The sequence below is a fragment of the Akebia trifoliata genome, chromosome 1 (assembly GCF_017979445.1).
Source record: "Akebia trifoliata isolate Shusen 1 chromosome 1, ASM1797944v1, whole genome shotgun sequence".
Classification (NCBI taxonomy): domain Eukaryota; kingdom Viridiplantae; phylum Streptophyta; class Magnoliopsida; order Ranunculales; family Lardizabalaceae; genus Akebia; species Akebia trifoliata.
The window spans coordinates 20010504-20071451 of NC_141375.1; the positions used below are offsets into that span (position 1 = coordinate 20010504).

General features: G+C 36.2%; 2 protein-coding genes across 2 annotated transcripts; one reads left to right on the plus strand and one right to left on the minus strand.

The window, feature by feature from the left end:
• The first annotated feature begins 10016 nt into the window (after window positions 1-10016).
• Window positions 10017-11774, plus strand: LOC147410858 (ethylene-responsive nuclear protein / ethylene-regulated nuclear protein (ERT2)). Its single transcript, XM_086440983.1, has one exon. It carries the CDS (start codon window positions 10362-10364, stop codon window positions 11565-11567), a length of 1206 nt encoding a protein of 401 aa, XP_086297109.1. The 5' UTR covers window positions 10017-10361; the 3' UTR covers window positions 11568-11774.
• A 30657-nt stretch (window positions 11775-42431) lies between these two features.
• On the minus strand, window positions 42432-56694 carry LOC147410859 (uncharacterized). Its single transcript, XM_086427956.1, has 3 exons — window positions 55906-56694; window positions 42974-43808; window positions 42432-42850 (listed from the first exon to the last, which is right to left on the minus strand). The coding sequence occupies exons 1-3, from the start codon at window positions 56692-56694 to the stop codon at window positions 42432-42434; spliced, it is 2043 nt and encodes a 680-aa protein (XP_086284082.1).
• Window positions 56695-60948: the final 4254 nt, after the last annotated feature.

Here is a 60948-nt window from a genome sequence, read left to right on the forward strand (position 1 = left end):
TTATAAACAAACCCACTTACTGATTTTTTTGGGAGATCAAGAAAAAGAAAAGGAAATGGAGGTTGGGTGGGGTGAGGACGTAGAGTTCGACAATGCCGACAATATTGCCTTCTTCGTCGAGGTTCAACTCGACTTCGTTCGCGCTAAAACTTGATGGAAATGGGTTGAAACCCTTGGGTTGAAAAGTGGTTGTCGTTTGGAATTTCTTAGAAAAGAAGAGAAATGAATGAAATAAAAGAAAATCAGGTTTCTTTTATAACAAAGTTGAGGGCATACTTGTAATTTTCCCATTATTTCTAGTTTCGATCGTAACTTAACTATTCGAACTCGAAAATTGACAAGTGAGTATACCATTTCGAATAATTTTTCATTGCAGACCTAACAGTGTCATCAAATCTTTCTAATTCTTACTCTAACGAAATTTCACTGTTTTTGGCCCCACTTAACGAAAAATTCAAGGATTTTGTAACTTTTTCATCCGAACTCGAATTCGAACTTGCTTACAAGCTAATGTATATATTCTGATCCTTTTGAATCTAATGGCGAAGTCAGTTTTCTTTAAAATTAATCATAACAAAATTCGAATATTTTACTCTAAGTCTCACCTCCGATATTTTCCTCCAAATCTCACCATTTAATTTCCTCAAGATATGAGTTGAAAAATCCGGGGTGTTACAGTTAACCCAAGAATGGTGCCTCTCCCGATGGCACCAACTATCAACCCCACGTTTACGCAGGCTTAAAATAATATACCAGCACCAACTCAAGTTGCAAACATCACTCCTTTCATCTTCACATAATACCCACATCCACACCAATAGAAAGTGGCACACGAGCGAGAGTTCAAATAGGTCAGAATGCCAAAGAGGAACTATGTTGAGGATAGGCTATCAAGTCGTATGGATGCAATCATAGAAGAATTGAACTATTTAAGGGGAGGTAATTCCCAAGACAACTTTGGTTTCGAAGACTTATGTTTTTACCTGAATTTTGTACTACTGACATATTTCAAATGTCCATAGTTTGAACAATACAATGGCATTGCGTGCCCTCTTACTCATTTTAAGCTATATTGTGGTATATTTCTTAGTACAGGAGAAATTACAAGTTGCTGGTACATATTTTCCAGAGAAGTTTAATCGGGATATCATAGAGATAGTTTACGAAATTGGACCATAGTAAGATCAGGAGTTGGAGAGACTTGGTAAACACCTTAATGGAAAACTATAGGTTTAACATAGATGTTTCCATAGATAGGCAAGGTGAAGCAAAAATAACAAGGAAGCCCAATGAGAACATTAGAGAGTACGTCCAATGATGAAGGGAGTCAGCTTCGCAGGTGAAGCCTCCTATGATTAAAATTGAGATGAATACCACGTTGATATCAACTTTAGGGCAACATTATTACACCCATCTCATAGGGCACACCACAACCAATTTTTCTTCCTTGGTATAGATGGCGGACAAGATAGAAAATGGTTTAAAATTAAGATTAATCATAGATTGGTCGGTCTCACAACAAAGTGTGTCGTCAAGCTCGGTATCAAAGAAGCCAGTAGTCGGGATAAAGAAAAAGAAAGAATGGCAGGTTAACTATGTGCAACTAAGCCAATCACCAGTTCATATCCCAATCATAGCATCAAGACTACCGATGAATTTTCAAGTACAACCAACACATCCATATCAAGCACCACAACCCCCGACAAGGCCACATAACAACCAATAGAAATTTCAAAGACAAACACCATAACAACAACAATATCATTAACCATACAACAATCATTAACAACAAAAAATGAGGGAGTTTGCATGATTACCGATGAAGCTTTCAGAATTCTTTTGTGAAGGGGGGTTACATTACACTAAGACAACCGTATCCGTAAGCAGATAACACATTCGGATATGATCCTACTACTCATATGAGTTCCATATGGGAGCTCCCGGTCTTCCTATAGATTGGTGTTGATAGTTGAGATATATTGTTCAAACCCTCATAGATCCAAAGCTTATAGTTCTGGATCCTACATCAACACAATAAAATATTAACCAAAAGCTTCTCCTAGTCCACAATGGGAACGGTGCAGGGCCTACAAATGCAGTGAATGTGATCCCAGAGGAAAAAGCCAACTTCGACCCTTCTCAATTGATCATACCTCTAAGATCGAAGGCTTGGGTACATCTGAAGCCAAATCCCTCAGATATTTTGATTAACATTCTCTTTCTTCAGAATCAAAATAACACTACTATTCACATCTCTATTCAGTTAGGGGGTCTCATGCTAAATCTTTTACCTTTATTCCCACATCCATCACCCCCCATCTTGTCCTCAAACGTGATCGCTTCATATGATATCACACAACTCCTATTATTTCCCTTATTACTTTTCATCACCATTACACCCATTTCATTCATACCAACTACATAACCTCCACTTCTAGTCAGGGGCGGAGCCAGGATTTTCTTGTAGTGGGGGCAAACTATGGTTAGTTGTATAGTTGAAGACCTTGAATGGTGGAAAAATTATTTCTGCTGGAAAATACAATTGGAAGGAGGTGAGGTTGTGGGTGCAAAAAATGGAGGGAGATGAGGTTGTGGGGGCAAATGGGGAGAGAGGTGAGGGAGTTGAGACAAATGGGGCATGTAATTAGTTGCAAGTATAGGGGTGCCTCAAAGTTCTGTGGGGACAATTGCCCCCACCAGCTTTTTGCTAGCTCCGCCCCTGCTTCTAGTCATTTATGTCCAACCTGACCTACCCCAACTCACCTTCAATACCCCTAAACCTTTCCCCCCTACCTTACCAATAAGGCGGTGCCTTGGAGTTACGATACTAGTTTGGTATTTCTAAATGTAGGAGAAAAGGTTAAAGATACAAAAGCGGTTGAGAAAATAGAGAAAATGAAATAGCCTAAAGACATAAGCCACATTACCAAGGTAGGTAAAGTGGTGAAAACGACAGAGAAAGCAACCCTATGGAAAACAAAGGACAATGAGAAAAAAATAGAAAAAGAGACGGGGAAACAAGTCATAATTGAGGTTGGACAGAACAGTAAGACAGGATGGTTAGCAAATGAAGACAAGCTAGTTGGGATAGAGCCAACAACAAAAGAAGCAACAAAAATAATTGAGAATAATATAGTCAAGATAGACATAGTCAAGCTAGAGCAAAGGGTACCTGTAGAAACATAGAAAGAAAGGCAGGAAGAAAAGATAAAGGTAGTATTGTATCAAGGGAAAGGTAAAGTGGTCATCGTGGAAAACGTGAGTAAGCAGGTAGAAAAAGAACAAGGCAAAAAGAAAGTGATAGACAAAGAAGTGGTAGAATTTCTCAAACTGATTATGAAAAGCAAATACAACATAATAGAACAATTGAAAAAAAATACTAGCCCAGGTGTCTATTCTACGACTATTATAAAATTTAAAGAAACATGGAAAAGTGCTTTTGAAGGTAGTCAACAGGGCACATGTAGCAAAAGTCACTTATGCAGAATAGTGGGAAAAGATGGTTGGACTAATTGTGGCACCAAATGTCATCACATTCATAAAGGATAAACTCACCCCGAAGGGTTGTGGCCATATAGAGCCATTACATATTATGTGCAAAGGCACGATTGTCACTCGTGTGTTACTAGACAATATATCTGCACTAAATGTTTGTCCTTACACCACATTAAAGAAGCTAGGTGTGGACAAGACTCTCTTGAGACTTACGTTAGGAAAATTCAAATTTTTGATAGCTCAAAGAGAGAGTCAATGGGTGAAATTGACTTACCTGTCATGATTGGACCTTATACCTTCCAAATTAGCTTCGAGGTCATTAATATGCCAAACATTTTCAACTTCTTCTAAATGAGGTTGTGGATCCATTTAGTCGATGTAGTATCGTCATCTTTACATCATCGAGTCAAGTTTATCATCAACCAAGATTTAGTAACTATGAAAACATAGAAATTTCTACTGGTCGATAGATCTTCAGATGTGCCTTATATTGATATTGAGGAATTGGGCAAACAACTTATGTATCACTTTTTCCAATTCGAACCAATCAATCATATTTTAAAAGGGGAAGACATTAAAAAAGCCAGCTTATCACCAACGATTATGATGATAGGGAGGGTAATAAGATTTAAAAGGTCAGCTTATTACCAACATCTAGCCTTATTTCGACTTAGAAAGCAATGCCATGGTTCGGCCTGAGTTTCAAGCCCACTTGAAAGGATAGGCAGATGATGGGCGCAAAAAAGAGAGAACTTAAGTTGGCAAGAATAGAGCATCGAGAGCCAAAGATTTGGGATATCGTGAAGATCCCTCATATCTGGGAGACTTTCCCCATGCCAACTTACATAATGATGAATGATGACGATCTAAACAACAACCAGCAAGAGTAGCCACAACTACAAAATCAAGGTAAAAAAGAATCAAAAGTATTCCCCAAATATGAGACGTTCCTTGAAGATGGCATTAGTAGTTTATTCAAGCTTGCGAAGCGGATGACGCCAACAATGGCAGTTTAACTTTCATTCCTAGTATTGATTGGGATTCTAATATAACCTCACATCTAATTGAGGAACTCATGTTTTATAACCATTGTGACATCGTGATGGTCATTTCTACTGAGATGGAGGAGGTTTTCTCCCCTACAAAGGTTTACCAAGTGAAGGAAGCAAATGCCCTTCACAATTGAGACATCGTCCTAGCAACCCTTAAGGTTTCTTTGGCATAAAAAAAATATTGTTAGTTTCTTATTTTCACCTCGAGGATCTTAATGGACCTTCGTCCTCAGAAGGTATTTGTTCAGAAGGTCCACCCCTATTAATAAAATATCAACAAAATCCAGAAAAGTAAAAGCTTACAAAATTGTTTTAGCCAAGAAATGTGCGATTAAATGATTGCAACCTCGAACCCAACTTCGATCTCAAAGATATTGATGAAGAGTTTGGTATTCAAAAGGTGGATGTGCTAAAAAAACTAAAAAATGTAGAACGTCATGAGGAAGAATGTCAGGAAAATATTGAGGAAACCGATTAGTTAAATCTTGGATCTGAAGATAACCCAATAATAGTCAAAATCAAATCCCTTCTAACCCTAACCCAGAAAATAGAATTAATTGAGTTTCTTCGACAGTACCAAGATGTATTCACATAGTCCTATCAGAACACACCGGAACTTAACACAAATCTTGTAGTATACCGTCTACCCATTCTTCCCAATGCAAAGCCTATTAAATAGAAATTTAGAAGGTTAAAACCGAAATGGGCTTTCAAAAAAAACAAACTTGATTTATGTTAATTTAGAGATATTACAAAGAACTACAAGGGAAAATGATGAGCCATTTATTCTTTCTTCTCAAGCAACTCAAGTATTTTATTACAAAGATTGTAGTAAGCCTACAAAAGATTGGCATGTTGTCTTGGAAGTTCAAAAGAGATTGGATCGAGATGTTGATTCTTATGAAGATCTCTTAGTATTTGAGGTAAGAATGAATGGAAATTCATTAACATCATCATTACAAGAAGATATCATAGAATATGACAACATGGATGAAGATGAATGAAAATGTTTGTAAGCATGCATTTAATTTATTTATTTGTATTGTGATTGTCTTTATTTAAATTACTTGACTTAAAAATACTATTTGTGATTCCAACACTATGTCATTTGGTCGATCATCATCCACTCCTAACATAGTATCAACATCAACATCCACATCAGCATCAGCATCCGCATCTACATCTACGATTGAGAGTATGTATAAATGGTGGAATAGATTGTATTCATTTATTCAATATTTGTTATTAAGTTTTTGTTAATTCTTTTCATTTTTCATAGGTGAGTTTATCCAAGTTCAGTTTAATCTAAATGGGCAACCAATCGACCCTATCGCATCTCAATTATGCACTACTATTGGTCGCGTAGCAAAGACACACGTGCCACTTATATATGATAGGTAGACTAATGTGTTTACTAAGCTCAGTGAGCAAATTTGGGAGTCTACCAGTGTGAGTGCATGTGTATTAAATGATTTATTTTTTACTTGTAAATTGTAACTATGACTTATTACAAATATAACACATCTTGTTTAATTTTCTTTGCAGGGCACCTATGAAATTCGAAAGTGACATAAGGATTGGGTAATAAAAAAAGCAAACTTGTGTTGGAAAGAATGGAAAAGTAACCTCCATTGGAACGTATATAATAAATATACCCCGTTACGTGAGAAAAAACATGTACCCCGTTACGTGAGAAAAGAAGATTGAGAAAGGTTTGTTGACTTCAACTCGACACTTGAGGACCAAGCTTTGAGTGCGATTAGGATGCATGTTAGACAAGAAAATAAAAACACATATACCTCTGGTAGAAAGGGACATACCCGGCTTGCTGATGAATTGGTAAGTTCAATATCATGTTAGGAATGAAATATCTATATCTTGTTCCTTTACATGTGTATCAGGAGGTCTTATTTGTAATTTAAAATATTGATTAAAGGATTTTTAGAAAAGATAGTTTTGTAATTTTGAAGATTAAGGAATGTGGTTTAAGATGGTGGATTACAATTTTCTTGATTTTTGACCAAAATGACCTGAATTAAATGTAAAGGTGGGGGCATTTGTGAGGTCTAAATTGTGGCATCGAACCACTTCTAATTCGCCTTTTCTTATTATAATTGTAAAGATGTGTGTTTGCACATGCCACCTATTAGCTAGCTATAAATAAAAGTTGGAATATCAATACTTCTAAAAAAATATCTCTTATTTTTTAAAGACTAAATGATGCCTTTCTCGTAGTGCCTACGGCACATGCATCCTCTTTGGGGTTAAGGAGGCAAAAGAAGAAAGCTAATAAAGTAAACTTATAGGAATCTAAGAAACCAAATAAAAAATATAATCTACTAATGAAGATTAAAAGGTAGAAATATACTATTGAAACAAGTAAAAAATGGATCTCTTTTCCAACTACAATGAAAAAGTAGAAAAAATAGGGCACCTAAACATACCTCACTATAATCGAAAAAATACAAGAAGAACTTATTGGTGTGTGATCATGTAAATGAGACCAAAACTAATGTAAGATAAAAGAGGCTTTGGAGGTTTTTCTCTAAAAAGTGAAAATGTTCAATTCTTTGTCTATCTATAAAGGAAAAAAATAAAGAGACATGGGAATATGGGAAAAATTGAAAATCAATGGGTTAGAGAGAGGGAGTGAGTTAAAGGGGGTTGGCTTAATGGCAAGCCAAGCCTTGATAAGCTCCTCAGGAAAGGTAGGTCAAGTGTTTAAAACCCCACGAAGCAATGAATTCCTTGATACCACCATCTAGGGTCTAGTTGACTCTCGACTCAACCAATTACACGTAGGACTTACCAAGGTGGCGGTGTGTGTGACCATGGGATTAGTCTAACTCGAAGGGTGGGGATACCCACGATAAGCAAAAAAAAAACACATATTTCTGTGGAGAATTTTCCATCGTTGGATCTTCTCAACACAATCTCACATAATGAAATGTATTTATGAGGGGGGGGGGGGGGGAAGAAAACATGTTTTGTATAATAGATGTAACTATGTTGAGTCTAATGTATAAATCTGAATCAAAAATAGGTTATGTTAAATCAGACAGTAAGAATAGTTGAAATGAACTTGTTGATTTGATTGAGTGATTGAGGCATAGAGAATACGGTGTCCTTAAAAATAATTCTACTCCCCTTAGGATGATATCCACATTGCAATTGGTCTTAGGTGATCGATTTTCAAGATTCAACAGTCACAAGTCTATTAACCGCGCACTCAAAAATAAAAAATCTTCGATGAACTCGATCGAATCAATTGGTGTATGAGCAATGACAATAAGAAGAATATAAGAAAGGGAGATAATACTTTGTTTACAATTTTGTGTCTTCTACGTACAGAACTCTAGGGTACACTCCTCTTTTATAATAGTTAAGGCCCAACGATACAAAGAAGTCCAATGGTTCAATGAATTAAAGAAATAGACGTTTGGGTCTTTAGTGGTCCGTTTCTGAACATTGGAAGAATCAAAAGATCAACAAAGATTAATTTTAACTGTTAGATAGATCAACGACTAAGATGAAATTTTTAAGTAAAAAAGGATCAAACAAATTTGAGCGAAATGAGGCCTTTCACACACACCCACATCACCATCACGTGTGCACACACGTACTATGGATTGCCCAAAACACAATGGATTGCAATCCCATGGTGTCTTAGGCCCATATGTACACGCGAGGCCCAATCTCTTTTTCTCACACTCAAGCAAGTAAGAGAGTGAGAACATTTTAAAAGTTGAGTACAAGTCTTATATTTACCCAATGTGAGACTAAATATTTAAAGAGTTATCTCTACAACTCTCAAGAGAAATAAAATCAAAGAATCTTTAACTTTTCAACTATCACAAATAAGGAAAATGTTCTCTTAGCTAAGGTTTCACCAAAAAGGGAAAAACCCTACACCAACTACATTCAAGATAAAAGAAGGTCTTGAATTCAAATCTTGCTCCCAACAAAAACCCAATAAATAACATTAACTATTAATCCTACAACACAACTCACCACATTTAGAAGAATATTTAAGTTAACTCATATTTTCAAATCGATGAATGTTCTGTAACATCGCTCTGCTCTAATAGCCTAATAAAAAATAACCTAAATATGCCCATATTCAACACATAACTGAAAGCTTGATTTTTCTTCCTAAACAAGATAGGATTTTAAAGTAGAACATAATGGAATTATTAATATAAAAATAAAAAATTAGCTGTAAGAGATAAAGGTGAGGTTGGAAATGGCATTCAAGTTTTGACTCAATCGATTGCCATCTCTGATTGGCAAGCATTGAAGGGAAAATAGGCATAGGGGATGGCCAACAAGGGCCTTAGGGGAGGTCTTGATGATAGAGTGAGATAGACGTTGCTTGGTGATTCTAATTAATTGTACTAGATAAGGTTTCAAGCGGTCAAGGATTGGAGATGAGATTCAATAAATTAAAATTGCTTTACCATAGAGATTGTAAAGTTTTAAGATTGCTACTCTCTTTAGAAAATAAATTCAAAATTTTCTCTTCTTACAAGAGAAATATGGGGGAATTTAAGTCATTTTATTATTAGTCTCAAAAAGGAGACATAGGTGAGCATGCCATCAGTTTAAAAATGGGATATGCTATTGGCAACCCAACTTTTACTTATTATAATCCAGTGTCTTAAATTATTTATCACACCCCAATTAATGATTAAAACACACTCTTCCAACATTACAAAGGTTTTGGCTCAATTTATAATCTCAACATTACAAAACACTATAATAGGTTCAAATAATTTCAATAGTGGTTTTCAATTATGATTAGGTTCGCATAAAATCCTAAGCCACCCCCTCCCCCCAACACAAAAAAGAAGAAAAAGAGAGAACTTCTATTTGCACCCCAACTTTTATTTATCCTTTTGTGTGTTGAATATGACATTCTTTCAAGTTTGGTATACTATTCATTTTAATTCTCAAAATGTGGTTTTACCAATGAGATCATCCACTTTTACCTGTGAGTTTCTAGTAAACTCCCTCAAAAAACATGTTTTGAGAATTAAAATGACAGTGTATCGAAATAATTATTTTTGCAAAAGTTGTTTACGTTTTGGGAAATTCACATTTTTTATTGAGGTGTAATAAGTAAAAGTTGGGATGCCAATAGCAACTCTCTTAAAAATACATGGATAATTGAATATCTCAAATATTCACCAAAAAAGCAGGCGTTACGAATAATGAAAAACAGAACAAACCGCAATTTCCGTTCCAGTCAGAGAACAAACGCGCATTTGACCTGTCCTCAGTATCACAAGGCGAGGACCCGACAAGACTTCCAATAACGTGTGTTTCAATTTACTAAAACTACCCCCGGATACCATCATCCCTAGCGTCTACACTATAGAATATCGCTCGATCTCCATTTGACACAAAACGAAATCAAGAGAAAATATCTTTATTTTCTACCGATTTTAAACTAGTGAGTACGGTACATCGGACATATGAAAATATTACGCGCCGGTCTCTCTGTCCTAAATATACTGTAGGGTACTGTGGAGGATAGATAAAACCTTCCCAAACTAGCGTTTCTGTATCTGATTCTCTCCTCCAACAACCCTAATATGAGTTGGATCGTTTTTGGAATTTGGATCGATTCGATCGACTTTCCTTGAATTTTCCATCAAATTAATCTAATTTTTTATCTTGATCTGTGTGGGAGCTTCCTGGTTGTTTCAATTCTCTCTTCCAAACCCTAAGAATGAGTTGGAACGATTTGATTTTCCCTCATTTTCCTTCAAATTAATCTGAGCTTCCATTTCGATCTGTGAGGGATTGAAGAACATGCCTCTTCCATGGAAGAAAACAAAGATCGATCGAGTTACTCGTTTTGTTGCGGATCTTCGATCCTCCAATCGCGGAGAATCGCTCGTTGTTCAGACAGGTTTTCCAACATCTCTCATCGATCTGTTCGTCAAGAATCGAGGTCGGTTGAAGAAACCTTCATCGAAGAAGAAACATAAGTATCCGTTGGAGATCGCTCCCGATCTTACACCGCCACCTCGAATTTCTACGCCCGAATTGAATTCTTTGGATTCCACCAGATTTCAGGTTTCGTCTCCTCCTGTAATGGAAACAAACACTGAGCGTGAAATCGGTAAGGAAATTTGCACTTTGGCTGTTGATAAGATCGTTGAAGAAGATATTGTTAAGGTTTCCATTCCGAATCGAGCGTTTATGTTAGTGTTGAAGCTATTTCTCGTGCTAATTTTAGCTCTGGCCACGAAGAAACTCACAATAGGGATCACAGTGTCGGCTTTTATGCTTCTGTTTCTTGAATTTGCTGGTACTCGTCTGTTTCATTTCTTTAATCCGTGCTTAGATGCACGGAGAAGCTTGAAATCTGTTTTCCAGAGTGTTTTGGGTTCTGTTCAGCTGGAAATGAGTCCGTTGGATTATAAATTTAGCGTGACCAATGAAAGTGGTTCTCTGACCAATGAAATTCAGATTATCGAACCTGATTTGAATAATTTGATTAATGGTGAAAGAAGATTTGAATTGGACGAATTGGGGCAGACGATGAGAGAGTTAAGGAATGACGAAGATGAAAATGAAGATGAAAATTTCAAAAATCCAAAGAGGACCAATAGTGCTAAAATCAAAGCAAAACTGTTGAAGAAGTTCGTCCTCAAGACGTTTCGTGGTGGATCGAAGAGAAGAAGGAACAATGAGGAACCTTTGCAAGATTTAGGAAGCATATTATTTGATTGTACTGGAGAAGAGAAGGAACTAATTAGAGTGGAAGAAGAACAAAAAGAAATTGAATTAAATAATTTCAGCGATGTTTCACAGTTAAGTGTCGACACGGGTGTTGGAGACAATGTGCGAAGATCAAAAGATGGGAGATTAGGGCATATAATTCCCTTTGTGATCATTTTAGCTGGACTTCTTGGAGGTCGTGTTATAGCACTTGTATTGACCATAACATGGTGTCTACTGAAAAAAATCAGGGCAAACTTTGGGGAGAAGCTCCAAGGTGACCCAAATTAGGTCCCTGTTCCAAGAAACAATATTTGAAATTTGAGAGATATTGTGGCAAGAAGCCTTGTGTATTTATGATGTCGTTTGGGTTCTTGTAAAGTTTGTCAAGCTTCAAAATTGTGATCTCAAGGATCAATTTCATTGAAGTTTCAACCTTGTGTTGGCAAATCCGACTTCAAGGTCACTTCTGAACTTATACAGATTTTAACTCTTACATACTTTTGCTTCTCGTTTTTGTTTAATGTAATTGCAGTTCTCATATGCTTGTATTAGGTTTTTTTTTTTTTTTTTTTTTTAAGAGCCTTAGAAATTTTAGAGTTATCTTCTTGATTTAAACAAGAGATTGGGGATTGTGTAACCTGTTTGATCTGTCAAATAAAACAAAAAACAATATTATATCTAAAAAGAATGTGGGCTGAGGTAGTGAGAGTGAATACAAACACATGAATTTACAGAAAACGTGACTTAAAATAGAATTGGAATAGAGGAACAAGATTCATTCAATTGCTCCATATTTGTGGGATAAGACTTTGGCGAACATTTAGTACCATTCATAATCAAGACCTTTCATCACTAGATCACTGAAATCTAACTTGTTCATCGTATCATTCAACTAATACCTCGACCATTTAAAATGTTGCTATCATACAGTCGTGATAAACTTGTGTCATGTCATCATCATCTTCATCAAGCATTATAACAAAAAATTTGTGTCAGCTGAACAAATCATGTTCTTCCATTTAATTCTATCTAAGTCAGGCTCTTCGTAAATTTAAATGTGTTTGCATTTGTTCTCATTCCCTCAATTGACATCCTTTTAAGTTTTCTTCTCACTCTTTTAGAACCTTCAACTTGTACATCCTTCTGAGTTTCCTATCGGTCATCATTTCTCATGAGTAAATCGTCACAATCGACTTTTCCTAGTTTATCTCCCATTGGGGTTGTTCCATTTTCAGGAATGCTTTTAACTTCAGTTTTATCTTTGTTAGAGTTTTCACTCCTCCATCTTGGCATCCTCATCTCAAATACATTCAATTATAATAACATTTAGTTCTATAAAGTATAACTGGTCTTACTACCGTCTTATAAAAAATTTCTTTTAATTTGTTTGAGTTCATCAATCATATAGCACTAAAGAAGCATACCTTCACATGACCCGTCAAAATCTGATTTTATTGATAACATCCTCTTCAATCTCTGCATCTTTTTGGATATTAGAATTGAAAATAGTCGTTTCACGGTATTTCTTAGTCATCAACTTTTACTGAACTTTCCTTTCAATGCATCTCATTTACCACAGTTGCACAATTCATGCTCTAACATCTTCTAAAGCCCTTGGACTCTGAATTAGCTCCTTAGATTCTTGGTTTTGCTTCAATTCCTTCTATAATCTCAACAACTAACTCTTCATTATCTGAAAATAGCACACACACCAAGGCATATACTCTTAAACGTGATTAGTTACTTTATCTATAACTATAGCAAATATAGAGACTTAAATCCCATAATGTAAAACCAGTTGTGGCCGCTAATCTTTTTTTTCTTCTTCTTTGGTATCTTCATTATTTGTGTTCATTTTGTTATAAGTCTCCTATATATTCCCTTAATCATGTCAATATATCTACTTGGACTCATTTCTTTCCTAATATACACTAAATTTACTCTCTGATGGTCCTCCCTTGACTCCTAGGAATGACTCATGAAAAAAACACAGGATCCAAATCCTTTAAATGCAAAATCCAATGGTTGAGATTCATCCTCGGGATAATTATCTCCGAGTTTGTGTTATCAAGATACTCATAAATCTCAACCATTGAATTCTGTTTTTAAAGGGTTGGGATCATTTTTTTTTTTTTTCATGAGTCATTCTTACGAGTCGACGCATCCCAACCTTTTTCTCATTTACTTTCTCTTAGTCAATAAAATCATGTTGAGTTTCTTCCTCTTTTCTCTAAATGTCTACATCATTTGTCAATCTAGAAAAATTACGTCAATGGTTGATCTTCCTACGTATTAAAAGCAAATTGATATTCTGAAGTAAGAAATTCTGTTCCAAAACCAGTGAGGATGCCTTTTTCAACATAACAGTGTCACTTCTTCGGATTTTTGTGATTTCTTTACAAACAACAACGGGGACAAGGGGGGCTGATTCTTTTCTCTTTGACGGTAATTAATCTAAGCCAATATCCCTAACATGGTTTCTACTTCATGATAGGTAAAACCCTAACATGAATGGACGTGTGATATTCTTATAGCAGCTTCCGCTCATATCCCCTTTTGTAAAACCCTTTTTGGAGGACACGATGTTTGATTATGGAGCTTTAGAACCATGCTTGATTATATTTAATGTAAGGGTAGTGTTAAAAGCACCCCAATTATTATGAAGGGCACCCCACACCATAGCCAAATTGTTGTCTTCTATGAGTTAAAAGTTTCGGAATGAACTGATTTATAGTGAGGATGATTTATATGGTGAGATCTTCACCAAAAATCAGCTCATTCTGAAACTTCTAACCCCATCAAAACAAGTTGAAGAACCGTAAATCATCCATTTCTTTTGCAAACCACTTTTGATGGGTTAGAAGTTTCAGAATGAGATGATTTTGGTGAGCACAGCCCATTCCAAAACTTTTATAAGTCGTATAAGACAAAGTATTGGCTTTGGTCTGGGGTGCCCTTGATAATAATTGAGGTGCCTTTAACCCTACCATTAAGGTAAGTATATCTGCCATGTACAAATAAAAAAGATTCAAATCTAAAAGTAGATAAATCTGGAATTAGTAAAACCAAAATCAGTCAAAAAAAAAAAAATACAGTCGATATAGGGACATCGTTCTTAACAGGAGGAACATTAAGTTGTCATCCACCAAAACATCCAGCTTGACTAGTTCAAATCTCATCTCCACTCTGTAAGCACGTTTCCATCAAGAATCGAAGAGCTTCTGAGTCAGAAAGACAAAAGAATCGTGCTACACTGACTTTTCCTTCAACACTGTGTACAAAGAACCATCAATTTTTCTTGAGTGAACAACACTCGTATCTCGATGAAAACATTATGGACCACCATGTCAGCACAGAGTGCTGCGGGCAGTGTCATAGGGAGTCTGTTTATCATTTTTTTCAGCTGGAAACGATACTAGTGAAAAAAAAAAAAAAAAGAGGTCTTCTAGTCAATAATTTCCAAGTAAAAAAGAGGCAGATGCATTCCTTGACGGGTTTGGACTAGACCAATCGACTCATCCCAGTCATCTCGGTCTTGGTGAGTGCAGAGATTACGTTTTCAAAGGTATAGTATCCCATGAAAACGACTTGAGATTTGACGGTATTCCCTATGGAGTCAGTGTAAAGACGCATGTACCTTCTTCCCGTCTAAGTTGTTTGTACTTGCTGGTTCTTCCGCTTCATTTCTTTCTTTCTTTCTTTCTTTGGTGTTTTAGAAATGATAAAAATATTTTTCAGAATTTTCTAAATCAATCACTCTTTTTTAAATTACAACAATATTAATATGATCAAGTCGAAACCCATTCTCTCATGGCTTACTCAATTTATTCTTCTTGTAAAGATTTCTTTGAAAAGAACAATAACAAATATAAAATTAAAACTTACTCTACATTGTTAAGTAGGGTCGTTTCACTCAAGATTGGGAGACTAATATTCCAGATTTTAGAAATCCAAAGAAAAAATGATCTGATTTTTTTAAAAAAACTAAAAACTCTGAATTGAAAATCATATAAAGAGATTGAATCCACCCAAGATAATTAATTTAAATCAATTTATTTTCAAATTCTTTTTAGATAACTTAAATTAAGAAATCGACAAAAAAATTTGGTTCAAAAAATTTAACAATAAAAACTTATTTTTTTTATAAATTTAAGAATTAGTTAAAAAAAAAATTCTTTCAAAAATTTTATTGTCCAATGATCTTACATCACAGCAAGCATTCGATATAATGGATTTTCCCCAATAGTAATGAATCACATCCAAGATGGGAGATAAGATCACGTCCAAAATGAAAGATAAGGAGAAATAAATAATACAATTCTAAAAATAAGGCTTGTTGAGGAAAAATCTATTTAGAACTTTGAAAAAACATGTAAGAACTTTAAACATAAAAATAAAAGTTAATTAAACATCTTGGATTCATCAATCTTTCTAGATTAGAAGATTAACTAAGACTCATTCTAAAAAATCAATAAATAAACAGATAAAAAATAATTTATTTTTTATTGATCTATGAAATAAATCTTAAATAAATACTTGTCTTCCAATTTGTAGAAAATAATAATTAATGCCTAAATCTTAAAGAAAAGAAGAAGAGATTAGGAGAAGAGAGAGAAAAAAAAGACAGGAAAATAAATCAAGAGAGAACCCAAAAATATAGAGAGATAATGTTTTTATATAGACAAATATTATGGTTGATTTGACAATATATTTTCACTCTTTTTCGTTTGAATTTGATCTTCTACATGAAATAGAATTATCTTCCCTTCTCAATTAGATATTTAATCTCACTAAACTTGTTACGTTTGGACAATCAAGTCAAAAGTTACGTCTAAAATGGTGAAATGTGACATACTTGAAATCACTGACTTGTTACATGTTTTTGACCAATCCAAAGTCCAAATTAGTTTTGTTACGTGAAATGAGAATTTGTTCTCATCTGAATTAAATTTCTAACCCTAAAATTTTGTCTTATTTCAATATCTGATGCAACAGTTATAGGTAAATGGTATGACATGATAGATTTAAAACTTGATCCTGGCAATTCGAAATCATCGAATCTCTTGGATTGTGCTTTAACTTTAACCATTGACTTTGGTAGTTTTCCCACTCTTTGATTCTTCAATTCCCATATGTTTTGCCTACAAAAAATAGACATATAATTAAATCCTAGAAATTCGTGAAAATACATAGAGTTCAATCAGTAGAATATAATTTATGATGAATTGACTATTATGCATGATTTTATGAAAAAAGTGTAACTCTTAAGTTAGAAAATATGGTTACATGCTCTATAAAATAATGAAAAAATACACACTTCTAGATACTTAACACACCCCAAACCTAGATTTTGTTAGTCCAGAGCAAAATAGAAAAATAAAATAAAAATCAATAAAAACAATGCCACTGTTGTAGGCCTCTTAGCTGCATTTAGCGAATATAATAAGTCCTTAAACCCTTAGGTTACCCCTAGTGGACGAGTTTGACTCGTGAGGGTTTTTAGTGAATATACCCACAAAATTCAATACTTGGTGTAGACAACTCCAGTTTGAACTAGCCTCACTTGAAAAGGGTCTATAAAATGCATTTTGTCAAAAAAATATATATATATCAATGGACTTAAGGACCCAAATATTCAAAAAACAATATTTTTGTTCAAATTAAAAGCCTTAGGACTTCTAATAGCCCAATAACCCACCGTATAATTAATGCATCATCTCTTACCACTTTTCAATGTCATCATCTTCTTAAACCCTCGGTACCTCACTTCTCAAGTCAACCCAATCTTGTACATATCCAAACCTAACCAAGTCTAACCCAACCCCTAAGCCCAATAGACCTAAACTAATCCTAAATGCAACCCAAGTAAAACAAATCATTACCCAATCTTAAGCCCAAACTCCTACTAAAGCCCAAGATCATACCCATAATCACCACTAATCGTCACAAAAATCTATGATCATAAAAAATGACATATGTTACCCTCACAAGCAATCTCCCAAAAGAAATCATTCTCATCACCCCATCACTATTCCTATATCCAGCTAACCCCATCACATTATCCTCAAAACACTCCACAAGCTATCTCCATACCCCTCACACCCTTCTCTTTAATCAACTCACCTAACCCACACTCTCATACCTATTTAGTCATATGTCACCATCTCCTCCACCCTCCCAAAATATCAACACTTACCTTCCTTACATAATCATTCTTCTAACCAACACCCACACCCCCTAACCTCACCTAATACTCAACTCATATGGGTTAAAAGATCCAACCCATTTGGTTAAAAACAATACATTTGCACCATTTACCACTTCTACCCTCCTCAAACATTAAATTTCAATCAAAATCCTCCACATCCTATGTTATTATCTTCCATCTTCTATCTTGGACCATCCTACCCTTAAAAGTCACCTCAAAATCTTATAAAAAACCCTCTCTCTCACGATCTCTAAAACTTGAACCTCTTACAAAGCCTCAATTCTCTTATATCTTTATCTCTTTAAATCTAAAATCCTTACATCATTAATTACTCAACACACTCTCTCATCCCTACCATAGAGATCCCAATTTGAACGTGTCCCACTTGAAAAAGATAAAAAAAAATTGGTTTTTCTAGCAAAATTCATCAACGGGCTTAAAAAGTTCAAATCTTCGAAATTTGGCATTTTGATCAAATCAAAAGGTCCTAAAAACTCTAAAGAACTCATAATAAAACGTTTTAAACCCATCACCTTCTCAACTTTTTACCCCTCTAACCCAAAACTTGAGCACATTTTAAGTCCACCCAAGGCCCATCAATATTCAACACCCTAAATCTCATTTTAGCCTCATCTTAAACAAGTCTAACCTTAGCCAATATCTTAACCTATCCTAACCTAACCGAACTTTAACCCCAACCCTAAACTCAAGCCAATCCTAATACATAAACCTTCATCAAGTCAAAAACCCAATCTAATCAAGTCTAAACCTAAAGTTCATAACCTTATCCATACCCATATCCATGATCATCACCAATCAAGGTCTATGCAACCCTTGATCATCAAATGGGACACTTGTCACCACTATCATTCACCTCCAAAATCATTCTACCCAACCTCATCATCACCTCTAAAAGCTACACAACTCATACCACTACCCACATCCTATGTCATAACATAACCCTATCAGATTCTCCTCAAAACATTTTATAAGCCATCTCCATCCCTCTCACACCCCAATTTCCTAAATCAACTCACCTAATCCACTCACCACATACCATTGGACACATGTCACCATCTCATCCACCATCTCAAAATATCCACAATTACCCCACTTACACAACCATTCTTTCAACTGACACTCACACCCCCTTAACCTCATCTAATACTCAACCCATATGGGTTAAAGAATCCAACCCATTTAGGTCAAGAATGACCTATTCCCACCACCTTCCACAAATACCCCTCCCCAACCCTAAAATAACAACCCTTCAATGCCTACACATCTATTTTAGACATCATATCCCTAAAAATAACCCTTGACACCTATAAAACCCCCATCTCTCTCTCAGAAAGCTCATGATTGAACACCCCCCTCAAGTCATCTCTCACAATCACTCATGCTTTCAAGTATTAAGGAATTCTAAAAAATAAAGAAAAATTTTCAACTTCTCTCTACTCACTTCTCATCCTCTCTCACTACCTCCTCTCCTCCAAAAGAAAACTCACATAACTCTACTAAAGACCTAAGAAGAAAAAGAAGAAGAAAGGAATGAGAAAGAAAAAAGAAGTCAAAACCTTAAGGTGGGTTAGAAAAAATTACCACTCCTCTCTCTCCCCTCTCCATCTTCTTCTTCTACTTTCCCCTTTCATTTATTTAATTTTGTTTAGAAAACCATAAGATGCCATGAATACCATTTCCTACCTCCGATAGATCAGACTTCAATTCGATCAAAAATTTAGGGGTTGTAACCACTTTAAAAAAAATTAACCTTCAAACATTTAGTGCACACACCACAAAACTTATTTTGATGCTAAAGGTGATTAGGCCCCTCTTCATTCAATGAGACTGGGCCCACAACCGAGAAGTCAACATTTTTCAAAGTTTGTTTTTTTAAGGCAAAAACATGGAAGGGTTTAATGAGATGACCATCACGATTTAAACTGATATCAAAAGCCCCTCGCATCCAAGGGCATAAAATCGCCATTTAATCATATTTTCATTTCTTTTATTTCTTTAAAATGACCACGTTGTTAAGGTTACCATCATTTGATGGAGATAAAGGGGTGCCTAACACCTTCCCCTATCTCTAACCAAACCCCTACCTAGATTCTAGGTAAACCAATGTCCTAATCCATATGAAAGTCACCACAATGCCAAAACAACGCTTTTCTAAAAAATACCTTCTAGATCACCATTCAGACCCTTTTCTAAAAAAGAATGATGGCGACTCCCAATCCTCGTAGAGGTGATCTTCGGATTCAAAAATCATGTATCTACAGCTAGCAACTCCATTGGGGAAGCTAGGTTCAACCCATTTTTGACTTTGTTATTTAAAAAAAAATAGTTTTTTTTAATTTTCTAATCATCTTCTTGTTTCTATGTTTTCTTTCTTTGTAGGAATGTTGTAATATTTGTTTTCTTGTTTTATTTGTTTCTTTTTCTGGGATTGAATGTATACAAATTAGGGACAAAAAAAATGCACGTGCACTTGTAATTTATTGTCCATTGCACAAACCAACCTCATCCTCAAAAATATTAAACCCGAATGCTTAGTAGTTCTGCGGCTTGAGATCGACTATTTCAAGTGCCGGGAACGAAGACATCAAATCCAATCACCAACTTAGGACATGTGTACTCCGATATGCATTGAGTTTGGAGAATGGATAGCCATGAAACCACTTAATAGTCGTATCCAATTAGATGATTTAGAACACAAGTTCCTTAAAAATGTATCAATCCTAATTGCAAATTGTATTTATTTTCAAGGCCTCGAAGCCAAAGTTGTAAAATCCATAAGGATACCCTCAAAAGGCAAAATTGTATAGGTTTAGGTGTTTTTTACTTTCTTTTTCCTTCTTTTGTCTCCTCCTAGGTAAAGTAGTAGTGCTATCTTTTTATTTATTATCTTATTTGCAAAATAAATAAATAAAACATATGTGACAAGTTTTTGGCCTAAGGAAAAATCAGAGGCAATGTGCCTTAAAATTTTAACATTTGATCATAGTGATTGTTTTTTTTTCTTACTTACCTCTCGAATTTAAAAGTAACTAAGTTGAAATGTACCAAATTGTTCAATCCTTAAACCCATCAATTTGCGGGTCTCAGATTAAGTGATGAAACCTTTTTTTTCATTCGACATTTCAAAATGAACTTCAAAAAAGGGAAAAGTTTCAAAACTCTCAAGAACCTACATTTTCTGGAACCCACACTTAAAATTCATCAACAATTCCTCATTAATTGGTCTCAATTGGACTTGTTCATCATTCTCCACGGATTTGGATCTAACACGTTTCTTTAAAGGTGGGACACATTTTCTCCTACTATCAATGATAATTCTTCAAATCATTTTTTATCAATCAAAGTCATTATCCTTCAATTGGCCCCAATAGGATCCACTACCCACACTCGAACCCACCATCCACGATCAATCATAAATGGGTCCATTATCTGAATCTGACCCAAACCGGGTCCAATATCCAAATTTGACCCAAACTGACTCCACGATCCACAATCGATCCAAATCGAGTCAACCATCATCCGATCAACCCAATCGAGGTTCTATCCATGATCAACTCAATCGGTTCCACAACCATCCAATCAATTCTAATCTAGTCCACTATCTATGATCAACCCAATCAGGTCCACAACCATCCAATCGACTCTAATTGAATCTACTATCTATGATCGACTCCAATCGATATACTTCGTCATCAAGAAACAAACCTTCATCTAATCAGGCCCATGCCCTCTTCTAGTAAAAAATTGGAAACAAAATGATTTTTAAAATCGAATAAAGGACTCAAGAGCCCAAAAAAAATTTCATTGCACCACTCCACTTCTACAAAATATTTGTCATGCTAAAAGAGTCTTTTTATAAAGTTTCCCAACTCTGTGTTAATGCCAACTCCGCATTGATAAATGCCCTCAACAAAAAAGTTTGTCTATGTCACGTCCCAAAATTCAAACACGAATTTCGAGGTATGAGGTAAACATGCACACAACCTGATAATCAAACAAGAATAATAATGCTCGAAGATGAAATATATATGCAGCGAAAAACTATACTGACTAACTTCAAAATCAGAGTAGCGAAAGCTAAAATTCAAGATCATGATCCATGTCAATTCTCAACATCCTTACCATATCCCAAAGTACAACTCCCAAAAAGAATACATCATTTACCAAAAATAATCTGGAATCAATACATAACATCTAACCCTTAAAACAATCTTCAAATTGACGAGGGTTGTAGATCGTCGACATAACCTTATTCGAAAACCTCCTTGAATGGCTCCTCGAAAATTAGGCAATTTGAAAGGGTGAAGGATAGAGTGAGTAACAAGGGGATGTTACTCAACATGATGAATGTCGTTTTAACAACAAGTCATATATGCACGAGTAATCATCTAAACAGTTAAATCTTGTAGATTTTTCATAAGGTAATATACGAGAAATTGTTTAAGCATAATTAGCAAACAATTGCAATAAATTTCGATTTATCATCAAAAATAACATACACAACTTTCAAAAAGAAATCGTCTATCAACGTTACAATTAAATAAAAAATACATAATATGAACACGGCGATATAGTCGTTAAGAGGGTAAAGGATCACGTCGATATAACTATTTAGGCTATGGCAAACTCGATATTTCAAACTTCAAATCCGATGTGGAATCCCATGATTATAATCTGATTTTGTAACCGGTCTAGCATATCACGGTTGGATGACCATTCAGCCGACTCAGACTAATCGCTGACCAAGAACCCAATACTGAGTTCAACTAACGGTCAGGTTAATTGTTTGACGACTACAAACTAATAGTGATCACTAACTAGTCCAGACGACCCCTCACATCGAAGCCTATCAAAAGGCAATGCATGTGAACTCCGTCTACCTCTATACTATACGGAGATCGCTTTTACACACAACATTTTCCAAAAAAGAAATAGAAGAAATTCTCGGATCTCAGAAGCTGTAATATGCTCTAAGGTATCCCATACTACTAAAGAGCATATGACATCTAGTGTTAATCCTAGATTGACCTGTCGCTTCCGGATATACAGCAACGTATCACTCTTTTTTTAAATTTTCTACCACTCTTTCTAAATTTTCTACAACCCTTTTCTGGTAAACAAAATAGTTTGTTTGTATACTATATACACTAGTTTCTTTTTATAAAAATACAAGTAAGATCAGTAGTGTCCTCCAGTAATATCCACATGTCCTTCCATCAATCTATCAACCCATCCATCTATCCATCTATCATGTTTTATGTGGCATGGCCACCGCATAAGATTGGAGGCACTGTCCCATCATTCAGTCGAAAACCTACGTTCTCTCTATCCATTCATCAATCATTCGATTAATCCATCTTCTAACTCCTTACATATCTATCAGAGTATATTTATTTTTACAGTTATTCAAGACCCATAGGGCATCAACTAATTCCATTAGATGATTTTGGTTGAGTCAAAAGGCTTGAAAAGTGCGATAAAACTATGTTGTAAACGTTGGAAGAGCTGTCAAAATTCGATTAAGTATTGGAATGTAAAACATCGAGTTTTTGATACGTATCTCGAGAAAATAAATAATGGAATTTTAAAAAATCATAAAAGTAGGAATTAAGGGTAAAATTTTAGGATATTTCTGATCATTTTTAATGGAATCTGACCTCACCATTAGATTCAAAATGATCGAAAAATATATTTTAGCCTGTACGTATGTCAAATGCAAGTCCGAACAGAAAAGTTATAAAATCCTCGATTACCGAGTTGGACCAGGCTAAAATAATAAATTTTTACTAGAGAAATAATTTTTAAAATTCGATCACACCATTAGATTCATAACAAGAAATTATAAAACATGCATTATTTATTTATCATTTTTAGAGATCAAAAAATTGAATTATCGTCAAAAATGAAAATGACGTCAATTTTGGGGTCACATCGGGCCAGAAATGTAAATTTTTGTTAGATATAGAATTTATAAAAATTGACCATAGCATTAGATCTGGAACGAAAAATTAGACGAAATAAAGTATTCATTCATCACTTTTGAAATCAGGACGGTCAAGTTATTATCGATCGAAACAATAGGTGAAATATCGATTTCGTACCAAGACTTTATATAAGTAAATTTTTAAAAATTTTTCACTATTCATCTTCCAAAGTCATCCAAAAATCAGTCAACGAAAATTTCGTTTTTCTTCAAAACTTCAACATCAGATACGTCGTGAACGGTCCGCCTTCAACGACCGACGTAGAAGGAAAAATTGTTCGCAACCTCAACATCTACAAAACCCACCTAAATTCTTTTCATTTTCTCGTCTTTTTCACTCCGTATCGTAAAAAATCAACTGTATATATATACAGGTTCATAACTTCGACCTCAGATTTCATTCGTTTCGGGATGAAATCGTCCTCTCTATCGCAGAAGGGAGAAAGGACAACGATGTCGAGATCTTCGAAATCACCGGGTTAGATTCAAAAATAGTTGTCTTGAAGTTCGAATCACCTCGATTTCTGTGATAATTACCTCAATTTTCGCGTACATGCTTCAATTTCGTTGCCTAGAGATTGTAGGGAACTCTCAATTTCTATTAGTAATCGTAGATTGTAAAATTTTCATTTAGGATTTTATTAAAAATTTGTGGTGAGTTTCCAAAAATATAGAATTCAATTGGTTATTTCAAATTCACTTCAAAACTTGTATATTTGATATGTTTAATTATATTTTATAACAAATTATACGTAGGTAGGATATTTCAACGAGTTATTTCCGTCAGTTGGGTCATGTGCACCATTCGGACCCTGTTTTTATTTAAGTTTTGTAATTTTTCAATGTTATTGCTAAAAATGAATTTCATAATTGGAAAAATGATTTAATATTCAATCAAGTCATATTGAGTTGATGAATATTAGAAAATGGATATTTTGTTTGAGAGATTGAAAATTGTAAAATTCAAAAAAAAAAAAAAAGGAAAAAGGGTATGAAAATGGTAAAATGTCAGAGTCACACCCGAGAGGCGATGTCTGCATTTTACATTATTGTGTTGTGTGTAGATTGGTAAATAGATGTCTAGGGATAATATTTACTTTCTGCTAGCGTGAGGCGCTATTTACTTTTCCGTTCAGTTAGTGTCAAGTACTACATTTGTGGCAAGGTTGGACACGTGAAAAAGGACTGCGCAAAATACATAAATTGGTTCGAAAAAAAATGTATGTCACTTTCTTTTATATATTATGAATCAAATTTACTTGAAGTACACTAAAATATCTACTAGATTAATTCAGGAGTCACAACTCATATTACAAATTCTATGTAAGGATTCATTTCAAGTAGGAAGCCGATGTAAAGTAAAAAGTCCATCTTCATGGGGAACTATCTCAGAATGCAAGTGTTAGTTGTGGGAACCTATCGTTTGGTATTGAAAACTGGTTATCAGATGGATCTAGAAAGTTCTTTTAATATTCCTACTATATATAGGAATTTGATTTCTTTATCTAGATTAGATAATTTAGGTTATTCGATTTCTTTTAAAAGTGGTCAAATAAAATTATTTTTATATTCAATTTTAGTTGGATTTGGGATATTATTTGATGGTTTATATAAAATTAATTTGAACTATGATTATGTCTAATCTTTAGTTACCTTACATTTGAATAAATGTTTGAAACGTAACTTGATAAATAAAAATTCATCCATCTTGTAGCATAAACGCCTATAGTATATCTTTAGAGATAGGATAAAGAGATTGGTGAAGGACAAAATTTTAGATAATTTGGATTTCACAGATTTCTTAGTATGTGTGGATTGCATTAGAGAAAAATAAATCAAACATATTAAAAAATGAGTCATAAGAAGTAAAGAACTTCTTGAGATCATACACATTGACATTTATGAATCTTTTCCCGATGCGTGTTTAAGTGGAGAAATATATTTTATCACCTTTATAGATGACCTCTCTATATATGGTTGTCTATCTAATACATGAGAAATCTCAGTCTGTGGATATTTGTAGACACCTCATTTTTGCATTCGCCTGATTAATCAACTCGTCAACCCGATCGCAACGGTTCCCAATGATGGATGATTATTCCAATGCTTTATTTGTTACTAGATATGTTTCAGAAATCCAGATAAGGCATCTCGAACTGACAAAACTGTAAAAATCACGCTACGCTAGGAAAATATGACCCCAAAAACTTAGAAATTATCATTTTTCAGACAAAAATAAGCTTTACAATAAAAATCACTAAAAAATGACCAAATTATCAAAATACCCTTAACATCAAAACAACTCTAGATCCTACATTACGCTTAGGAAAACTCATTCAAACAAATAAAATAACAAATCGAAATCAAATAAATCATTTAGCCAATTTTCACAGAATTCGATAAAAATTACGAAAATGTCCCTCATAAAGTTCACGATCATTTCACACAAAAACTTTATAAATGACACAAACCAATATTTTCATTGAATTCCTTATGAAAAATTGATTTTAAAACATCCTAGAACATCAAAAACAGACTTAAAACGCGAAAAGTCATATCCGAGGGTAAAACGGTAATTTCACAATTTTCATAATTAAAATTTTTGAAATTAATAAATAAAATATTAAATAATTAAAATGAAATATTAATAAAACTAATTTAAAATTTTAAACTAAAAAAATCGATCAATCAGGCTCTCAGGCAAAATTGTTGAGGGTTGCCAAGATATTTTTTCAAGGACCCCTCCATTTGGGGGTCCAAATAATTAAAGATCTAATAGAGGGGGGTTCTCCAAAAAATTAAAGTCAATCAAGCAAGAATAAATTCAAGGTATTAAATTCAATCAAGTAATACTAAAGTCAAAATAAAATTCAATTAAGTAAGACTAAAGTCAAGATATTAAAAGTCAACCAAGTAAGACTAATGTCAAAATCTTAAAGTTAATCAAATAAGACCAAAAGTCAAAATCCTAATAGAGTTCTAATTAAATAATAATTCTATTTAATAAAATTCTAACTAAAATATAACTCTACCTAAAACAATTCTAATTAAAATACAACTCTACCTAAAACAACTCTAACTAAAATATAACTCTAACTAAAAGAATTTTAATTAAACACTAATTCTATCAAAATAAACCCTTTAAAAAAATCTATAAATAGGGGTCCTCACACCCTATTTTCGTATCAAATCAAAAATCCTAAGAGAAATAGGTCAAAAAGCTTCCCTAACCTCCCACAAACCTTAATTTTGAAGCCTCAACTCCTTACCTAACACCCATACTTCAATTTTAGCCTGCAAAACACCTATACACCCTTCAAAAACACCTCAAAATCCATAAAAACGTTTGAAGAATCCAGATTTAAGAAAGAGATACCTTGCCTCGGAGCTCAGAGATCAGATCCTATGACAGAACAAAGTAAGGAATACTATACGAGGAGCTATTCTATCATATTTGAGGGAACAAAATCGTTGCGTTCCGAAAAAGATGAGTATTTTTATTTTTTTAATTATTATTTAGGTCTTTTTAGCAATGTAGTTTTATTTGAGAATTAGTAGAGACCGGCGTTTGCCGGGCGGGGTTGGTGCCTAACACCTTCCAACCCCGTAACGTGATCCCCGGACCCGTATTTTTCTTTCGTAGATTAGTTTATTTGTCTTTTAGAGTCAAAGTTCAGTTCCTAGACCGTAATAACTACGTGGCGACTCCCAAACTTTAAGGGTCAAAAGCGGATCCGCGCACCCCGCGGATCGAGGGCGCTTTCAGTGGCGACTCCACTAGGGACCATTGAGGATCAAACTTGAAAAACCCCAAGTATGGGAGCATTGCCGGGATGACCTAATTTTTAAAAGTTTTATCTATTTTTTTTATTTGTTTATTTGTCTATTATTATTATGGCTCGATTATTGATTATTTGTATGGACTTTAAGTATTTCAGCACATGATTTTCTATGACTCAATCGATGGTTATTTAGAATGGCCCTAGATAATGTAAGATCTCACAATTTGATTCATTTAAGAATGGGTTGATGGTTGTTGAAACGGGGAGATTGTCGGTGTTTTTTTTTAAATAAAATAAAATAAATTTTTTAATGACATTAGGCATGCGTCGATCTATCCTTTAACGTTTAAATAAAAAATAAAAATAAAACTTTTGAGTTATTTCTATTTTATTATATGTGTGTGATCGTTCGATTGGCAATATTTATTTTGCTTATTTTTTATTTTTCTTTGTGTTCTGTGTTATTTAATTTGAGAGTTGTGCTGTCCGTTGACAGCAAGAGAAAAAGCACAAAAAAAAAAAATTTAGTGTGCTGTTGGCAATAGCAAGGGCAAGACGATATGGATGGAGTGCATTAAGTGAAAACATGTTCTTATTTGCTAAACCCTTAAGGTTCTTAAATTAATGGGGGGTGTGCTGTTAGCAGAAATGTCTTTTTTCTATTCTCTATTTTCTTCTCAAAGGAGAAATAAGAATACAGCCAGAGAGAAACGTCTCTCCTTCATCCCCTTTTCTCATTTCTCTTTCTCTCTCTCTCATTCCCTCTTTTTCCTCCATTCGATCTTCTACCCGAATGAATGAACCCATGATGATGTCTTTATAAAAAAAATAAAAAAATAAACCAAGCTTTGAAAAAAATTCTTCTTAGGAGAGGGAGCGGTTGCCAACACAATCGAGCAGCCTATGAATAATGGCATTAAATCTGAGTTTCTAGAATCTGTTGATAAGGATTCCCCCAATGGAATTCTCTCCGCAAAAGCGCAGTCGACCATTAAACTTAGTTTTATAGCTGAGGCCAATACCTCCATCATCAAAGATGTCAGGAGGGAGATGGGGATAGTGTGGGATGATTCACAGTTGATGGCAAAATTGACAGAAAATTTAATGTGCATGTCAGAAAGACCTCGAGCTTGCTTAATGAAGGTCAACCGAGGGTAATGTCTTCTAAGTTATTCGGTCAAATATCAAAACTATTAGAAGATGTTCAATTATCTGAACGTTTTAATGAGACCAGAGGAAAACTTTCAAGTTTGTTAGAAGCAAGGAAAAATTCTGCTATTTGCTACCCAAATCAAGGATTTGAGTCAAATGCTTGTGAATCCTATTGAGGAAGGTCAATGATCTGTTTCGCCACAACCTTTTGATTTGCAAGAGCATTTTTCTACAACGATAGATAATTTTCAAAAACGATTTTGACCTGATTGTCAAGTATGATGGTAACTCGCTAGCAATCAGTCACTCCATGGGAGGGATCTTGCCAAACGTGATGATGTCACGATACATCTTCGTTTGCACGTCATATGTCCAGCCAAGGATTTGATACATGGATTCTTGAAGTTCAAGGTGTTGGGTTGAGTATACAGAGAGGGAGAACCTTGTGTGCATGTATGATGTGCGCACGTGTGTGATGTATGAGTTGGAAGCAACATAAAAGAAAATAGATTTATTGGGGCAGACTCTCTGTTTGCATTTTTCTTTAACAAAAATTAAATTAAATAAAGGAAAATTTTTGAAAGAAAAAAGCTTGACAGAAGTATGATTACATTTTTTTTTTTTAAGAAAATACTCTATGGCTTTATGAAGTTGTTACTTAAAACAAATTTTGGGGTGGGATCCGATTCTTTGGAGAGAAGTTTTATTCCATTATTTTCTTACTTATTCATTAGTGAGGCTTACATCTTATAAAAAACCAAAGATTGAATAATACCCCCTTGATCGTCCATGTGAACTCAATAACCCTTAGTAAGGTTTCAAATCTTACTTAGTTGGGTAGGATAGCCTATGTTCTCACAACTAGATTTATCGAATTGTAACTTCATAAAGTAAAGGAATTTTGTATTAAAAATTTAACAAGAAGTTCGCCAAGCATGTCTAAAAATAAATATATATATATATATATATATATATATATATATATATATATATAATATATATATATATATATATATATATATATATATATATATATATATATATATATATATAAAATAAAATTGTGCATATCTCAATGGTTGGTCAATTATTTATGTTATTGATTAATTATTATCACACTCTTTTGCATTAACTTGATTGATTGTATATCTGATATGACATGATCTGATTAATATATTTCTATGATATGTATGTTTTGGTCTTGAACTGAATGTTATGGATATTTTCATCAATATTTTAATAATGTGACGTGGTCCATGGGGCTCATTTAATTGAAAAATGCCCCGGGCACACCTCACCCTGTTTTGCACATACCACTAGCACGTTTATTATTTTGCACGTTTGCACGTCCCACATAGTCAACGTAGCACTAGTGCGTGGCCCGGTCTCTTCAGAGATGCGACGTCATTCATGAAAATCACAACTCCAATCACATACCTTAGGGTATATCAAACTGGGGCATTAGTACCGTCTGATCAGGTAACTCTGAAAGGTATATCGATGCACCTAGGCTGGAGCGACCTGAGCTTTTGACTTATTGTAAGCCGCACAGTCACATGTCCCGTTTGCCAACGTAGTACTAGTACGTGGTCGGTCCCCTCGTGGAATGTCAAACAATTTATGAAAGCTACAACTCTTGACTCGTACCCGTAGGTATATAAAAGATAATCCAAGTACATCAATTGCATTTCTTGGTCAAAACCAGTGCCTAAGCGAGATCCTGTCCCGATGTAACCTACTGTACGAGGGGGATAGACTACGTCTATTATAGACGAGAGGTATTTAAGTGGGTCCCTTGCTCAGCATCGTGCGCCACCTCTCAACTGGAGATCAAACTGGTTGTTTTTGGCTTCAGAGAAGTGAGTTGAAGTTTTAGATTATCACTTATACCGTATATCAAACCAAGTCACCACGTACCATCTGATTGAGTACGCTCGAGAGGTATATAGGTGTACTTGGGCAAGGGTGGCCAGATAAATTGTATTGCACATAGTAAACCTAGAGTCTAGAAGCCTTCCTATAGGTCACGACCCGAACTGACTATGGGTGTTCCCGGGTTGCTTTATTCAATCCAACCAACAGGTAAGTGGGCGGATCGATCCATAATAATCAAACAAAACCCGTAATATCGATCTGACCCAATCGGTGAAATGTACCGATTAATTTGAACCACTTAAACCAGTTGGCCCAATTGACAAATGGATCAAACTGATTAATACCAAATCAGTTGGACTAATTGGTTTCACTTTTAAAGATCCAGACCACTTTGTATAAAAAGATTCGATCTTAGGTGTAGACACCCCAATTTGCACGAACCCATAGGAAAATCCAAATTTTCTCGAATTAATTCCGATTTAGAGCTCGAGATTTTCGACGGACCCACATTGCTATTTTGCATCATTTTCATGCATACATGCATCATCTCATATCATTGCATGCCCATACCTTGTCCCTAATCCACTTAAACCTATGCTCATCACCCATATCCTAACCCAAATCCAAGTCCATGTCCTAACCCAAAACCAAGTCCATCCTAAGCCCAAACCCAAGTCCATATCCCTAACCCAAAACTAAGTCCATCCTAAGCCCAAATCCAAGTCCATATCCCAAACCCAAACCCAAGTCCATTATCTCACCCCTTATATGATGACACATGTTGATACCTCATAAGCTCCCAATACCCAATGCATCATCTAATTGGAGAGTCAACTTTCTCTTTATGAAAACTCAAGAATACCCTTCTCAAAAAGTTTAGTCAAACCAAAAAGGTTATTTGGTCTTTGGTAATAATCCATAAAGGTAAGGGAACTTCCCATTATGCCCTCAAAAGGTGGGAATCTTCAAGTACATATATGGAATTCTCCCATTGGTCCATTTCAAAAATATACTTCTACCCTTGCTTTATGAGTTATTTACAAATGAACCAAAGTCTACTTTTCACCTACCACTTCACCTTTACACATGTCATCTTCCTATTCACCCTCCCAAATGTGATTTTGTTTTCCCATTGGTCCATTTCAAAACTACACTTCCACCCTTGCTTTATGAGTTATTTACAAATAAACCAAGATCTACTTTTTACCTACCACTCCACCTTTACACATGTCACTCCCCCATTCATCCTCCCAAAAGTACTTTTGTTCTCTCACCTCTATTTACCAAAAAACCAAGGATCAAAGCATGCTTTTAGGATTTCTTCACAAATGTCTTCTTTACCCTCATACAAATGGAAAATCCAAAAAGAAATAACCTAAATCTCATGTCCATTTTTTTTATTTTTAGGGTTGGACCACTTTATCCCCAAAAGTCCTCCAAAAACTCTATAAATACCCTCATTTTCTATGAACAACTGATGCTCTCAAGCCCCCATCTCTCAACCTAAAACTCTACAAAAATTCTTACTCATTATCTCATCTTCTAAAACTTCAACCCAACCTTCAACCATCTCATTCAATCCTCAAGTCTACTCTTCAAGGTTCAAGTTCACCAAGGGACAAGGTAGGGTTTAACATGTAGTTTATCTATTTCAAAGCTTGCATCTTCTTCTTTTAACCTTCTACTTTATTTTATTTTTAGAAAGCCTTAGGATGTAATGCATACCCTCTCCCATCCCCGGTAGATTGGACTAAGGTTCGATCGAAAGGATGGGGGTTGAAGCCCTTTTCACCTCAATCTCATACATCATATTGTACACAATGCACACACTCACTTATGCATGGCAATGATGAAGAAATGTGTCACCCTCTTGATGGGGTGAAACACTAAGTTTCTAGCCATGCATACATGCATCATGGTTGTGACTTCAAGGAACTCCATTATGGAGTCTCTCTAAGAGTTCAAACCAACATTCATTTCATAAATTTAATGTGATTATATGGGTCATTCTCTTCCATAGAATGTTCCTAATGTCACATTGAAATCAAAATCCCTTTTTAGGGAACATTCCACTTAATGCACACACCACTCTTACCATACATTCTCATGCATTTTAATATTTGTTTTCTTGAGTTTTTTTTTACAAAATAAAATGGCCAAGCAAGGTAACCACCTTTGGTGGAGAGGATGGGGTGCCTAACACCTTCCCCATCCTCTAACCGGACCTCCTTACCTAGATCTTAGGTAGACCTTGCCCTTTCCAACAAATGAGAGTCACTACAATGCCATGGAAAAAATGGTTTTCAAAAGAATCAATTCGGGTGCCCATTCACACCCATTTTTAAAAAAGAATGGTGGCGACTCCAAACAATGTAGCATTGATGTTCATTGTGAACATTTCATGTCTACATTAGGATTAAATTAATTTGTCTAATCAAAGGTTCAATCCCAATCAGGGGTAGACCCACGTCTAACCTTTCTCACTTTCTTGATCACTATAGACTTATAGTGCATTTGGATTCGATATTTTCCATCAGACTTGGGTTATTCTATATCGGAACTTTAATCATGTGGTTAAGAGTCAATGGTTAACCTTGGTTTACTTCCAATCAGGTGATAATTGGCCCCAAACGTTCTAAACCTCCATCTGTACTACTTTGGGTCCGTGAAAAAAGTCGTCTTTCTAGAGTACCATTGCCAAGTAGTCAGTCTTTGCTACGAGAAGAAACGAGTACCATGGATGAAACTACACTCCGTCAGATTTTAGAATCTTTTCAAGCACAAATTATTACTTCTGTCCAAACACAAATCGAATCCTGGAAAATTAAAAAGGGAAAAGATAAAGATATAGAACCTCAAGATATGTTTGACCTCGTTGAAAACCAAGAAGATGATCAGTTACATGTCGACCCTGTCCTAGCTCATCGAATAACTCAGGTTGAAACTACTTTGAAGAATATTAAAGACCCCGATGATTTTACCCTTGGATTAAGGGCAATGACCTTGTTTCCCACAGTCCCTCTGCCAGAGAAATTCACAATGCCAGATATGGAGAAGTTTGACGGTATTGGATGTCCTAGGACTCACTTAAAAGTATATGTCGGCATAATGCAATCTCAGGGTCTGAGTGAAGAACAGATGGCTCAACTTTTTCAAAGAACCCTTACAGGTCCTGTCCTACGCTGGTCAATGTCATTGGACTCATCTTGGGTAAGAACATGGCATGAATTGATGAAAGAATTTATTGGTCGATATTCATTCAACACGAATATTGAACTCACAAGAAGAGACCTAGAAACTACTAAACAGATACCCAGGGAAACTTTCACTAAGTTCATTGCTCGATGGAGAGCTAAAGTCGCTCAATTGTGGGATCGACCTCAAGAGAAGGAGCAAGTCAAGATCATCCTCAGGAATCTCACTCAAAATTATGCCAAGTACTTGATGCCTCAATACCTCCCCACTTTTCAATCTCTCCTTGAGGTTGAAAATCAAGTTGAGGATGCTTACTCTTCGGGACTTTTTGGTAACTCGTCTGAGTCAAAATCCAAACAGTTCAAACATAATGTCAATTCTTTACAAGTGGCCAACACCTCCTTCGCACTATCTCCTCAAGCTACTCAGCCTTCACAAGCTAAGCCTAGGAGACAGTTTACCAATCTTGGAATGTCCCTTAGTGTTGCTTATCAAAAATTGATGAAAAGGGGATTGCTGGCACCTTTACAACCTAAGTCTTTGCTTAATCCTCTTCCCTCAAATATGGATAATGGGCAATTTTGTGAATTCCATCAGATGCCTGGTCATATTCTTGATAGGTGTATTACTCTCCGACATGCTATCCAAAACCTTATTGAGCAAGGAAAAGTCACCATACCCACTCCCACTACTCCCAATGTTAAAACTAATCATTTACCTACTTTCAAAATCAACCTCCCCCTACTTTGAACCTAATATCCTTATCCAAACCCGAATCAATTGACCCAGTTTCCTTCATTCACCCAATTGATCTTAACAGTGCATTCGCTCCATGCCAGAATGAGCTCAACTACCCTAAGGCAGTGACAGAACTGAAGAACAGAGAAATTATTGAAGCAACGGGTTGTCCCGCATATGACATGCTTGAATCGAAATATGAAGAGATAGTAAAAACAAGCAAGTTCAAGTCATCCATCGAAGATATCGAAGTGGCATAGACTCTAGAATTGTGTCCCTCCATTCAGAATGATGTCGTCTTTTAAATCTTTTTAGTTTTTTTTAGCTTTAGTTGCGTCAGTCTTTGAATTCAGTTAGTCATCTTTATTTTTGGGTTTTAGTAAGGTTTGTCAATCTGTATTCTTTTTTATTCTAATAAAGAAGTTTTTGATTATCATGTGTGCAATAATGATTTGAGCATAATATCTAACATGATGATTGACTTAGAGCTCATTAATCAAACTTAATAAATAATGGAATTAAAGATTACACTCAAGAAGTGCAAATTGGTGATACATTATCCTTAAGGTAACATGAGAGGATAATAAATTTACTTGAGAAGCTCAACAACGTCCTACATAGTCTCATGAGGATATAAAGTCGATGATGATTTTTAAAAGTCAAAGTTCATTGATTAAGAATGATGTAGTTGAAACCATCGACAAAGGTACAAAGACCCACAAGAAGGGATCCATCAGATTTTTCACTCGAGAGAGGAGAGTTTTCATTCATAAAATAATAAAAGATTTTCTTGAAGATTTAGAAGAGTTGAATAGTCAGAAAACTCGATCATACTCGATTTCACAAAAGAAGACTGAAGAATATTCATTCTCCAAAAGAAGACCTTACTCGATAGAGCAATCCAGATATCGAATTCCTGAAATTTTGACCAAGTCAAGCAGCATTCACCAAAGGAGGCCTTCTTTGGTCAAGCAATTATCTTATCTTACCAAAAAAGAAAAAAAATAACCTTCTTTAGCCCTTCGAAGCCTGTAAAAAAATAAAAGTAATAACCTCTTCTTTCTAAACCGTACCGACCAACCTTGGGAGGGAATCTTAGTATGAACTACGTTTTGACCTGATTCCAAAAAAAAAAAAAATATTTGGGGTACGTAAGCAACCTGAGAAGTTACTTCAGGCCCGGTCACGCAAAGAATAAGTGTATTCTCTTAAAAAAAGTGTCATTTAAAAGGTTCAAAAGAAAAGAATGTCAAACTAAGGGCATTAGAAAAAAGAATCAAAAGAATTGATAAAAAGAAAAGAATGCCAAACTAAGGGCATTTAGAAAAAATCAAAATAATTGACAGAAAAGAGAGAATATCAAAGTAGGGGCATTTTGGGAAGTTGAGCTTTATATCTTTTCTTTCTAAACTATATCCTAAGCCCACTTATTAAGTCCTCATGAATGCTAATTGATTCAGTTAAGGTGTAGGGAACCAAGAAGTTGTCGAGTGGGTTATTCAAGATCATCAAGAAAAAAAGAGGAGCCCGCTAAGTTGAAAATCCGAAAAGGCGACTTAGGCAAAATTTAGGCATAACCATAAAAAAGAAAGCCTGCTAGGTTAAAAATTAGAAAAGGCGACCTAGGCAAAAATCAAGGCATCATCAGAAAAAGAAAAACAAAGCCCGCTAGATTGAAAATCTGAAGAGGCGATCTAGGCAAAAATTAGGGCATCTTCCATCAAGAAGAAAAATTCAGAAAAAAGCTTGTGCAAAACTAGAAATGTAGAACCATTCAAGCCACAATATTCGTTTTTCAGTCAAGAGCTCACATTCGACGAAGACAATGTTGAAGTCAAAAAAATCAGAAGTCATCTTGAACATTTTACTTGTTCAAGTATTCACTAATGAAAGATGTAGAATCATCAACCACTTTGAAGAGAAAGATCTTTTATTCTGATATTTATCAAGATTTTTTAGGTTCAGCTTAAATATTTCTCAAAAGAAAATGATCGAATTCCTTATTGCACATATGATAATCTTAAGAATCTTAAATTTAAGGGAATGTCATTTCTTCTATCTGTCATACATCAAAGTTCATATTTTTCAAGCGTAATCCACTCCATCAGTCTCATAGTCAAGTTCCAGTTAAAGCCAACCTTGAAACTAGGGGCATTTTTGAAAGTCATTTAATTCCAAAGTTTTATTCTTAATCACATGATAAAAATAAAAATCTTACTTAAAAGTCCGATAAAAGCGAATGATAATTATGAATCCATATGCATGATTAGCCAATAAAGGCCTGATCTTTCAAATTTTGAGCTCAATTTCGAATCATAGAATGAATTAATAGGATTATTTAAGCTCCTATAAATCTAAGCCCGAGAAACGTGGCTTAGTAAGTCCGAGTCCGAGAAACGAGATTCCAACTTTTTGAATCATAGAATGAATAGACTTTTTGAAGTGCCTACAAACCTAAGTTTGAGTCCGAGAAACGAAACTCCAACTTTTTGAATCATAGAATGAGTAGACTTTTTGAAGTGCCTACAAACCTAAGTACGAGTCCGAGAAACGAGACTCCAACTTTTTGAATCATAGAATGAATCGGTTTTTTGAAGTGCCTATAAACCTAAGTTCAAGTCTGAGAAATGAAACTCCAACTTTTTGAATCATAGAATGAAAAGGCTTTTTGAAGTGCCTACAAACTTAAGTGCTAGTCCGAGAAACGAGATTCCAACTTTTTAAATCATAGAATGAATAGATTTTTTGAAGTACCTATAAACCTAAGTTCAAGTCTGAGAAATGAGACTCCAACTTTTTGAATCATAGAATGAGTAGGCTTTTTGAAGTGCCTACAAACCAAAGTTAGAGTCCGAGAAACGAGACTCCAACTTTTTGAATCATAGAATGAGTAGGTTTTTTGAAGTGCCTATAAACCTTAGTTCGAGTCCGAGAAACGAGACTCCAACTTTTTGAATCATAGAATGAGTGGGCTTTTTGAAGTGCCTATAAACCTAAGTTCTGAAATTACCAGCTTTGACAAGATAGTGACCTAGAGGGGGGGTGAATAGGACTATTTTATAATTCTACTGAATGTGAATATTAGGATGTGAATGAATTTTTAATGAGTAAGTTGATCAGGGATCATTTACTAAAGCATTCATGAAGCAAGATATTCATGCAAGATATGATCAGTCATGATGTACATCCAAATTGGTATAAAGATAAGAGGATCTGAGACAAGATATGAGACACACGATTTATAGTGGTTCAGCACCCGTGCCTACATCGACTCCCAAGAGAACCCAAATTGATGGTTCTTTGGTGTCCACTAAAACTTGAGGTTTTTGGTTCACCTTAAACCGCGCACAGAATTTTTCGGGTTAATTCCGCAACCCTACGATTGAATGGACCACATCCACTCAAACTCCTTGAGTTTTATACTTAGGAAACTCAGTAACCTTTGTCACTCAACTTGAGTCCACAACTCAATCAAGTGCTTGATTTTGAAGAAGAAATCAAGTGAACTATTACAAGTATATTTTTAGAATTTAAGATACGAACAATCAAACTCACAGTTATGACGATTGAAGTGAGTGTGTTGTTCTTCAGTTCATCATTACTTCCTTCAACAATGGCTTCTTACCTCGCTCGATGTTAGAATGTAACTCTTGAAGGGTGGAGTAAGTAGAGCTTGATCAATTAAGATGAGGTAGCTTGATATGCATGATTTCGACTACCCTTCACGACTCTTCTTCCTTCGTTAAGCCTTTTAAAGTATGCTTATTGGCTTGGGCTGAACTTCGAAGTTGTTGATCAACCCAAGAAGAGGCCTAGAGCTTTTCTTTTATAGGAAGAGCTCTTAACGGCTTTCTGTCGGTGGCACCTGAATTCCAACGGTGGCACCGACCAATCATAACGGTCGAAAATCTTACCGTTTAGCGTTTTCGACAGTACTGACGGTGGAACCTCCAAGCTTCATCGGTGGGACCGATGAGTACTTTTACGGTGGAACCGCCAGAAGTATGCTTCTGCCATCGAATGAAAATTCCTTCATTAGTTCTGACGGTGGATGGCGGTAGGACCGATAAAGTGATCTTCGGTGGAACCGATGCCTAATATATCGGTGGGACCGACAGGATTGTTCTTCTGCCACCGATAGAAGGTATCCCATGTTAATTTGTCGGTGGATAACGGTGGAACCGTCAAGATCTTCATCGGTGGGACCGATGAATATTCTATCGGTGGGACCGACAGATTAGAGCTCCTGCCACCGATAGAAGATATCTCAAAATATTCGGTCGGTGGCTGGCGGTGGATCCTTTACTCCTACCGACAGCTTCTGATCCCCTTGAGGTATACCTGTTCTAATGCTCCATGGATGATGATGACCCTTGACCTTGATTGGTTTTGATATATTTTGGATTTGTCGTTGAGTTATGAATACACAATAATGTTTCTAGTAGTTACATCATGACATCACACGACCACCCTTGTAATTGACAAAACATGGTACTAACAATCTCCCCCTTTGTCAATTACAAGACAAAACCAATCCTAGAATGCCAACTGTGACCCTTTGGAAAAAGTAATCACTTACATGAAGAGCCCAAAAGGATTTTACACAATACATATTACTATAACGCATACAAGATATATAAATTACTTCAAAGCAAGAGAGCTCTTGGAGATTGCACAAACATTGTCAAATACAAGACACGCAGATATCTCCCCCTTACTCCTTGCAGTAATCACATATTCCTGCATTCAAACAAGTGTTCACAGGTGGGATTCCTTCTCCCCCTTTTTGTCAGTGGGTTGACAAAGGGGGCAATGCCCCAAGGCCAACAGTCAAGGCGACCAACAACAGTAGTAGAGAAGCACAACAGTGAAATACCAGAAAGGAAACATGCATAATCATAACCACATATTCATTAGAAACTTGAGTAGGTACAAAAGATAGATAAATACAGGAGATGGTATAGACAACCTGACCCAATGCAACCAAACAACAAAAGAGCAGAAAAATGTAACAAAAAGAACTAAGCACTGCTAGAGCTGTCATCGGAGGTGGCGTGCCCTATGGGGGAGGCAGATCAGCTTCCTCGTCATCTGAGGCGTCGGCCTCAGCAAAGGAGGACGATGAGGAGGACGGCGGGGCAGTGGATGTTGAAGCACGCTTGCTTCGAACATTTCGTTGGGCTGGAGGAGGTCGCGCTTGGCGACGACGCGCCATTAGGGTGCTGAGGAGCCCAACGGAGAGCAGGGACAGCAGGGCTAGGAGAAGCATCATGGTGGCAAGCAACAAGAGAGAGAGAGAGAAGAAAGAAGAAGACGAAGCAAGAGGGAGAGTGAAACAATGGAACAGTGAGGGAAGTGAAAGGGCGCGAAGGGAGAATAAAAGGAGAAAGGAAGAAAGAGAAAAAAAAATTTGAAAAATGAAGAGTCGCGTTCTGTCGGTCGAACCGTCAGAAGTAGTCGGTGCCACCGATATCTGCCGATGAGTAATTTGGCGGTGGAACCGACAAAATGCTCATTCTGCCACCGACATCTGCTCTAGAATTCATACATTTTTTTTATATATAATTTTTTTTTTTTTGGCATCCCGAGTGCACATAGGCCCTGCTCACAATGAGCAGACCCCAATAGATTTCCGAAGGTGGTCAAACCGTAAGGAATCGAGGGGCTTGGTGAAGATATCAGCAAGTTGATTTTCAGTCGGGATATATTCCAGGCAGATGGTGTGTGCTTCAACAAGTTCACGAATGAAGTGATGCCGAATATCAATATGTTTAGTGCGAGAGTGTTGGACCGGATTCTTCGAGATATTGATAGCACTGGTGTTATCGCATAAGAGGCTCATCGTATCTTGAGATATCCCATAGTCTGCGAGCATCTGCTTCATCCAAAGAAGTTGAGCACAGCAGCTTCCAGCGGCAATGTACTTAGCCTCAGCAGTTGAAAGAGATATGGAACTTTGCTTCTTACTATGCCAGGCAACTAAACAGTTTCCGATGTAGAAACAGCCACCACTGGTGGATTTTCTATCATCCATGTTGCCGGCCCAATCGGCATCGGTGTACCCGACAATGATGAACGAGGAATCAAATGGATACCAGAGGCCATTTTCTGTGGTACCGGCGACGTATCATATAATCCTCTTAACAGCTAGGAAATGAGATACCTTAGGATCTGCTTGAAAACGGGCACAGGTGCCTACACTGTAAGAGATATCGGGCCTACTGGCTGTAAGATAAAGAAGGCTGCCAATCATACTCCTATAAAGATGTTCATCTACACTTTTACCTGAAGGATCTTTAAAAAGTTTAAGAGTGGTGCTCATAGGAGTATGATGTGTTCTACTAGACTTTAAGCCAAATCGATCTACCAAATCTCGTGCATATTTAGTCTGAGAAATGAACAGGCCATTCTCGAGTTGTTTAATTTGCAATCCCAAGAAGAAGCTGAGTTCACCAACCATGCTCATTTCGAATTCGGATTCCATAAGGTGAGCAAATTTTTTGGCCAAACCTTCGGCGGTGGATCCGAACACAATGTCGTCCACATAGATTTGAGCAATGAGAGTGTCGCCACCAATTCTTTGAACAAACAGCGTTTTATCAACGCTCCCCCTAACAAATTTATGACTGAGCAGAAACTGAGTCAGTCTTTCATACCAGGCACGGGGGGCCTGTTTGAGATCGTAGAAAGCCTTTTTCAATCTGAATACTTGGTGAGGATGTTTGGGATCAACAAATCCTTTTGGTTGTTCAACATATACTTCCTCATCTAAGAAGCCATTGAGAAATGCACTCTTAACGTCCATTTGGAATAGTTTGAATTTCAACACACATGCAATGGACATCAAAATCCGAATTGACTCAAGTCTTGCCACCGGGGTAAAAGTTTCATCAAAGTCAATCCCCTCAATCTGAGAGTAGCCCTGTGCAACCAGACGAGCTTTATTTCGGACAACATTGCCAAGTTCATCCGATTTGTTCTTATAAATCCACTTAGTCCCAATGACATTCTTGTCAGATGGCCTTGGTACGAGCTGCCAAACCTGATTCCTATGAAATTGAAGAAGTTCGTCTTGCATGGCTTGGACCCAGTATTCATCATGGAGGGCTTCATCAATATTTTTGGGTTCCAACTTGGATGTGAAGCAAAGATGACTATTTAACGTCTCAAGTTGCCGTCGGGTTTTTACTCCGATGTGAGGATCTCCAAGGATTTGACTGGCGGGATGACCCTTGACAACAGGTAGTGTTTCTGGAACTAGAGACGTTGGGACTGGCAAGGATGTAAGAGGGAACATTCCCTCGTCCTCACCTTCAGTGTCAGAGGGACCATTATCCTGAATGGGTTGATCATCGATCACCACATTGATGGATTCTTGAATTGCGGAGGTCCTCTGATTGAATACTCGAAAGGCTCGACTGTTTGAGGAGTATCCCAAAAAAATTGCTGGATCGCTTTTCGAATCAAACTTTCCCAAATGTTCCCTATCTCTAAGGATATAACACTTACTCCCGAATACCCTAAAGTGCTTAACACTCAGAGTTTTGTTGTTCCATAGTTCATATGCTATTTTATTCAGGCCTGCTCGGAGATATACTCTATTGATGATGTGACAGGCAGTGTTTACAGCTTCGGCCCACAGACTTTTAGGAAGATGTTTACTGTGTAGCATGACTGTGGCCATTTCTTGAAGAACGCGATTTTTTCTCTCAGCAACTCCATTTTGCTGAGGGGTCTTCGGAGCGGAAAATTCATGTCGAATTCCATGATCATCGCAGAATTGTGTGAATCAACTATCCTCAAACTCTCCACCATGATCACTTCTTATTCTACCAACAACAGATTCCTTTTCTATTTGGATACGCGTTATGATCTTTTTGAATTCATCGAAAGTATCTGATTTCTCTCTTAGAAACGCAACCCAGGTGAATCTAGAGTAATCATCAACGATCACCAAGAAATGTCTCTTTCCCCCCTAGACTTTGTACTTTAGTGGGACCTACAAGGTCCATGTGTAAGAGCGCAAGAGGTTTCGAGGTTGCGAGAGTGGTTGTCTTTTTATGGGTACTTCGAATTTGTTTACCAATTTGACATTCCCCACAGACATCTCTTGCTTGTTTACCCAATTTAGGTAATCCTCTGACTAACCCTTTTGAGGCAAGTCTAAACAGGTTCTTGTAGTGAACGTGACCAAGACGTTAATGCCATAACTGAACTTCATCAATTTGAGCCATGTTACTAACTGTGGTCTCTCTTGAATTTTTGATAACATAACAGTTATCAGAAGTGCGAAGGCCTCTCATGATAATTTTTCCATTCGGCGTGGAGATCTCGCACACTTCACGATTGAAGCTCACAAGGTGATCCTTGTCACAAATTTGGGATATGCTAAGAAAGTTATGCTTCAAACCATCTACGCACAATACATTTTCCACCGTAGGCAATCCATGGCCGCTGACAGTTCCTCGCCCAATAATCCTAGCGGTGCTGCCATCACCAAAAGTAACTGATCCTCCATCAAAATCAACCAAGTAGCTAAATTGACTACGGTCACCCGTCATGTGTCGGGAACAACCACTATCAAGATACCAACGCGAATGATTCCCAGCTTTGAGGGCTGTGTGAATTACAAGACACTTGTTGTCCCCATTTTTGACTTTCCATTATAAAGTCGTCTTGGGGGGATTGTATTTAGTAGGAGAGTCATCCTTACTAGGTGAGCTTTTCTTAGGAGACCTACCCTTCTTGGGTGACTTTGAGGAAGAGTTTTTCATTTGGTACCTTCTTCCACTTTGATTACCCATACTGGATTCAGCAAGAGCTTTAGCTTTTAAATTTAGATAGACAATCTGTTTGAAGAGTTCCCCAATATTGCTGTTTTGTTTGGGAGACGATGAATTCTTTGTTCCCTTCCATTTTGGTGACTTTTCTTTCTTTGTTTTTTCAACTTTATTCACCAACTGATTCTTTCCCTTATCATGCTTCTTCTGTTCAACCGATAAAGATTTACCAATAGAGGTCTGAGAGGTTGCGTGGTAGATAGTTTTGTATTTGATACATTCAAATTTCATGTGGCCCGTTCTACCACAGAAGTTGCATGTGATAATCTTTTTGGAGTCTTTCTGAGTGTTTGATGACTCTCCATGTGCAAGCGTAAGAGGAGATGGAAGAGATGCAGAAGTATAACTGTCATAGCCTATTCCTCCTTTATCTCCATAGGATTTTTGCACTCCTAGAAGTTTTTGTAACTCCAAGCTACCATGAGTGTAGTTATACTCAAGTCTAGTCTTTTGTTTTTGCAGTCTATCGACGTCAAACTTAAGAACTTTGTTTTCATCACGAAGATTAACTAATTCTAAGTTTAGACGAGCTATTGTGGAGTTGGCCATCGAGAGGAGATTCTTGAGTTGTTGAAGATTTTTTGCCATCTCCTCTTTCTCAATCAGGACTGTCTCAGATGTAGAGAGCAAGCTAGACTGTCTTTCTAAGGTTGTAGAGAGCTGAGTCTTAATATCTTCTAATTCAAGTCCTAAGGAGAGTTTTTCCTTGCACCTTTCCTCATATTGGGCATGCCACTGTTCTTTTTGGAGTTTTTCTCAACTATGTTTCTTGGTCAGTTTTACATGACTAACGAACAGTTGGTCAAATGCCGATTGGAGTTCAAGTTCATCACTGTCCTCATCTTCTCCTTCTTCATCAGAGGAAGAAGTGACCAAGGAGTGATTCTGACTTTCTGAAAGCGCCCTCGATCCGCGAGGTGCGCGGATCCGCTTTTGACTCTTGAGGTTTGGGAGTCGCCACCTAGTTATTGTGGTCTAGGAACCAAACTGACTCTAACATGGATAAGAAGAAAAATCTACCATAAAAATCTGAATTCGGGGATCAAGTTACGGGGTTGGAAGGTGTTAGGCACCAACCCCGCCCGACCAAAGCCGGTCTCTACTAACTTCCCAAATATATCACATTACTAAAACCTAGATAAAAATCAAAATAAAAATTCACCTTTCCGATGGCAAGGACTTGGTTCCCTCAGATCTGACAAAAGAGCTCCTTGTACCGTGCTCCCTTGCTTCGTTCTGTCTCCGGATTTGACTTCGGATCTCCTAGATCAAGGTATCTCCTTGTTTCTGAATCTGAACTCTTCAAGTTTGTTGCGGATTTGGGGGTGTTTTGGAAGGCTTTTAAGTGTTTTCTAGACTAAAATTGAAGGAGGGATGTTAGGTAAGGAGTTGGGGCTCCAAAACCAAGGTTTATGGGAGGCTAGGGGGGCTTTTAGACCTACTTCTCTTAGGGTTTATGATTTGATACGAAAATAGGGTGTGAGCACCTCTATTTATAGATGTTTTTAGGGGTTGATTTGGATAGAGTTAGTGTTTAATTAGAAATCTTTTAATTAGAGTTGTGTTTTAGTTTGGCTTGTTTTAGGTAGAATTGTGTTTTAATTAGAATTGTTTTAGGTAGAATTGTGTTTTAATTCAAATGTTTTGTTTTAGGTAGAATTGTTTTTAAGTTAGAACTGTTTTAAGTAGAATTGTGTTTTAATTCAAATTGTTTTAGGTAGAATTGTTTTTAAGTTAGAACTGTTTTAGGTAGAATTGTGTTTTAATTCAAATTGTTTTAGGTAGAATTGTTTTTAAGTTAGAACTGTTTTAGGTAGAATTGTGTTTTAATTCAAATTGTTTTAGGTAGAATTGTTTTTAAGTTAGAACTCTATTAGATAGAGTTATTATTTAATTAGAATTCTATTATGACTTTTGGTCTTATTTGATTGACTTTTATTGTTTTGACTTCAGTCTTAATTGATTGACTTTTAATATCTTGACTTTAGTCTTGCTTAATTGACTTTAATTTTGACTTCAGTCTCACTTGATTGACTTTAATACCTTGACCTTAGTCTTGCTTGATTTACTTTGATTTTTGGAGAACCCCTCCTCTAAAATATTTTTAATTCTTTGGACCCCCAAATGGAGGGGTCCTTCAAGAAATATCCCACGAACCCTCAACAATTTTGCCTGAGAGTCCGATTAATCGATTTTTTAGGTTCAAAATTTTAAATTAATTTCATTAATGTTTAAATTTAATTATTTAATATTTTATTTATTAATTTCGGAATTTTTTATCATGAAAATTGTGAAATTATCGTTTTGCCCCCTGAGAGAACTTTTCACGTTTTAAGTCGGTTTTTAATGTTCTAGGATGTTTTAGAATCGGTTTTTCGTAAGGAATTCAATGAGAATGTTGGTTTGTGTCATTTATGAAATTTTTTGTGTGAAACGATCATGAACTTTATGAGGGGCATTTTCGTAATTTTGTCAAATTCTGTTAAAATTGGTGAAATGATTTATTTGGTTCCGATTTATCATTTTATGTGTTCGAATGGGTTTTCCTAAGCGTAACGTAGGCTCTAGGGTTGTTTTGAGGTTAGGGGTATTTTGGTAATTTGGTAATTTTTAGTGATTTTCATCGTGAAGCTTCTTTTTGGTCTGCAAGATGATGATTTCTATGTTTCTAGGGTCGTATTTTCCTAGCGTAGCGTGGTTTCTAAGGTTTTGTCAATTCGAGATACCTCATCTAGATTTCTAAAACAAATCTGGTAACAAAGTAAAGCAATGGAATACACATCCATCATTGGGAATCCTTGCGATCGGGTTGACGAGTTGATTAATCAGGCGGATGCAAAAATGGGGTGTCTACAGATGCCCCTCTTTGGCAGAGGGTTGAAGCAAACTAGATAGCAAATCTATTTTGGTAGATAGTGCGATATCTGAATGCCAAAGCTAGTGACAGTTCATTTTGCAGCCTGATTTAGCAATTTGTCAAGGTGTTCGGATCCTTGAGGGTAAAGCTCTCCCCGAATTAAAAGGTTGTCAGGTCCTTGAGCGCAAACTCTCACTGACAGTGTCAGATCCTCGAATTTTAGAGAATTCTCCCTGACTAAAAAGTGCAAATGTGCAAGTGTGTGCATTGTGAAAATTGAGTAAAACCTGAGCATAAATTTAGCATAATCTGAGTATAAACTGAGCATAATTTGAATATAAACTAAGCATAATTTGAATATAATCTGAGCATAGTTCCTGAGAAAACCCTCGGCGGCATCTGAGCATAGTTCCGAGAAAACCCTCGGCGGTATCTGAGCATAATTCCGAGAAAACCCTCGGCGGCATCTGAGCATAGTTCCGAGAAAACCCTCGGCGGTATCTGAGCATAGTTCCAAGAAAAACCCTCGGCGGTATCTGAGCATAGTTCTAAGATAACCCTTGGCGGTATCTGAGCATAGTTCCGAGAAAACCCTCGGCGGTATCTGAGCATAGTTCCGAGAAAACCCTCGGCGGTATCTGAGCATAATTCCGAGAAAACCCTCGGCGGTATCTGAGCAAAATCCAAGATAATCCTTGGCGGAAACTGAGCAAAATCCAAGTTAACCCTTGGCGAAAACTGAGCAAAATCCAAGATAATCCTTGGCGGTATCTGAGCAAAATCCAAGATAACCCTTGGCGGAGACTGAGCAAAATCCAAGATCACCCTTGGCGGCAACTGAGCAAAATCCAAGTTAACCCTTGGCGAAAACTGAGCAAAATTGGCAAAGGAACGAAGGACTTTTGGGAAAGAATGAATGAATTTGGAAAAGATTGATCAGAGTGAATTGAATAAATCTGGAAGATACTGAATCTGGAAGAGAAATGATCAATTCCAAGAATGATTGGATCTGAAAAAGAATCTGGAGAACGAAAGAATGTCATATCTCCTATGTGAGATCCAAAATGCTTTTGTTTGAACCTCAAGGATGTATCAAAAAGTTTTATGAATTTAAAACATGAGTTTTTATTTCTTTTTAAACCTCAAAAGTTGAAAAAACTGTTATCAAGAGGGTAACCTTAAGTTTGGGGTTCCTATTATTTTTATAGGATTAACATTGCTCGAAGACAAAATGCCCCTAGTTTGACAATGTACGTGACATTGAACACATCATGCAAAAATTAAATTAAAAAAAAAATGCCCCTAGTATAAGGGGAAAAGTTACATTAAAAGAGAAAGAAAATGCCCCTTGTATGAAGGTTTGAAATAATTGATTACCACAAGCGCAATAAAGACTCAACTTTTAATTTTGATTAATTTTATTAATAGTTTTGAATCAGGCTCAAGAGTACAAAATTATATCCTTTCGAAATTCATCATAGAATTCACTCTCATCTCCCTTGGTTCACTTGGGGGAGTAAACATTTTCAGATCGATTGTAGACAAGATACTTGTGGCTTCTGAGTCTATGCCTGGTTTAAGCTAAGTATTGAACTTGATTATTCGGACTTCTGATGTTTCAGCTTGGACTGCTCTTAGCTTAGGATTTTCTTCTGTTTTTCTTTATTGCTCTAATTTTTGCCTAGATCGCCTTTTCAGGTTTTCAATCTAGCGAGCTTGCTCTAGTTTTTGCCTAGATCGCCTTTTCAGGTTTTCGATCTAGCGAGCTCTTTTTTTTCTTTGCTCTGATTGTTGCCAAAGTTGTCCTTTCAGATTTTCAACCTTGCGAGCTTGCCTTAATTTTTGTCTAAGTCGCCTTTTTCGGGTTTTCAACTTAGCAGGCTTCATCATTTTTATCTTTTTCTTCTCTTCTGAACTTCTGGAGTTGCTGTCTAATCATGCTTTGCTATCTTCCTTGACTTCTCGCACGGTACTTAGGAGGACTTTCATGGGTAAGCTTAGAACTGGGTATAAAAAAAAAGGATTTTGAGGCTCAAAAACCCAAATGCCCCTTGTGTGGCATTTCCTTTTAAGTTATTTCTTTTTCTTTAAATTCTCTTTCCCACTTTGAATTTCTTTTTCTTTTGAATTTTCTTTGATTTTTTGATTTTTTGTGTAGGGAAATAGATTTTTTTTTTTTTTATTTTGATGTGGTCGGGCCTGAAGTAATTTCTCAGGTTGCCTACGTACCCCAGAATTTTGGGATCAGACCAAAACGTAGTTCGAATCTTCCCTCCCCTAGGTTAGGTGATCGGGCTAAGAAAGAAAAAGGCATAATTTTTCTTTTTGAAAAAGGTTGCAAAGGGGTTGAGAAAGGATATATTGAACTGGGTAACAGGAGAATTGATTCGGTCAAAGATGGCCTCCTTAAATGTAGTACCGCTTGATCTGGTCAAGGTTGGTTGGTTCTGGTAGTTCACCTCTATCATGATCTTAAAGTCTGACGACTTTTCCAGACAGTATTTCCTTAATGAATGAATTTTTCCAATTTAGACTTTCTCCTATAATCGAGGAGGAGTGTTCAATTTTCTTTGAAGTCTGATAGTTAAATCTTTGACTTGTAAATGATGAGTTTTGACCTTCTTGTCAAATGCACGGGTGACTCTTCTTAGATAAGCTTGCACATGGTACAGGGCTTTAACTCGTTTTCTTTGATCAAGTTTAATTCTTCATACTGCTGACGAACCCAATCTGTTTCTAACAAATGATTTTCTGACAAGACCCTGAGAGACGAAATTTCCATTTCAACTGGCAAGACTGCTTCCATGCCATACACTAAGGAGTAGGGAGTAGCTTCACTAGAGGATCGAATTGAAGTTCGATATGTCCATAGCGTGAATGATAATTTTTCTAACCAATCTCGATGTGATTGTCACATTTTCCTGATGATAGTCTTGAGACTGTTACTGACTGCTTCAACCGTTCCATTGATCTGAGAACGGTAGGGGGATGATTTGTGCTGTCGGATCTTCAACTTTAAACATAGAGTAATGATTTATGCTTTGAAGCACGACCCATTATCAGAGATTAGTTCAAAAGGTACTCCCATATCGACTGATAATATATGATTTGAAACTCAAGATGTAGTGAGGATAGCACTGATACATTTTTATAACATCTTCTTTGATTCCATTGATATAGACGAGTATCCATTCCATGTTGAATAACACCCTAACTTGTACCTAGCATACCCTCATATGATCACACGAACAAGTCTTTTGAAATTTCTGAGTCAATTCATTATCCCCTTGTGTTCCTCTAGAGATAAGATGGTTTCTATTTGAATCTCTTTAGGAATTTATTTTTCTTCCGAGGTCAATGACCTTTGTTTTCTTGAGCCCGACTCTTATCTTCTTACTCAGGAGGGGGTTCCTTATTAGAGGAATTAACTCGTTAATGCGCTCGAGGTATTCAAAAATTTCCTTTATCCAATCAAATTCAGAAGGGGCGATAAACACCTCTATAGACTCGACGAACTAACTTGACTCAATAAGAAAGAGTAGACTCAATCTAAGGAGGACATGACCTTGCTAGGAAAAAGGACTCGAGTTAACCCAAATGACTCATGAAAACTCAAGACTACCCAAAACGGGCTTGATGAGAACTGAGACATTGCTTACAACCGGTAGGATTGAAGCACTATGATTTTCAAAGAACAACTGGATGATATTGAGAAATTTTGAGGTCATTTCTGACTGTTGACTTGATATTGACGTTTACTCTAACTGACCGGATTTACAATCCTAGCTAGACGATAGACGATTTAGATACAATGATAACCCTTAACCTCTTTGAAGGTGAATTTAACCAATTTCAGTGTCACCCCCTTGATAACATTTTAAATGACTCCTGAGATTTTATTGAATTCTGTGCACCAATCCATTAAAAAGTTCATCCATTTAATGATTATTCAGAAGAAAAATAATTTTACTGCACTCTTGAAAAATATTGACAAATAATGTTTTCATTGAATAACTACTTCAAACATATTTCAATAATTTTTCATGCAATTTTCCTTCATTTTCTTTTCTTTTGAAAAATATTTTCTTCTGAAAAATATTTTTTTTCTGAAAAATAATTTTTATTTGGAAAATCTTGTTCTTATAGAAAACATTTTCTAGAAAACACTTTTTTCTTAGAAAACATTATAACACTTTTTCTGGAAAACACTTATTTTGGAAAATACTTTTTCTAGAAAATACTTTCCCTTTGTAAACCATTTTTCTTCTTTGAAAATTTGATTTCTATTTCGATTTAAATGTCCCGGTCCATCAGGATTGTTGGATCGAGTTGGGCTGGGTCATTTGCAAGAGATGGATTTTTTATTGGGTCGGTGCACTCATTTTGATTTTCAAAAATAACATTTTTTATCCTTGAGGACAATCATACACTCTGATCTCATCATTTACATACATTCATTTCATCATTCACATGCATTCTGATCTCATCATTCACATACATTCACATACATTCATTAATCACATGCATTCATTCAATAAACAACCCGGGAACACCCACGATAAGTTCGAGTTGTGACCTACCGGGAAGGTTTCTAGACTCTAAGCTTACTACGTGCAATGCATTTTTATCTGGCCACCCTTACCCAAGCACACCGACCTTTCGATACGTGGTGACTTGGTTTGATATACCATATAAGTGATAATCTAAAACCTCAATTCACTTCTCTGAAGTCAAAAACAGCCAGTTTGATCTCCAGTTGAGAGTGGCGCCACAATGCTGAGCAAGGGCCCACTTAAATACCTCTCGTCTAGAATAGACGTAGTCTATCCCCCTCGTACAGTAGGGTACAGCGGGGCAAGATCTGCTTAGGCACCGATTTTGACCAAGAAGTGCAATTGATACACTTAGATTATCTTTTATACCTACGGGTACGAGTCAAGGGTTGTAGCTTTCATAAATGGTTTGGCATCCCACGAGGGGACCGACCACGTACTAGTACTACGTTGGCAATCGGGACATGTGACTGTGTGGCTCACAATAGGTCAAAGGCTCAGGTCGCTCCAGCCTGGGTGCATCAATATACCTCTCAGAATCACCTGATCATACGGTATTGATGCCCCCAGTTTGATATACCCTAAGGTACGTGACTGGAGTTGTGGTTTTCATGAATGACGTCGCATCTCCGAAGAGACCGGGCCACGCACTAGTGCCACGTTGGCTATATGGGACGTGTAAGTGGGTAAAACAGTAAACGTGCTTGTGGTGTGTGCAAAACAGGGTGGGGTGCCCGTGGCTTTTTAAACAAATGGGCCCATGGGCCTGATCATTCTATCACAATATGGATCACATCAAAACAAACACCATTCCAATCACATAATTAAAAATAAGCACATCAAACCTATCAAGATCATGGCACCGTTAGATAGGCAATTGATCCGATCTAACATAGATAATCAATTAAATCCAAGCACAATTCTTTTCATGGTCTAATAAAAAAAAATCATTTTGGGTGACCTTAAACAAGTCAAGATTTTAATGAACATTGAATCAATGATAGAACGGTCATTATTGAGATAAGGGGTGATGAACATTATTTTTTTTTTTTTTTTTTTTTTTTTTTTGAAAATGCATGGCAAATCTTTTGAGAACATAGGCTAGCGTGACTAACTCATAAGGTTTCAAATTTTACTAAGGGTCATTAGGCCACGTGGTTCATCATGTCGGCAACCCAATGTCACAACCTTAAAAGATTTTGATGAAAAAGTCTTGATCCGAAAATAAAATTCACATCATTTAACTTTGATCCAATGTTTTGAGAATGAGGACTATTAAATCATATTTGAAATCAAAATTCAAAATTAAAATTTTTTTTTATAAAAAGATTCTAACAATTTCATCCGCCACAAGTGTGTAGTATTGGATCACCTTTTTGGGTGCCACGTGGTGAGGTCAATGACCCTTGGTAAGAAAAGAATTTTACTAAGTTAGTAAGACTAGCCTATTTTATGGACGTCAAAAATTGGTGTGGCTAAGAGTATGAAGTGGAGATCCGTGCTATAGTTCAAAACATGATTTGACGGGTCGGGATCATAAAGCAAGAAATTGAGACTTTTACCAATGATCAAGACTCAAAAGGGTTTTTTTTTTTTTTTTTAATAAAATTTTTATATTTAAAAAAAAAAAACAGATTTTTTGTTCAAAAATCTAGAAGGCCATCGCATCCGATTTTTCTTTTTTGACAATCCAAGTGGACCCAATGACATTGAGCAAGATGTAATATCTTGCTAACTTAGTCATGGTAGCGTGACCCAAGAAGTGGGTTCCAAAAATTGCTTGCTGTGTAACAAATTTCAAAAGAATTTGGTCTTACACATTACTAACAGCACGCACACACTCTTTGCTGTTTTTTTATTTTGCTGTCAAAGGAAAGACACACACCCATTTTCTCCTTTTTAATTTTTTTAATTTTTTTACTTTTAAACCATTCTTTCTTTCATTCTAGTCAGCACACACGCATGCAAAACATTGCTGCCCAAGGCAGCCGAAATCTCTTTTTATTTATTTACTGAACTTCCTCTCAATTGACTCGTTAGGCACAATTCAAACCTGCAACTCAACAACTCATCTTGACTGCGGCTAACTCAGACCTGGATCGAGATCTCTCTCTTCTTGAACGAGTCATGAAAGATTTTTCTGCATTCCCATTCTTAAAAGGAGGTCGAACACACATAATAATCGATCTTTAAACCTTCAACAACAACTCTTGTTTGAAGCATATCTCCATTCCATTAGTCTGTTTTAGAACTCTCTTTTAAGCTCTCGATCGCTAAAACGGGAACTCTTTTAGCCTCAGAAATCATCTCTGTTTGATTTTTAATTTGAAGAATTGAAGCATCGAAACTAATTTGAAACTCGGAGATTAAAAAAAACCTACTTAAAACTATGAAATTCGGGGAGAAATCCATGAATTTCAGCGAATAACTAGTTTTTTTTTTTTAAATGGGTTTCAAAACCAAACAGAAATCGTTGGCTGCAGAATTTCATGCCTCGATCGAATGAACCCGAAGAAACATACGAAAATAAAACGAAGACTAAGTCTGAAAAGATCGCCATAAAAAACGAGATTTAAGCTCTCTCTAAGGTACGAACAGAAACTGATTTGAAACATTTTTAAGTTTGATCTCGCATTCAAAACTTTACTCGACCGGACCTGGTAAACCTCAAAATTTCCTTCAATGGTTATTCAATTTTGTTTAAAAAACGTTCAAACCAGAATCGGTTTCAAGAAGAGAGAATGGTTCTTACCTTTAGATCACGAAAAAAGCAACGGTTTATGAAGTTCCAAATCGATTTGAACTGACTTTCAACCGATCGAAACAGAGAGATCGAATTGGTTTCTCTTGGATTTAAACGGTGAAACCAGATGCGTCCTTATGAAGAAGACGGTGTGGGAGAAAAATAAAATAGAATTTACGCATGGCACACCACTCTCATTAGTATGCTGTTAAGGGGGTGTAAAAATAAAAAATGAACTTTACTTGCGGCATTCCAACTAAACCAGCACATTGTTGTTGTACAAAAACTCAACAGAAACCATTTTTTATTTTATTTTTTCGTTTCATTTGCTGTCCATAGGCAGCATGTCTTGTCTATAAAAAAAAACTAAAACTAAACACCTAAAATAAAAACCAAAACAAATAAATAAAAACTCTTTTTTTTTTTTTTCGATTTTTTTTTTTAAAACATTATTAAGTAACGTAACAAACATGTTCCCTAAAAAAATTTTATCATCCGAAAAATGGATCGACCTACCTAAAAAAGAAAACCCCTTTGTTTCATTATTCCATACTCAATCATCATTATTCCGCCCCCAATAAAATTATCTTTTGAAATTTAGTATTATTCAAGGTCACCCTAAGTGACCCTCGATCGAACCTTATGAAAAAATGCGCCACGTTAACATATTCGAAAATTGGACAAAAATTAATGATTGGATCAATAAATAAAGGAACAAAAAAAACGGTAACCGGACAATAATAAGAAATTGACTAAGAATTAAATAGAAAAAAAAACTAGGTCAATGGCAATATTCCCACACTTGGGGTTTTTCAAGTTTGATCCTCAATGTCCCCAGCAGAGTCGCCACTGAAAGCGCCCTTGATCCGCGGGGTGCGCGGATCCGCTTTTGACTCTTGAGGTTTGGGAGTCGCCACCTAGTTATTGTGGTCTAGGAACCAAACTGACTCTAACATGGATAAGAAGAACTAATCTACCATAAAAATCTGAATTCGGGGATCAAGTTACGGGGTTGGAAGGTGTTAGGCACCAACCCCGCCCGACCAAAGCCGGTCTCTACTAACTTCCCAAATATATCACATTACTAAAACCTAGATAAAAATCAAAATAAAAATTCACCTTTCCGATGGCAAGGACTTGGTTCCCTCAGATCTGACAAAAGAGCTCCTTGTACCGTGCTCCCTTGCTTCGTTTTGTCTCCGGATTTGACTTCGGATCTCCTAGATCAAGGTATCTCCTTGTTTCTGAATCTGAACTCTTCAAGTTTGTTGCAGATTTGGGGGTGTTTTTGGAAGGCTTTTAAGTGTTTTCTAGACTAAAATTGAAGGAGGGATGTTAGGTAAGGAGTTGGGGCTCCAAAACCAAGGTTTATGGGAGGCTAGGGGGGCTTTTAGACCTACTTCTCTTAGGGTTTATGATTTGATACGAAAATAGGGTGTGAGCACCGCTATTTATAGATGTTTTTAGGGGTTGATTTGGATAGAGTTAGTGTTTAATTAGAAATCTTTTAATTAGAGTTGTGTTTTAGTTTGGCTTGTTTTAGGTAGAATTGTGTTTTAATTAGAATTGTTTTAGGTAGAATTGTGTTTTAATTCAAATTGTTTTAGGTAGAATTGTTTTTAAGTTAGAACTGTTTTAGGTAGAATTGTGTTTTAATTCAAATTGTTTTAGGTAGAATTGTTTTTAAGTTAGAACTCTATTAGATAGAGTTATTATTTAATTAGAATTCTATTATGATTTTTGGTCTTATTTGATTGACTTTTATTGTTTTGACTTCAGTCTTAATTGATTGACTTTTAATATCTTGACTTTAGTCTTGCTTAATTGACTTTAATTTTGACTTCAGTCTCACTTGATTGACTTTAATACCTTGACCTTAGTCTTGCTTGATTTACTTTGATTTTTGGAGAACCCCTCCTCTAAAATATTTTTAATTCTTTGGACCCCAAATGGAGGGGTCCTTCAAGAAATATCCCACGAACCCTCAACAATTTTGTCTGAGAGTCCGATTAATCGATTTTTTAGGTTCAAATTTTTAAATTAATTTCATTAATGTTTAAATTTAATTATTTAATATTTTATTTATTAATTTTGGAATTTTTTATCATAAAAATTGTGAAATTACCGTTTTACCCCCGGAGAGGACTTTTCACGTTTTAAGTCGGTTTTTAATGTTCTAGGATGTTTTAGAATCGGTTTTTCGTAAGGAATTCAATGAGAATGTTGGTTTGTGTCATTTATGAAATTTTTTGTGTGAAACGATCATGAACTTTATGAGGGGCATTTTCGTAATTTTGTCAAATTCTGTTAAAATTGGTGAAATGATTTATTTGGTTCCGATTTATCATTTTATGTGTTCGAATGGGTTTTCCTAAGCGTAACGTAGGCTTTAGGGTTGTTTTGAGGTTAGGGGTATTTTGGTAATTTGGTAATTTTTAGTGATTTTCATCGTGAAGCTTCTTTTTGGTCTGCAAGATGATGATTTCTATGTTTCTAGGGTCGTATTTTCCTAGCGTAACGTGGTTTCTAAGGTTTTGTCAATTCGAGATACCTCATCTGGATTTCTGAAACAAATCTGGTAACAAAGTAAAGCAATGGAATACACATCCATCATTGGGAATCCTTGCGATCGGATTGACGAGTTGATTAATCAGGCGGATGCAAAAATGGGGTGTCTACACTTTCACAGTCCAGATCTCCTTCAAGTTCATCCCCATCTGGAATGTTGACAGTGGTAGAAGCCATAAGGATTCGAAGAGTGTCTTGATCTTCATTATCTGATAGAGACCCTAGTTTTTCTTCGTCTCCAGATTCTTCAGAGTCATCCCATGTGGCCTTAGCAGCCATTGTTGTTCCCTTATTCTTAGGTCTAGGTGGACCTTTGGATTTGGGTTTAGAGGGGCACACATTTGAGTAGTGACCACGACCGCCACATGTGTAGCACTCAGTATCTTCCCTTGGTTTAGACATGGTTCTACCTATAGGTGCATGTCTATTTATCGGATGATTACGTCTACTAGTGTTACCCGGTCTTCTTCTTTTGAAGAATTTTTGAAACTTAGAGGCTAACAGGGCTAAGTCTTCCTCATCTGAATCAGTCTCTTTATCCTCTTCAATCAATATCTTCTTATGATCATGGGAGGAGTATTGAGATCCGATATGCGATGTTCGCTTGGCTGTAGACTTTGAAGAGGATGTTTTCAGGACCTGAGTCTTCCCTTTTGAGGGAGGCCCCTCGAGATGGAGTTCGAAAGTAGTGAGAGACCCCATAAGTTCCTCAACGGTCATTGTTTCCACATCTTGGTATTCCTCAATTGAGGTGACCTTAGAGGCAAACCTCTTCGGTAGGGATCTTAGGATTTTTGCACAAATTCTACCTTGAGGGACAGTTTCACCTACATAAAACATAGAGTTGCAGATGTCACTTAGACGTGCGTAGAACTCTTGGACAGTTTCGCTTTCCTCCATTTTGATATTTTCAAATTGGGTGCGGAGGAGTTGAAGTTTAGATTTTTTCACTATACTCGTGCCTTCGTGAGCGGCTTCTAGAATTTTCCATGCTTGCTTAGCCGACTAACACGTGCATATCCGTTGATATTCATCGTCGGAAATGGCACTCGTAATGGCATTTAGAGCCTTGTAATTGTTGCTACTGTCTATTTTGTCCTGTTCTGTCCATTTTCTTGATGGTCTCGGAATAGAAGTAGTGACACCATTTACTTCGATGATGTCAACGGGAGGTTCCCAACCTTCCTCAATCATGTCCCACACATCCCTACTTAGTGAGTTGATGTATATCATCATTTTATTCTTCCAGAAAGCATACTTAATGCCTTCGAACATGGGTGGACGAGCCCAGGACCATTTGTCGGCTCTAGACATGGTGTAAGGTCACGGATCACTCAGGGTAGTTAGACCTTTATAGAGCAACCCGCTCTGATACCAATTGAAATTACCAGCTTTGACAAGATAATGACCTAGAGGGGGGGTGAATAGGACTATTTTATAATTCTACTGAATGTGAATATTAGGATGTGAATGAATTTTTAATGAGTAAGTTGATTAGGGAGCATTCACTAAAGCATTCATGAAGCAAGATATTCATGCAAGATATGATCAGTCATGATGTGCATCCAAATTGGTATAAAGATAAGAGGATCTGAGACAAGATATGAGACACATGATTTATAGTGGTTCAGTACCCGTGCCTACATCCACTCCCAAGAGAACCCAAATTGATGGTTCTTTGGTGTCCACTAAAACTTGAGGTTTTTGGTTCACCTTAAACCGCACACAGAATTTTTCGGGTTAATTCCGCAACCCTACGATTAAATGGACCACATCCACTCAAACTCCTTGAGTTTTATACTTAGGAAACTCAGTAACCTTTGTCACTCAACTTGAGTCCGCAACTCAATCAAGTGCTTGATTTTGAAGAAGAAATCAAGTGAACTATTACAAGTATATTTTTAGAATTTAAGATACGAACAATCAAACTCACAGTTATGACGATTGAAGTGAGTGTGTTGTTCTTCAGTTCTTCATTACTTCCTTCAACAATGGCTTCTTGCCTCGCTCGATGTTAGAATGTAACTCTTGAAGGGTGGAGTAAGTAGAGCTTGATCAACTAAGATGAGGTAGTTTGATATGCATGATTTCGACTACCCTTCACGACTCTTCTTCCTTCGTTAAACCTTTTAAAGTATGCTTATTGGCTTGGGCTGAACTTCGAAGTTGTTGATCAACCCAAGAAGAGGCCTAGAGCTTTTCTTTTATAGGAATAGCTTTTAACGGCTTTCTGTCGGCGGCACCTGAATTCCAACGGTGGCACCGACCAATCATAACGGTCGAAAATCTTACCGTTTAGCGTTTTCGGCAGTACTGACGGTGGAACCTCCAAGCTTCATCGGTGGGATCGATGAGTACTTTTACGGTGGAACCGCCAGAAGTATGCGTCTGCCACCGAATGAAAATTCCTTCATTAGTTCTGACGGTGGATGGCGGTAGGACCGATAAAGTGATCTTCGGTGGAACCGATGCCTAATATATCGGTGGGACCGACAGGATTGTTCTTCTGCCACCGATAGAAGGTATCCCATGTTAATTTGTTGGTGGATAACGGTGGAACCATCAAGATCTTCATCGGTGGGACCGATGAATATTCTATCGGTGGGACCGACAGATTAGAGCTCCTGCCACCGATAGAAGATATCTCAAAATATTCGGTCGGTGGCTGGCGGTGGATCCTTTACTCCTGCCGACAGCTTCTGATCCCCTTGAGGTATACCTGTTCTGATGCTCCACGGATGATGATGACCCTTGACCTTGATTGGTTTTGATATATTTTGGATTTGTCGTTGAGTTATGAATACACAATAATGTTTCTAGTAGTTACATCATACATCACACACCGACCACCCTTGTAATTGACAAAACATGGTACTAACAAGTTCGAGTCCGAGAAACGAGACTCTAACTTTTTGAATCATAGAATGAGTGGGCTTTTTGAAGTGCCTACAAACCTAAGTTCGAGTCTGAGAAATGAGACTCCAACTTTTTGAATCATAGAATAAATAGGTTTTTTGAAGTGCCTATTAACCTTAGTTCGAGTCCAAGAAACGAAACTCCAATTTTAGTAGGATTGTTTAAGTTCCTGTAAACCTTAGCTAGAGTCCGATAAATGAGACTCTAGCTTTGTTTGAATCATAGAATGAATTAACAGGATTGTTTAAGTTTCTTAGCCTGAGAAGCGTGGCTACAATAGGCTCGAGTCTGATAAGCGAGACTCAAACTTTTTCGAACTCTAAAAAAGAATTTCAAATAGGATTTAACGAAGTTCCTACAATGTTATGACTCCAATTACCTCATTGTTCAACCTTGCCATGATTGCTTTCGTTGCATAATCACATTTCAATTTTGAATCATTATTGTCAGCGAGAGAAGAACTCTAGGACCTGACACATTTTTCTCAGTAAACATCACACCATTGCACACACATGCACTTTTGCATTAGTCAGAGAGAATTTTCTAAAATTCAAGGATCTGACATCGTCAGTGAGAGTTCAAGCACGAGGACCTGACAACTTTTTAGTTCGAGGAGAGTTTTACCCTCAAGGATCCAAACGCCCTGACGAATTGTTAAATCAGGCTGCAAAATGAATTGTCACTAGCTTTGACATTCGGATATCGTACTATCTACCAAAATAGATTTGCTATCTAGTTTGCTTCAACCCTCTGCCAAAGAGGGGCATCTGTAGACACCCCATTTTTGCATTCGCCTGATTAATCAACTAGTCAACCCGATCGCAACGGTTCCCAATGATGGATGATTATTCCAATGCTTTATTTGTTACTAGATATGTTTCGAAATCCAGATGAGGTATTTCAAACTGACAAAACTGTAAAAACCGCATTACGCTAGGAAAATATAACCCAAAAAACTTAGAAATCATCATTTTTCAGATAAAAATAAGCTTTACGATAAAAACCACTAAAAATTGACCAAATTATCAAAATACCCTTAACATCAAAATAACCCTAGAGCCTACATTACTCTTAGGAAAACTCATTCAAACACATAAAACAACAAATCGAAATCAAATAAATCATTTCACCAATTTTCACAGAATTCGATAAAATTACGAAAATGCCCCTCATAAAATTCACGATCATTTCACACAAAAATTTCATAAATGACACAAACCAATATTTTCATTGAATTCCTTACGAAAAATCGATTTTAAAACCTCCTAGAACATCAAAAATCGACTTAAAATGCGAAAAATCCTCTCCGAGGGCAAAACGGTAATTTCACAATTTTCATAATTAAAATTTTCGAAATTAATAAATAAAATATTAAATAATTAAATTGAAACATTAATAAAATTAATTTAAAATTTTAAACTAAAAAATTCGATCAATCAGGTTCTCAAGCAAAATTGTTGAGGGTTGCCAAGATATTTCTTCAAGGATCCCTCTATTTGGGGGTCTAAAGAATTAAAGATATAATAGAGGGGGGTTCTCCAAAAAATTAAAGTCAATCAAGCAAGAATAAAGTCAAGGTATTAAATTCAATCAAGTAATACTAAAGTCAAAATTAAATTCAATTAAGTAAGACTAAAGTCAAGATATTAAAAGTCAACCAAGTAAAACTAATGTCAAAATCTTAAAGTCAATCAAATAAGACCAAAAGTCAAAACCCTAATAGAGTTCTAATTAAATAATAATTCTATTTAATAGAATTCTAACTAAAATATAACTCTACCTAAAATAATTCTAATTAAAATACAACTCTACCTAAAACAACTCTAACTAAAATATAACTCTAACTAAAAGAATTTTAATTAAACACTAATTCTATCTAAACAAACCCTTAAAAAAAATCTATAAATAGGGGTCCTCACACCCTATTTTCGTATCAAATCAAAAATCCTAAGAGAAGTAGGTCAAAAAGATTTCCTAGCCTCCCACAAACCTTAATTTTGAAGCCTCGACTCCTTACCTAACACCCATACTTCAATTTTAGCCTGCAAAACATCTATACACCCTTCAAAAACACTCCAAAATCCATAAAAATGTTTGAAGAATCCAGATTTAAGAAAGAGATACCTTGGCTCGGAGCTCAGAGATTAGATCCTGTGACAGAACAAAATAAGGAATACTATACGATGAGCTATTCTATCATATCTGAGGGAACAAAATCGTTGTGTTCCGAAAAAGGTG

Bases quoted from the DNA above. Each gene is read 5' to 3' on its own strand.
- LOC147410858 (XM_086440983.1), top strand. From the start codon at position 10,362: ATGCCTCTTCCATGGAAGAAAACAAAGATCGATCGAGTTACTCGTTTT.
- LOC147410859 (XM_086427956.1), bottom strand. From the start codon at position 56,694: ATGGAGGAAAGCGAAACTGTCCAAGAGTTCTACGCACGTCTAAGTGAC. The intron at 43,809-55,905 runs GTAGACACCCCA...CAAAAAGAACAG, and splicing joins GAGATCTGGACTGTGAAAGT to TGGCATGCCCAATATGAGGA. The intron at 42,851-42,973 runs GTAGGTCTCCTA...TAATTCACACAG, and splicing joins CTCAAAGTCACCCAAGAAGG to CCCTCAAAGCTGGGAATCAT.